This window comes from Melanotaenia boesemani, chromosome 2 (assembly GCF_017639745.1).
Source record: "Melanotaenia boesemani isolate fMelBoe1 chromosome 2, fMelBoe1.pri, whole genome shotgun sequence".
Lineage (NCBI taxonomy): Eukaryota > Metazoa > Chordata > Actinopteri > Atheriniformes > Melanotaeniidae > Melanotaenia > Melanotaenia boesemani.
In genome coordinates, this window is record NC_055683.1 from 5478251 (window position 1) to 5532125 (window position 53875).

At 41.3% G+C, this 53875-nt stretch overlaps 4 protein-coding genes across 15 annotated transcripts; all 4 read left to right on the forward strand.

Moving 5' to 3' along the window:
* The first annotated feature begins 8100 nt into the window (after positions 1-8100).
* LOC121654719 (THAP domain-containing protein 6-like) lies at positions 8101-9713 on the forward strand. 2 transcript variants are annotated; one of them, XM_042008972.1, is made up of 4 exons: positions 8101-8281; positions 8862-8964; positions 9047-9160; positions 9431-9713. In XM_042008972.1, exons 1-4 carry the CDS (start codon positions 8202-8204, stop codon positions 9662-9664), a joined length of 531 nt encoding a protein of 176 aa, XP_041864906.1. In that variant the 5' UTR covers positions 8101-8201; the 3' UTR covers positions 9665-9713. The 2 variants fall into 2 exon arrangements, with proteins under 2 accessions (XP_041864906.1, XP_041864896.1); XM_042008962.1 differs by having other exon boundaries at positions 8202-8281; positions 8772-8964.
* Positions 9714-9939: 226 nt separating this feature from the next.
* On the forward strand, positions 9940-12022 carry LOC121654496. Its single transcript, XM_042008669.1, has 4 exons — positions 9940-10118; positions 10431-10576; positions 10703-11118; positions 11257-12022. Exons 1-4 carry the CDS (start codon positions 10099-10101, stop codon positions 11554-11556), a joined length of 882 nt encoding a protein of 293 aa, XP_041864603.1. The 5' UTR covers positions 9940-10098; the 3' UTR covers positions 11557-12022.
* A 294-nt stretch (positions 12023-12316) lies between these two features.
* LOC121654616 (histone acetyltransferase p300-like) lies at positions 12317-22476 on the forward strand. Its single transcript, XM_042008835.1, has 6 exons — positions 12317-12414; positions 20619-20790; positions 21243-21348; positions 21474-21602; positions 21725-21842; positions 21949-22476. Exons 1-6 carry the CDS (start codon positions 12406-12408, stop codon positions 22132-22134), a joined length of 720 nt encoding a protein of 239 aa, XP_041864769.1. The 5' UTR covers positions 12317-12405; the 3' UTR covers positions 22135-22476.
* A 2385-nt stretch (positions 22477-24861) lies between these two features.
* Positions 24862-52915, forward strand: LOC121653619 (histone acetyltransferase p300-like). 11 transcript variants are annotated; one of them, XM_042007262.1, is made up of 31 exons: positions 24862-25534; positions 27260-27864; positions 28991-29170; positions 30586-30892; positions 31354-31467; positions 31649-31894; positions 32347-32452; positions 32578-32706; positions 32793-32946; positions 33053-33236; positions 33554-33631; positions 33917-34002; positions 34175-34327; positions 34621-35136; positions 35396-35635; positions 35731-35926; positions 36499-36650; positions 39274-39513; positions 40138-40226; positions 41286-41396; positions 43303-43359; positions 43893-43970; positions 44299-44366; positions 44562-44712; positions 46748-47008; positions 47125-47290; positions 47436-47603; positions 47696-47857; positions 48033-48314; positions 48417-50672; positions 51123-52915. In XM_042007262.1, the coding sequence occupies exons 1-31, from the start codon at positions 25441-25443 to the stop codon at positions 51540-51542; spliced, it is 8049 nt and encodes a 2682-aa protein (XP_041863196.1). In that variant the 5' UTR covers positions 24862-25440; the 3' UTR covers positions 51543-52915. The 11 variants fall into 11 exon arrangements, with proteins under 11 accessions (XP_041863196.1, XP_041863204.1, XP_041863145.1 ...); XM_042007270.1 differs by having other exon boundaries at positions 24863-25534; positions 48417-49928; positions 50535-52915; XM_042007211.1 differs by having other exon boundaries at positions 24863-25534; positions 48417-52915.
* The last annotated feature ends 960 nt before the right edge of the window (positions 52916-53875 follow it).

The window sequence follows — 53875 nt, forward strand, 5'->3', positions numbered from 1 at the left end:
CAGGGTTAAAAGTTCAGTCATATATATTCACTATATGTTATACTATTATATATTAATTATGTTGTATTATCAGTTCTGGGGTTGCCTGCTGTTAACTGGGATACTGTTCTTCTTCACCTTCCTGCTTTGGCCACTTTTAAGTGTTGTTTCCTGTCTTTTTTTCTATATTCTGCAACCTCAACCATATAAATCTCCCTGTGATGTGTTTAATTTAAAAATAAACTTCCCAATGATATGGTCTTTGAAAATGTGTAATGCATTGTTTTAATATGATTACCTCACATATTTTTGTTTTCACAGTCCCTGATGGTGGTCAAATGTATCCTGTTGACTTTGGCCATCCATATTTTCCTTCTGTCCCTGTCTTTGGGGAAGCCATACATAACGCACGCCTTTCTCTGAGCGATTGGAGCATCCTCATGCAGCACAGCATACCATGGTGAAGACTGTATTCAAGGATAGCAGAGAAAAGAAATGGCTAGACATGCTGATCTAGTCGAGTTTTATTGTAAAGGAATTCTTTTAGGTATTAAATGCATTTGGAAAACAAAGGGTGTTTGTCTGATTTATTATGTATATGTAGGGAGTAAGTCTTGGGATAGTTAACAAATAGTGATAGAAAGCCATGTATTTTCCATGAATTGAAATCAAAATTTTATTTATTTGCCATGGATTTTCTGTAAGAACACATTATATTGTGAGTCAGTCTGCCTCAGTCAAAATAAGTCTTAAGACTTAAAAGCAATTCACACAAGTAGATACTAATAAGTAAGAATAGATAACCCATTTATTTGAAATGAATTGGGGATCTAAATTTTATTTATTGGATATAGATTTCCTGTAAGAACAGTTATCATTATGCTGTGAGCCTAGATTTATTGTGTAGTCAATTGGTAAACCATTGTCGTCACCTGTTGGTATGCCTCAGTCTGAAAGATAAAGTTAAAAAAACAGAAAATATTATGATTTACATTGCTGTTGATGTCAAACAGGTTTAGTAAAACTTTGATGATTCATATCAATGAACACAACTATAAAAATATTGCAGAGCAAAGCCTTCATTGATCATTATTTACCGATTATCGTAGTTTTCTTATTATTTTGTATTGGCCGCCAAGCACTTCCTGGAACTTTTGGAGGCTACATGGACCACGTGATCGGCAAGCGTTTTGAGCTTCCGGTGGCGCCACTCTCTCTCTAGAGGCACACTAATATGGCCGATAATGTCCTGGAGTCCGGCCCGGACCTGGTCAGCGGAAGTTTCGTTCACTGCCAGGGCAGGAAGACGGAGCTCTGTTTGTGTTATTATGACAGCTTATCCTCAGTAACTAAATAATCTGGTCGGCTTTGGGCAGTGTGAGAACTCTTTCAGCCCAGAAAACTCGCGTGCGTTTTGTTGGGAGTCGATGGTGAAATCACTATCGCGAAATCAGCAACAAAACTCGGTGGTTGACTGTGGCGAAAAGGAATGTGGATCACTTGGCGATAGGAGGAGAGGTATTCCTGGTAGAATGAGGAAATCAGGAGAATCAATGAGAGCGATGGCGGGTGGGCGCGGCTATGCTGTGAATGGGCCTGAGTGGGGAGACACTGACTTTTCTGGAAGTGAGGATCTCATGGAGATAAGTCGAGATAGTGGCAGTCAGAGGGTAAAAAGAAGGAGTGAATCCTTTGAAAATAGTAGTAAGAAAGTTAGGCATGTTGGAGATGAGAGACCTCAGGATCAGGCAGAAAGATGGAAGATTATACTGCGCTTCGGAGAAGAAAATGGTTTATCTGCCATGAGTCCAGTAAAACTTTCAACAGTGTTGAAAAATCAGGTAGGGGACATTGTTATGGCCAAGGTGCTGAGAGATGGTAATTTATTGATTGTTTGTAAGAATGAGGAGCAGCGGGAGAGGGCAGGTAAGTTGAGGGAAATAGGTAAGTGGAAGGTGACGAGCGTGAGTCGCGTTGAGACGGGGAGGAAATGGATCAAAGGAGTGATATGGGGAGTCCCGGTTGGAGTGACAGTGGAAGAGATTAAACAAAACCTAAGAGGGGGGAGAGTAAGAGATGCTCGTAGAATTCAGGTAACAAGAAACGGTGAAAGGACAGATAGCGAAGGTGTGGTGATCGAGTTTGAAGATGAAGTACTTCCAAACAACGTGACTCTTGGATTTTTAAACTATCGAGTGAGAGAATATGTACCGAAGCCAATACGGTGCTTTAACTGCCAAAGATTTGGGCATGTTGCCCTGGTATGTAAGGGTAAGAGGAGATGTGCAAGATGTGGAGGCGATCATGACTATGGCAAGTGTGGACAGGGTGTACAACCAAAATGTTGTAACTGTGGGGGGAGTCATAGTGTGGCTTATGGAGGATGTGAGGTAATGAAAAGGGAGGTGGAAATACAGCGAGTTAGAGTGCAAAATAAAATCACATATGCAGAAGCTGTCAGGAGTATGAAAACACAAGAGGAACAGGGAGGTAGGGGAGGCATCCAAGGACAACACTGTATGGGACAGGGCAAAGAAATGGACGGACATGTTCTGATTGACTTAAAGAAGCTGGTCACTTTCATTGCAGGAGTCGTAAATGGAACTAGGGAGGTAAAATCTAAAACGGAAAGAATACAAATCATTGTTAAGGCAGCAATTCACCACCTTGACATCAAGGAACCTGGGGAAGAAGTGAGGAATGATCTGAGTGTGCAGGCCAGCCAGGAGCATCTAGGGATAGGGTAGGTGTATTAATATGGTCCTTTTGCTACAATGGAATGCTAGAAGTGTGTTGGCTAACGGACATGAATTGAAAAAGTTTATTAATGATTTAACAAGGAAACCTGACGTAATCTGTTTGCAGGAAACATGGCTGAGACCCAGACTGGATTTTGTAATAGCTGGCTATGTTAGCATCAGACTTGATAGGACGGAGGGGGTGGGTGGAGGATGTGCTACTTTTATTCGTGAAGGTTTGCCATTTAGGGAGATAGGTAAAGGGAATGAATTAGAATACATTGGTGTTGCATTATGGACAACTGAGAGAGCGATAACTGTTATTAATTTTTATAATCCTTGTAAGAAGTTGATTCTTGATAGAATGTGTGGAATAGAAGGACTTGACAGTAACAGGGTGATCCTTTGTGGAGATTTTAATGCATATAGCACCTTATGGGGAGGTGGGAGAACAGATTTAAATGGTGAAGTGATAGAGGAATTGTTGGAAGAAAAGGGGCTGGTATGTTTAAATGATGGAAGGGGCACAAGGATAGAGATGCGCACAGGAAAAACGTCAGCACTAGATCTCACTCTGGTGTCTAGAAATCTAGCTGGACTGTGTGAATGGGAAGTATGGGAACAGTCTGTCTTAGGGAGTGATCACTTTCCAATCTTTTGTAACTGTTTGATTAAAAATGTTCAGTATCAGGGAGACAGACCAGGGAGGTGGGTTTTTAGTAGGGCACAATGGGAGAAATTCAGTGTTATGTGTGAAAAGGAAATGAATGATTTAAACTTAAATGTAGAGATTGAGGTAGTGGATGAAAGATTTCGACATATTTTGTTATCAACAGCATGTCAAGTTATTCCTAGGAGTAAAGGGAAAATGAAGAAGAAAGGAGTCCCATGGTGGACAGCAGAGTGTGGTGTAGCTTTAAAGGAGAGAAATAAAGCCTTTAAGCAACTCAGGAAAACGCACAATTTCCAACATTTAATTCAATATAAACAAGCTCAAGCAGTTCTTCGCAAAACCATCCGGAAAGCAAAAAAACACAGCTGGCAGTCCTTTTGTAATAAAATTGGGAGATCAACACCCATGGAGGATGTCTGGGGAATGATTAGGAGAATGAGAGGGATTAGAAGGGAATGGCAATACCCAGTATTAAAACATAATGAACAGAATGCAGTGTCTGATGCAGAAAAAGCGGAAATATTAGCAATGGTACTCACTAAAATCCATAGTTCCAATAATTTGACAGAAAAAGGAAAATGAGGAAGGGAGGGAACTAGTGCTGCTCACCCAGGGGTCCTGGAGCGTAGAGTTGATACTCAGGGCGCAATGGATGCTCCATTTACACTAGAGGAGATGAAGAGAGCTCTTGAGAAGGCTGGAAGATCTGCTCCAGGAAAAGATGACATTTGTTATATCATGTTAAAGAATTTAGGGAAAATAGCATCACAGAAACTTCTGGGGTTTTATAATAAAGTGTGGGAAGAGGGAGTTTTGCCCAGAAGCTGGAAGGAGGCTGTCATTATCCCAATCAGAAAGCCGGGTAGGGACCCCACAAATCCCATGAACTACAGACCAATTGCATTAACTTCACATATAGGTAAGATAATGGAGAGAATGATCACAGATAGGTTAAATTATTATTTGGAAAGTAGAGGCTGCTTGACTCCTTTTCAAAGTGGATTTAGGAAAGGTAGGGGGGCCATGGATCCAGTTGTGTGGCTGGAAACAGAAATCAAGAGGGCCCAAATAACTAAAGAAACAGTAATGGCGGTATTTTTTGACATTGAAAAAGCTTATGATATGGTATGGAAGGAGGGCTTAATGATAAAGTTGGATCAGATGGGGGTAACAGGTAGGACATTCAACTGGATTAAAGATTTTTTGTTTGATAGAGTCATTCAGGTAAGAATTGGATCTTATTTATCCAGACAGTATAAGGTAGATAACGGCACCCCACAAGGAAATGTGATCAGCCCGGTATTATTCACAATTATGATTAATGATGTTTTTGATCTTGTGCAAAATGATATAGGGCGCTCTCTGTTTGCAGATGATGGGGCCCTGTGGAAACGGGGAAGGAATGTTAAATATATTAAACAGAGGATGCAAATTGCAATAGAGGTTGTAGAAAAATGGTCGTCTTCTTGGGGCTTTCGGTTTTCAGTAGAAAAAACAAAAGTTGTAATATTTAGTAGAAAGAGAAATGTTGTAACAGATTTAAAATTGTATGGAGAAAAACTGGAGCAGGTCAGATCATTTAAATTCCTCGGAATGTGGCTGGATAGCACTTTAACCTGGAAGGAACATATAACAAGAATAGGTACTAAATGTAAAGGAACTTTGAATATCATGAGGTGCCTTACGGGGTGTGAATGGGGGGCCAGTAGGGGAGCATTACGAAAGATATATATAGCACTGATTCAATCTGTATTAGATTATGGATGCTTTGTTTATGGTTCTGCTGCTAAAACACACTTACAAAAACTGGAGACAGTCCAATCCAAGGCTTTAAGATTATGTTGTGGAGCATTTAAAACATCCCCAGTTGCAGCAATACAGGTGGAAATGGGAGAATTACCTTTGAAATTAAGAAGACGGCAACTGCTGATGAATTACTGGGCGTATCTTCAGGGTCACACTCTGGACGGGCACCCAACAACTAAGGTACTCCTTTCTTGTTGGGAGAGTGAAAGAGACCGAACAAAGTGTTTAATATGGAGCAGTGCACACATTGCTGATGAAATGGGATTAACTAACCTCCGTTTTGTTCCTACAGTTCCATTATCAGTTACTCCACCATGGGCTTTTCCTGCAGTCTCCATTGACTTATACTTCTTGGAAAACAGGAATAAGTACAAAGACATAGCGAATGCTCAAATATTAATAAAAGATAGACTTGAAATGTTGTATCAGGATTGTGTTGTTATTTATACAGATGGTTCAAAAGATCCCAAAACAGGAAAAACAGGGTTTTCAGTGACGGTTCCTACACTAGCAATAGATATCAAAAGACGGACTCCAGATCGCTTAGCAGTTTTTACAGTGGAAATGATGGCAGTGGTAACAGCATTACAGTGGATAGAGGACACCAGGGCTACTAAGGCCATCATCTGCTCTGACTCTCACTCAGTCCTGGCATCAATTCAGTCTTCTTTCTCACAAACAAGACAAGATATGTTAAATGAGATACTTGCTGCACTTTTTAGATTTAAAAGCAATAATATATCCGTCGCTTTTATGTGGGTTCCAGCACATCAGGGTGTCAATGGGAATGAAAGGGCAGACAAATTAGCAAAGGAGGCATTAGAACTAGAGGATATCACAGTGATAGCACCCAGTAAAACTGAAACTAAATCTATAATCAAGAGACACATCTTGCAGGAATGGCAAAAGAAATGGGATGAAGAAAGGACTGGCAGACACTTACATTCAATCCAGGGGAAGGTGGGCAAAATGAGACCAGCAGGGGGCAGCGCGAGGAAAGAACAGGTCATCACTAGACTCAGAATTGGACACACTGGCTTAAATAAAACGTTAAACTTAATAGGCAAACACCCGTCGGGTTTGTGTGAAAATTGTGGTGAAGAAGAGACAGTTCAACATGTGTTATGTCAGTGTCCAGCATATTCAGTAGAGAGACGTAAATTCCATACAGGTTTAGAGAAAGCTGGCATCACAGATCTCCAGCTATCATCTATATTAAGGGGTGAGCCATGGCAGTACTTGTTATGTTACCTAAAGGAAACAGGGTTAATTACTAGAATCTAGTTTTTTTTTTGTTTGTTTGTTTTTTTGTCTTATCCGCTCAGACCCACACTCCAGCATAGTAGGTGGCAGTAATGCACCTGATTGGAAGGTGCCACCCGCCAAAAAACAAGAAGAAGAAGAAGAAGGAGTCCGGCCCGTAGGGATGGTGAAAGCGAGGCCTCATGAATCATCGAGCCAACTTTGAACCAAATGCTTGAAAATGGCTTAGTGTTCTGAATCATTTGACCAAACCAAAGAGCTCCATCTGCTGGCTGTGGGAGTCTGATGTATCAGAAGGACAACGTTGACACCTCACATCTGTCATCCCTTTCTCAACTTTGAATACGTGTTCAATAAACGATACGTAATCTACCATCCGAGTGAATATTTATTTTCCGTTGTTCATATAAATAACAATGAGGGGTATTAGGTAACATTTGTTTAGGTAACAGAATTGTGGTGTAACTTAAGTAAACCAATCTGTAATGATAGTAGTTACTCAGAGGGAAGGCATGAGGGAAGGAGTGTTTGTGCAATGGGTATAGTGACTGTGTTAGTTATTTTATACAGTTGTAATAAAATTGTTAACTGTTTTATGTGTCTTATTATTTATAATAGAAATTGCAAATGCTTGTTATCGTCTACCTCATGAGTTATTTTCTTTTGTATAGCTGATCGTTGTTAAATGTGGAACAACAGTTTATAGCACACTGCACATTTATGTACATAGATTATTTACTCAGTTTTTTTGTTTATCTTCTACCTAGTCTTTTTTTTTTCAAATTGTTTATTTTTATTTTATAATGTTTTATGGTATTCAGGTTGGACGGCAAAGTAAGATTTTCATTGTTCAGGGAAACTTGTTTCCTTACTGTGCAAATGACAAAGACACTTTGAATCTTGAAATGTATTATGAGAAAAAAAAACTTTGGTAACTTTGTGATGTGTCATAGATTTTTATTTAAAAACGTATTTTCTGTCAGGCTTCAGTCTGCTCCTCTTCTGGCACACTACCTCCCCAGCTTTGGAGAGGTTGCACCTGAAAGAAACACAAGAACAAAATTGTAATTAACCAAGTTTAAAATCATTAAATTCTCTGCTGATGGTGATCAGAAACCAGCTTGGTGTGTAAGGTCCTGCAGGTTGTGGTTTTCCTCTGCAGCTGTAGACTGAGACGTTTCCTCTGATGCTTCTGGTTAAAGTTTATGGTTAACTTTAAAGTCTGCTCTTTGCAAGGCTATTTAAAAAACATCTATATAAAGAAAGGGGAATTAAGCTTACCTGTGATGTTGAAGGCACCGCCTGCTCCGTCCTTCTTTCATACTCCGAGCTCCTTCAGCAGTTACTCTGGCAACGGCGTCTTGCGCAGACGTTTGATTCCCCAAATGTCTAAAAGCTAAATGTGATTCAATATAAGCTCATGCTGATGTGATGCTTTTCCTAAATTTGTTTTCAAAATGCAATGTCGCACAATCGCTACAGAATCTCCTCTCAAAAACCCGCGATCTCCTCAGTGTTTGGAATCTGGGATTGACAAGCCCGGTCCCTTCAAAGATCCCGCTTGCTGCTCGATACGCGCTGATGACGTAACGAGGCCTCGTTCGGTCTATCACGTGACTTTTGGCATGCTGAATCAATCATAGACATCATAAAGGATAGACGCCGCATTAGCTATTGGAGCGCGAGAAATGCGGCCGCCATATTGGACCGGTAGCTAATCAGATAGTACGCAGCCAAACAAGATGCCAGAGTATTGTGCAGCATATTCCTGTTCGAATTTGCGGACCGTCGAAAACAGGGCACGTGGGATTACTTTTCACAAGTAAGTTTGAATACTACTATTGGTCATATTGTGTGAATCGAACATTACTGTGCTATATTTATGCACATCAGTGAAATCGTAGCTAGCTTGGTAGGCTATGTTTAGTGCCGATGTTCACGCGGCATCAACTGAGACCGCATAAATCATAGCAATGCCTTAGATTACAACTGTAGAAATTTAACTGATATTACTAGTATATCATATTGACAAGCACTGGTTTCACAGCCTGTGTTATTCACATATATTTCACCACCATCAGTAAGCTTCTCTTCATGACTCATTCTCTCCCCATCTACTTGAAAATGCAGACAACTGAATATCTGAAAAGTTTCCAAATAAGTTTAACAGGGTTGGTTCATTATAGTTTTGCATCACAATAGTAGTTTTGTTAAAGAATTATTGTAAGATGTTAGAAGGAAACAAATAAGCTTGACCATATTTGTGAAATGTTCTTGTGCAGTGTCCCTAGTTTCCCGTTTTCATTTGTTAGGTTTCCCAAAGACAGAGACTTGAGGAAGAAATGGGAAGTGGCTTTGAGGAGGGAAGGATTCACTGCCAGTGTTTTCTCTGTGCTTTGTAGTGAACATTTTAAGCCAGGAGATTTTGATAGGACAGGCCAGATTGTCCGACTCAGAGATGGTGTTATTCCATCCATTTTCTTATTCCCAGTTCATCTCCAAAAAGTAGGTGTATAACTGATTTATAAATGTAAATCACCGGGCAGGGTGAGATATTCTTTTTAACTATTATGCTTCTTCCTTTTAGCTGGAAAAGCTTAGGACAACAAATACGTCCAGAAGAGCTGACGAGAACATGTCTGTGGCCTTTCAGGATGAGCCAACAACTGACACCTCTCAACCACAACCTCAGCCTGATGAGGTGAATATTTTTACTGTTGACATCATGTCTTAATGGCCCTGGAACAGCAGCATATCACATATTATGGTCCTGCTGCCACTCACAAATAAACCCATTCATTCACAATTAAATACTATTTAAACATTCCTGGCACACACACACACACACAGTACTGGCAATGACTTTCACAGGTGAAGACTATAAGAAATAATGTGGGCCATACACTTGTGGTGTCAATGTGATGTGTGTGGAGTTAAATATCACTCAAACCATGTTCATTCATCCCTGTAGGATCACAGTTACGCTCTGCCTGCTTCTCCCACTGCTCTTAAGAGAAGACTTGAGGAAACTCAAGCAAGGGTGGAAAGCCTGGCGAGAGACAAAAAGAACGCTGTGGCCAGAGAAAAGAGGGCAAATAGGGCAGTAAAGTCTCTTTTGGAGAATTTGAGGGAAAAGAACCTCATTAATGAAGAGCTCAAAGAGAGGCTTGAATTTTACTCAGGTAAAACACAATTAGCTCTTTAAAATTCATGCAGATGTTTTTATTTATTTATTTTTTTTACCTTTTTCACAGTCTTAAACTCTTTAGTTATTATCTAAAGGGGATTTGCCAATTTTTGCTAATATAATTTCAGACCTTCAGCTCGACTTTATGGCAAAGCAGGGCATGACATGAGCTCCATGTCGCTCTGTTCCCTTGTGCATCGAGTTCCTAAGATGCTGCGTTCTCTATATCAGCTTGATATTATGTCAACATTGCCATGTTCTTTCCTCAGGTTTGTCTCTGTTCATAATGTTTTGTAATCAGTCAGATAAGTGTGTAATAAGGTCAGGGTGTGTGTGTTAACATGATACTGGTTTGTAATGTTTTTCAGTGTTCAGATTTATTTGTTGGAATTTGTCCTGTGTTTCAGGTCCGGAATGCTTCTAAATGGTTTGTATAACACAAGATCAACGTCATGCAGATGTCAGAAGGATGGTATGTCTGCTCATATCATCATCGTTTGTTAAAATGCTTTTCAATATGCAGTTTTGTGCTTGTTAGAATTGTCTTGTACTTAGTGTATTTCAGCCCAGGTGCTTCTAAATGGTGTGTATTACACAAAATCAAGTACATTATAGTGTCACAATTGTACTTGTTGCACGTGTTCTTGTTCTCCAGGTTCTGCAGTTTCATTGTTGCCTGGATGTAACAGAAGTTTCACCACTTTGAATGAATTAAATTTCGTGGTGCTTTTTTGGGTGTCTTGTTTTCCAGTCATCAGAGTAATTATACTTTTTTCTTATGTAGGTACCTGTCTGTCATTGGATTTGTCATCAGTATTGACACTCTGATGCTGATGATTCCTGAATTGCTCCAAGTACAGCGGTATGTGCTCACCTACAGGTTCAGCCAGGACCACTTGGAGCTCCTATTTAATTCCATCAGAGCAGCAGGTTGGCTTGATGTTACTTTGATTACGATAAATTCCGATTACAATAAATAAGTAAAGATACTTTATTAATGTCTTTATGTTATGTCTTGGGAGTAATTATGTATTGTGTGTTTGTTTTCAATACAAGGCGGTTGGAATAACAATCCATCTACACGCCAGTTCTTCTGCCGTCTAATGGTCCGGTGCGGTGTCTCACCGAGTGAGACCGGCAATGTGGCTGCTCAAGATGACACGGTGTCCCTCTCTGCTGTAGAGATGTCCACAGCAGAAACTACAGAGGAGCACCCATCTCCATTCGCCAACATTTCGGCTCTCTTGTGTGACCACAGCTATCTTCCCACTCGGTTTGGTGGTCTGGTGGAAAATGCTCTTGTCTACATAGCAGGGTTTGTAGTCCGGCAGATTCTCCAAAAACTGTCCTGTGATGTGTGCCGTGCAAGCTTGGTCAGAGATGCTGTACCATCATCATTTGATGAGAGCTACCCTCTTTTAGCCCTGAAAAACAACTGCGGCTTAGTAATTCCATCACATGGCACAGTAAAGGTTTGTTTGTTTGTTGTTTTTTCTTTGCATATTGAAGTTGCTTTATTTATTTTCTTTATTCTTCAAAGTGTCTTTTAGCACTGTGCAGAGCATTATATAAGTATATTGTAATATTATCAATATTATTATGATTTTAAGGTGCTAAAAGCTGCAGAAAGGGTCATTCGCCAGGCTTCAACAAAGCAAGCTCCAAAGGTGTCAACAGTCACACACATAGTCCGGGAAGAGATTGGAACGGACGGCGTTTTTCTGCTTGGGCAGCACATTGAGGAGACACAGTTTGGTATTGACAACCATCATTCCAACTTGTTGTCATTATTTGTGTCTGTGTTTCTCAACATAAGGCTGCACCACGGTGCCAAACTGACCACCCTTGAACTGCAAAAAGGTAGCACAAGGAAAAAAAGGAGCAAAACAGTCCTCTTTCCGGGGTTTTAGCTCTAAAACCTCTGTGTGATACTTTGTACATTTGTAAATATGGTTTGAGATGAGGATGATGTGTTCATATGTTAACTTGAGAATATACATGTACATTACATTTTATTCTCTATGTGCTTTGTACAGCCTTAAAGGCTTCTCTTTTTCTCTGTGTAGTAAATCATTTTCCATTTCTCTGGTATAGATCTTTAATCTACATTTGTATGAATGATATTGATACGCTGTATATGATTTGTATGTTTTCCGTTTTTCTAATCATACATCTTACATCCTATGTGTATATATATGATTGATATTGATATGCTGATGTATTCATGTTTTCCTTTTATTTAAAATGTATATATGTATATATAGAGATAGAAAGAAATAAAGATAGACAGATACAGTAGATATAGAGATACAATAGATAAATATAGAGATGGATACAGATAAATTACATATATATGAATTAAACTGATAGTTCACATTTGAATTGTATACATTTTCATTTTCTTATATCTATTATGTTTTATGTAGAAATATGATGTATTCAGAAATTGATATATGTATATCTTAAAAGTCTAATCGTGTATTGTCTCCCTAATAATGTGGTTGACTTTGCTGCTTTTCTGTTATACATTAGTGTGTGAATATATCTCTCTATATCTCTCTCTCTCTCTATATATATATATATATATATATGTATGTATGTATGTCTGTGTATATACTCAGAGACAATGCTCGCAACACTTCCGTGTCACATGCTCGACACGTGATCGAGCAGACGGCTCGAGCGTAACATCCCTACCGGCCCGTCTTCAGCCAAGAGGCCCAACCTGTCCTCCCCAGCTCTGTCCGTGTCTGCCAGTGATGGAAAAGGTAAATATACTGCATGCATTACTTTGCAGGGTAAGGCATACATGAATTGTTCTATTTGTGTTTTTACCTCTTGCCTGGTCAGTGTTAGAAGCCATCAGAGTTGCAAAGTAATTTAGTTTGGTCTGAGGAGTTCCGGGTGGAATGCCGTACGACTCTGACGCATTCCACTGAAGCTCCACTCTTCGTCCCGAAGTTGCTCGCATGTAAGCGCTCCACTTTGTGGGACGCTGACCGCCTAGTACTCACCCGGCATCCAGATGAAAAGTGCCAAAAATCCCTCCGGGGCTAAAACCCTCCTGTCTAGACAGTTGGAAAAAACAACGGAGCATGACTATGCTATGCTAACGGAAGCTGCTAGCTCCACGGCTAAGCGAGGCAGAGAAAACGTCGCCGTCAAACACGCCAGAGAAAAAACCACAGGAGAAAAAAACTAAAGACACACCCGAAGACAAGATAAATGACTCTTTAAAGGAAGACATCTTGTCAGCCATTAACCAACTCGGTCAACGACTTAATGATCGGATGGATGATCTCTCCTCACAAATACAACAACACAGTGCGATGTTAGCCTCAGTAGCAAAAACAACACAACTTAACTCAGAAGATAAGTTGCAAAACAAAAATCAGATCTTTGGAACAACAGGTTGGCTCCCTTCTCCAAGAGAAGGAAGACTTAAAGGAGAGGCTGGTGGAACAAGACGGATACAAAAGAAGATGGAGTCTTCGGATTAAGGGGAAAAAAGAAGATGTGAATGAGAACATTAGAGCTGAGGTAATCAATCTACTATGCAAAGTATCCCCCTATCTGGCTGAGAAGATGGAAGATGCTGTGGATGTTGTACACAGGGTAGGAAGAAAGATGGAAAACAGGCACAGACAAATTATCGTTCTATTTTCCAAAAGAAACATCCGAGATGACATCTGGAGAAAAACAAAGTCTTCAGCGGTGTGCAAAGAGGCAGGTGTCCGATTTACGGAAGATCTAACAAAGGATGACTTTCTGGCGAGGCAAGCAATGTGGCCCAAGATTGAGCAAGCGAGAAAAGAGGGTAAAGCTGCAGGTTTCCGAGGTCCACATGGTTACATCAACGGCAAACGCATCGAAGAGAGACCAAAAGGAGCGGGTTGAGTATTGGGAATGTCTGAATCCTATATGAACAGATTGTTCCAAAATGGGACGTTCACAGTTATTACTACTTCCTCCTTAACTGTTATTCCCAAACTTCTGATTCTTTTATGAGTTCCTTATCGTCCTTTCAAGGTGTTATTTCTTGTTCTTCCTTTAATGCTAGGGGGTTAAAAGACTCAGTCAAAAGAAAAGCTGTTTTCCTTTTTTGCAAAAATTTGAGATCCAACATTTTCTTTTTTCAAGAAACGCACTCCGATAAATCCGATGTTAGATTCTGGTCCCAGCAATGGGGAGATAAGATTATTTTTAGTCATGGTTCGAATCGCTCTGCAGGAGTGGCAATTTGCTTTAATAAATTTTTAGGTGAAATTGTCTTAGAAAAGACTGATAATGAAGGGCACTGGATAATGTGTGTTTTGAAAATAGAAAAGCCACCTTTATTTTGATCAATGTCTATGGCTATAATAACGAATTTAAAAATAAAACTTTGCTTTATAAAATTACCAATATCATAGAAGAGTTAAAAACAACTTATATGACTGACCTTGTAGTTGGAGGCGACTTTAACATGGTTGCCGATGAATGTTTAGACAGATGGCCCACAAAATATTCACAGAGTTGCCCAAACCCAATTATTAGCAACTTCATGAATGAAAATGGCCTGTTAGATGTGTGGAGAGACAGTTTTCCTAATACAAAACAATTTACATGGTTAAAACCCAATGGGAATTCGAAATCAAGAATTGATTTTTGGTTGGTGTCTACTTCCATCATGCAGCTTCAAATCCATACAAGTAACTCTATAAACCCCCTCAGTGATCATTGAGTGTGTCTCAAACCGCACACTTACATGAGTGCACTGGAAGGTAGTGCGTAGTGCGCACTAAGCACTACCTTCTGTAGTGCACACTATCGTGGGTAAGTCCTGATCCAAATTGAGCACTAACGTTTTGCACTTACCGGTAGTGACGTACCAGCTTAGCGGCGCCGCTCCGTTAATATACCTTTTTTTTCTTCCAAAATCCAAAATCACATCAACATACGTGTTTGCATGTCATACTTTTATGCTAAAACAGCTTTTAAATAAGCAAAGATATCTTAACTGAATTAAAGTACTTTACATTATACATCTGTTTTCATTGCTGTTTACACTGATACCGTTCACGTCTGGCAACAGGAAACCGATTATACTAGAAATCATCATTCAAAATATGAAATGCAGTAATGACGCTAAAACGGAGATGCAGAAAACATTTTATTTAAAATTTTAATTAAATCATTTCTCTCTTGCTGCCTCCTCTTCTCCACAGCAGCGTCCTAGCCCGCAGGGGATAAATGCCTCAGTGCCACTGCTAGCTCGGTAGTTTGATGCCACAGTGACCTACGGTGAACACAAAATGGAAGGTTATATAAAAGCAAACATTATTATATATATGTACTTTATGGTTACTTTGCAGACGCTTATCTAAAGTGATGTACAATCAGCTACGGCTTCGTCAGCGGTACCAACGAAACGGGCCGGTTCTCTAAACCAGCGGTGTTTCCTAATCAGTTTTCAGATTAAGGACCATTTCGTTTACGCCAGAGACCCCGCAGTGCTTAATCTGGAGGTTCAACAATAATGAATAAACATACGGAACCTATAGCATTAATCTTTTTTAACACTTATAGCCCATCTAGATCCGCGAAATCGGCTATAAAACTGCTAACATTTACGTTGCTAACTCTACTGCAGCCTCCAACAAATGATCAGATCCATAACTGTCATTAGGGATAGAAGAGATAAGAAACATGCTGCAGTTTATATTAGAATTTTGATCAAATATCTTCATACTTACAACAGTTGAAAATACTCTCCGCATGCTTCGGTACCGCTGAGTCGGTGGCTGCCGGCTCTGAAAACTGGTTGAAAGTCCCTCCCCTTCCGCTACGTCAGCAAGATGGCGTCCGTTTAGTGCGTGTAGTGTCCATCGTTTCGCACTAGATTTTTGGCTGAGTTTAGGGCAGCATCCGGGTACTTTCAGTGCACTGAGTTTTTACTGAAATTTCTGTGTCAGCGCACTAAGCACTTAAATGTAGTGTTCGAAGTATAGAAGTGCGCGGTTTGGGACACACCCATAGTGTAATTAGCTTGGTTATGTCCAGTCAGTCTCTATCAAGGAGAAGAAAGGACTACTGGAAGTTCAATTCATCCCTTTTGAGAAATGATGAGTTTTGCTCCAAGATTAAAGAACTAATCTCAGATACTAAGAATAATACCAACCTATCTCACATACAAAAGTGGGAATATTTGAAATTTTTAATCAGGAAAATCTCATCACCTTCAGTAAAAGACTACAATTGGTAAACAAGGTAAAGGAAAACAATTTGATTAAATCCCTTCTCAACTATTACTCTAAAGTGAATTGGTCTGAAGAAGATAAAATAGTAATATCAAATTTACAGACTCAATTGGACCAGTTCTATCTAAATAAAGCCAAGGGTGCATTTATCAGATCACGGTCGAAATGGATAGAAGAAGGTGAAAAAAATTCTTCCTTTTTCTTTAGGCTTGAAAAACGAAGGCAAGAAAATAATACCATCTCGTGTTTATTAATTAATGGAGAGGAATGCATAAACTCAAACTCAATAACTAGAGAAATTTACAAATATTATAGTACAATGTATTCCTCTTCTTATAACGAACAACATTCCAAATATTTTTTTCAAACAATAGAGGATAAGCTACCGAAAATTGATAATCATTTTAAAAAATTATGTGAAGAAAATCTGAAGCTGGCAGAATTAGATGAAGCTGTTAAAAATATTGCATCTGATCGTTCACCTGGTCCAGACGGTCTAACCGCTAATTTCTACAAGTATTTTTGGGAGGAAATAAGAGATTTATTATTTAATGCTATTACAGAAAGTATTACCCAAAAGGAATTGATGACAACAATGAAACAAGGTGTGATTACATTGATCCCTAAACCAGAAAAAGATAAATGACTGTTAAATAATTTTAGACCGATTACTCTTCTGAATACAGACTACAAAATCCTTACCACTGCATTAGCAATTAGATTAAAAAATGGTCTCCCAAAAATCATAAGTAACTCACAGTCAGGATTCATGAAAGGTAGATCAATTCATAATAATATTAGAATGGTTTTAGACTTAATAGATTACAGTGATCTGATCACAGATGATTCTTATATTTTATTTCTTGACTTTAAAAAAGCGTTTGACTCAATTGAACATCCTTTAATTTTTGATACATTAAAATATTTTGGATTCGGAGAATACTTTTTGGATATAATTAAAATGTTACACACAGATATTAATAGCTGTATTTCCCTCACTGAAGGTACTACCCACAGATTCAATATAGGAAGAGGCATTAGACAGGGATGTAGTCTATCTCCACTATTGTTTATTATGGCTGCTGAACTGATGTCTATTCGGTTAAAAAACTCTGAAATTGAAGGCATCTCTATAGATGGAAATAAAATGCTCATCAGCCAACTGGCTGATGACACAACGTTGTTCCTGAAAAATAAGGTTCAGATACCGCTTGTTCTTCAGATGATTAGTTTATTCTCTCAGGCTTCAGGCCTTACTCTTAATCTGGATAAATGTGAACTTCTAAGTGTTCATGACAGCTCGGACAAGATATTATATGGTATCCCTGTTAAAAAGGTAGTTCGTTATCTGGGCATATGGGTTTCCAAAAACCATGATACTAGTAACAGCAAAAACATCCAGAAGCCAATTGAAAAATCCAGAAAAATCCTAAATAGTTGGTTGCAAAGAGACTTAACATTATTTGGTAGATCACTATTAACAAAAACAGAACTTATTTCCAGACTCACTTACCCCGCCTATTCTCTACCCCTTTCTGCAAAAAATATTAAAGAAATTAACACCCTTATATTCAATTTTATTTGGAAAAACAAACATCATTATATCAAAAAAGTAGACATGATTAAAAATTATGAGCAGGGAGGAATTAATGCTATTGATTTTGAAACTATGAACGGTGTACTTAAGTTAAAATGGCTTCAGTCATTTTTAAGATATAGCGAAGACATTTGGTTCGCTTTGCCAAAGTTTATTTTTAAAAAGTTAGGTGGCATTGATCTTTTATTGAAATGTGATTTTGAAGTTAATAAACTACCCATTAAACTCTCAGCCTTTCATCAGCAGGTATTGTTCTACTGGAAGATGATTTATAAACATAACTTTAGTCCACATAACGTACCGTTATGGAACAATAGGGTGATCCTGAGAAGAAGAAAATCTATATTCATGGAGGGATGGATGGAAAAACAAATTTGGTCCATTTTTCATTTGTTGGATGATAATGGACATTTATTAAAAGTTGAAGATTTTTGCAGGAAACATAAAATGGTATGTACCCAGGAGGATTACAAAAATGTGGTTGATAACATTCCAACCGCCATGGTTAACTTAATCAGGAATAATTTAGCTCAGACCCAAATGCCCAAACTGCATAAAATAAGAATTAATGACACAAACTTCCTAGATAAAAAGTGTAATAACCAGTTTCTAAGGAAAGTCTTAAATGACCAATTTTATCCAGGTTCCTCTAAAAGAACATATTATCTCAGAAATTATTTTAACAAACAAGAAATTCGGTCTATAAGAACAAAATTCTTTAAATTTCCAATCCCTCCTAAATGTAAAGAAATCCATTTTAAAATTTTAAATGATATTTATCCTTCACAGGAATACATTAAGAAAATATTCAAATTTGAACTGGATGGATGTTATTTCTGTAAATCATCGCCGGAATCAACAGAGCATCTTTTCTTTGAATGCAAGGTTGTAAATAATCTTTGGTTGGAAATACACAATTGGTTGATGTCCAAATCTCTTCAAATAGATTCCCTTTCCTTCAAGAGCATCAAATATGGGATATCAATAAAAAACAAAAAGATCGAATATTTAGTTAATAATATTATATTGCTAGTTAAGTTCTATATTCATAAATGTCGCTTCATGAAATCTCCCCCATCTGAAAAAGCTTTTAATAATGATTTCCTACTACTACGTAAGTCATTAAAAAACATTAATACACCCTCCGCTAGTAAGCTTTTCTCAACAATATCAGAATTTAATATGCACAAACCCCCGGGTTCTTGCTAATAATTACATTTCATTTTCATTTTCTCTTTTTTCTTAACTCCCTTTTTTTTCTCTCGAGTTATGGGTCTATTTTAAATTTGTCTGATTCCCTGGTTGTCCTACTGGTATACAGTTCATATTTATCTCCTACATTTGTATCTAAAGCATCCTTAGTTAAGGAGAATTCTGTTATTCTGTTAGTTGGTATTCCATGTGATTATGTTGTAGGTGAAAATGTCTTTCACCAATGTCCTAATACTTTGTAATGTTCTTTCATTATGTTTAATAAACAAAAAAAAAAAAAAAAATTTAGTTTGGTCTGACACTTTGCTACTTTATATTTGATGCTTTTACACATGAATGTTTGTCAATCTTCGTTAGAAAAAAACTAGTCTGGGACAAAATACTGCTTACGGAGAACTACAATGTTGTCCCGGAGCAAAAGCAACTTTCCAACAATACTGTTTTGATGCGTTAGCCTCAACAGGCTAACTAGCCACAACTAAGAGATCCACCTCCAAACAATGGAGGAGTCGAGACACCCCAGTTTGCTAAAGGCTTTTTTACTTCCTCAAAAGTTAATTAAGAAGAAGCATGGGCGCGCTTACACATTAAGTGAATTTATTTATAGTTATCACATACATATAGTGATAAATGTGTTTTTTCCAAACCAGCTTTCAGTGAAAGTTACTGCAACCGAACGAGCTAGCTAAGTAGCTAGAAAGACACCCCCACCGGAGCGGCTCAGCTGAGCTCCCAGAAGAACACAGGGGATGTTTAGTCAACCCCTTAAAAAAGAAATAAGTACGTTTTAACGGGTAGTAGTTCTCTGTGTATTTGTAAAAACTATTCTTTAAAGAGTCTAGTGCCCTCGACGCGAGTACACTTGTTTTTAGACAACTATTGTCAAGCTAGCTATTGTTCGACACTTCGTTAAGTTGGGCGAAGCGTTGTCCTGCTTAAGTTGTAGCTGTGTCACTTTGAACAGTTTTACCGCGTTCATCAAGAAAGCAAATTACACACACGCTTCTGAGTGTCTTTTTCACGTCCCTTTGTTGAGAGGCTTTTAGTTATCAAGTGTGCTAACAATAATACTACGAAGCCCATTCTTGGTAGTCTCCATTGTCTTCACTGCTGCACCGCGCTGTACTTTTCGTTGTCCACTTTTTAAAGTAACGCAAATAAAACGCATTATATAAAGAACATTTAAACCCTCCCAGATGAGCTCATCAATTCCTCAGACCTCGGGCTAACCAACGGCGACGATGCCAGCCAACTCCATACTAGTCTCGGAGGGCTTGGAGGGGGGATTGGTGGGGGTGGCCAGGATGCAGCTGCAAAACACAAACAGCTGTCAGAGCCCTTGCGTTCGGGAGCACCAACACAGCCAGGCGGTCCCACTCCCAACAGCGCATCATCTGGAGCTCCCATTGGGAGCTCATGTATTCTCCATCGTCCTCCAGATGAATATGATGGCCAATGCGGGCCCCTATGGTGGTCCGTACGGCCAGTCTGCTGGCCAGGGGTTACCTGGAGCAGGGCTGGGCCCACAGCTCCAGAATAAGGCAGGCCTGCCCAACAATATGAACACTCAGTTCAGCATGGACAAGAAGGCATCCCGGGTCAAGGCATGCCTGGGATGGTAGGGTTTCTTTCTGAACTTTAAAGATATAGCTGTCTTAGAAGTCTCTTTCTACTGTTGACATGTACCTAAAAACATGCAGGCGATAAATTTCCTCAGCTTGCTTTCAAAACTTTTAAGACAAAAGAAAAACCTGCCGTTAAGGAAACGTTTTTATCTATAAGAAGCTGTTGCATTATTTGTGTGAGAGCCACAAACATGTCTGAGGAAAATATTAAGAAGTGAAGAAGTGCATCGTGGGATAGTTGATTTTATATAAAAATCTAGACTAAGATGAGATAAGATAAGACCGTTATTTGTCCCCAGCAGGAGGAGACAGACCCTCCCAGCCAGATTGACCCCAGCTCCATAGAGAGGGCCTACGCTGCACTGAGCCTTACAGACCAGGGCAACCAGATGCCACAGCAGACGCCGCAGGCCAACATGCCAAACCAGGGGCTGCAGGGACAACCTGGGATGAGGAGTCTAAATGCCATGGGTTAGTTTAGTTTGTGTATCATACAGTTTAACACGGACCTTAACTGAACATCAGTTTTCTCGTCTGCAACAACGGTTTACTAAACCTAAATGAACTAACTTTTTCTGCTGAGCTTTCAAATGCAGTAAATTAATTGCTGTTCACAGGACATAACAGGTATTTGTGCACACTGGACTTGGTCTTTGTTTTACATTTGTATGACCTTAATTTTTTCCAACTGTTGAGCTGACTCGTGATCAGTCACTTTGTTAAACAAATCTGATTTATATTAAAATGTAGTCCACAGTCACATGTCTTATGGTGATCTCTTGCTCGCTGCTAAGGAATAAATTCTGAAGTGGACACTGACTAATTTTTCTCCAGGCCAAAAAACTGCTAATGTTCAGATGTTTGGCACAGAGACTTTTGTTTGCTATCATCAGCTTTTTAACTTCATTGTGATTTCTTTCTAGGAGGAAACTCTATGGGAGTGAATGGTGGAGTGGGGGTGCAGCCCTCCAACCAGCAGTCCACATTACTGGCAGACGCCATGTTGCACAACAACATTACAGCGCAGAGGTCAGGCTGCTTTTCACTTTTGTGCTTCAGCTTTAGTCGAGTTGTCATACAGCAGACTTTCAGAAAGTCAAAATAAATCCTGCATTGCCTGAAATCTTAACTTCTTTTCTGCGGTTTTCTCTCAGTTTGATGAACGACAGTGTGGGGAACCTGGGCTCCATGCCCACAGCTACTCCCCCCTCTGCTGCAGGGATGAGAAAGTCTTGGCATGAAGACATCACGCAAGACCTCCGCAACCATCTTGTCCACAAACTGTGAGTCTCTTGTCTAGCAAAGGTTCTAACAAACTAGGTCGTTTGCAGAACCAGATGATCTTAGAGGCTATCTAAACTCAGGTTAGCTGCAATGTTTTTCATGCATTTGTGTGTGTGAGCAGTGTGCAGGCCCTCTTTCCTACTCCTGACCCAGCTGCTCTGAAGGACCGGCGGATGGAGAATCTGGTGGCTTATGCACGAAAAGTAGAAGGGGACATGTACGAGTCGGCCAACAGTAGGGTATGAGACCTGCATACTCAGAGTATAATTAAATGTGCCATGGTCATCGTACATTTGTTATCCCCCGACTGTACTGTGTAACAATCTCCTGCTGTGTCCTCTCCAGGTGGAGTACTACCACCTCCTGGCTGAGAAGATCTATAAAATCCAGAAAGAGCTGGAAGAAAAGAGGAGGACTCGGCTCCAGAAGCAGGGCATGATGCCCGGCCAACCTGGCATTGCCTCTTCTGGCCTTCCACAGGGGCCCCCTGGTGTGGCCTTACCTTGCCTTGACTATTCAGAAATGATCTGAATACTTCATGTACTACTGGTGACAATAAACAGACATTTTGACCTTTTATTGCAGGAAATAGCTAAAGTTAGGCAAATTAGTTTGGCAATTCACTTGGATTTCATGTCCCCAGCAAAAGCAGCAACAATGAGAAAAAATTCACCCATTAAGAATCACACTACTCGCTCATCTAAACAGAGTAATGTTGGTTCTTATGACATGAATTTGATCAAATGAATAATACTAATGTAGGACAGTGGAAAGTGTATTACCATAACTGTATTAAAGTGTTTCAAAACAACAATGAAAAACAAAATATATCATTAATAAAATGTTAACTGGGAAAAAAAGTATTTTCATATGTATAAATGCAAAATATTTTGACATTGTCTTGCCTGAAAAAAGGTAGTAGTAGGTAGAAGTGTGTGTGTGTATATATATATATATATATATCTATAATGTAAAACAGGTTTGAATACTTGAAAACTGGCTGAACTGTAAGCTCACAAGTGACTTGTTTCTATTTTAGCATGGAGATGGCATCCATTATTACTAAAAAGAAACGTTATTAAATATCAACCATTAGTAGAAATAGATAAAATATTAAGACGCTGATTATGTTACCATCATTGCATGGAAGAGTTTTAACATTGTGAATGGTTTCCAACAGTTTTCTTAGCCCATGAACTAATTTCTATTACAATGTCTGGTCTTAATGAAGTGCTGTCTGATGGCGGACAGTCACTGCCATTTGGTATTTGTCTTCTGCCTTGGCCACTGAGATAAGATATTCCCAGAATATTAAATGACAGTCTATAAATAAAACTACAAAAAGGTTTGCAGATGACAAATTCAAAATGAGGCCATATTTCTCAAAACGTTTAGCATATTCCCCCCCCCCCCCCCCCCCCCCCCCCCCCCGCTATGGGGTTATAATGATTTACATTCTCTTTATTTATATAGTTTACATTGTGCCTGACAGCTTTCCAACTTACATTTAGAAGAGAAAATGTGTGAATTATTTAAAAAATGTAGAAGGCTTTTTAAAAGGTTTACTTTTGCATATTTGGTTGAAAACACTGTAGGCTACTGCAAGGTATAAAGGTGGAGCACCACTGTCCCCTGCAGATTGAATAGATGATTGCCGATAGGGCACGGAGTCGGTTTCCGGACACACCCGAACACTTACGAAGACAACCTCCCCTCTTCTTCCCTTCCTCCCTCCCTCCCTCCTCCCCTTCACGCCTAATGTTGCTGTACCTCAAACCCTCCCCCCGTATCAGAGGAGTAGAAACAACAAGCCGCCATTTTGTTTGTGCGGACAGACCGTCAGAAACAGGAGATAACCGATAGAAGGAGCGACTCCGGCAGCCGACGGCAACCGCTCCGGAACCGCTGGGGGAAGCCAGAGTAGCCAAATCCTGTCCGTGCTATCCAGAGAGGGAGAGCATCACGACAAAAGATAAGACGTCAGTGGAGGGAAAGCCGACTCGGTGACATATATATTTATATAAATAAATATAAATATATATATGTATGCATGAAAAGGAAATACTCCGAAAAATCCAAGGAAGGGGGTGTTTTGCGGAGCGGCGACGGGGAGGAGAGGCGGAAGAGGGCAATATTACGAGGAAAAACCTGCGAAAAGGGGAAAACATCAACATGAAAAATCATTATGTGTCTGTCGCGGAGGAAGGAAAGAGTCCGCATAGACAATTATATAAATAAATTGCTGCCGGGCAGAAGGGAGAGGTGGAAAGAAATACGGGTTTAAAGAGAAGGGGAAAATTGCCAGGACCAACACTAAGGGGGGGCATTCACCATCACAAAGAGTCAATGAGAGGATTTTGTCAGCCAGAAATATTTTAAGGAGGAGTGTTAAGGTTACTGTGTCGATTCAAAGCTTTCCGCTTTCGAAACAGCCATAATTTTCCAGCAGTTCAGCGTTAATTTTTTTTTTTTTTTTTTTTTTTTTGAAAAACAAGAAATCTCTCATTTTTTCGCTTGTCACCGTTGCTCCGCTTGTGGTTTTGGTTAAAACCTTTTCTTTTTCTCCATGCATGGTCAGGACATCTCTAAGCAGTGAAAAAAACAGTGATTAATAATCACGCTGTTCATCATCTGTGATTGCAAGTGTTCAAACCAAGCGAGAACCAGAGGAGGAACCTCTGCAGGACCACAAGATAAGTAACCCGACAGACCTTCCTGTACAATATTAAAGTAATTGGATGAATCTGACCGCCCTGCTGATTGGCAATTAACGCTACTATTGCCTTCAAGAACTATACCGTCATAGAAAAAGGAGGAAAAAAGAGAAGGGGGAAAACTGCATGCGATGAGATTGCACAGGAGCAGTGATTTTTAGATTTGAACGGGTTTTCAGTTTTAACCTTTGCCAACTGTGCTGACTGCAACAGACATTTTGCGTTTGGGGTTTTTATCAACCAAATGTGCAATAACAGCCTGTTCTTTCTGACCCAGTGCCTTGCATGGTCAAACACTAAGTGCACATTTAAGTCAGCATGCACATGCAAAAGAAAAGTCATGCATGAAAATATACATCTGCAATAGATTTTTATTTTTATGGACAGGTGTGTGTGGCTTCTGCATTCCAACTGTTAAGCCAATTAAGTTGTTTTCTTGTTATTGCCACCAGTTACCCTTTAACTGTTTATTAAAACTATACTGTCGGGTGTCTTTCACACACCGAGTGATTGCCTTTTTTAACCTCTGGAAAAATTAAGGAATCAGTGACACCGCCAGCAGGGAGAAGCCTGGCTAGGTGAGAGAAATACTAAATCCAGCCAAGGATTTTTTTTTTTAAACTGTTGCGGGAGATAGCGGTTCACAGAAGTTAACAGAGAAGTATCCCTGACTTGAGTTGTTTTGGACACCGTTTTCATATTCGTGCCATCACAAAGACTGTCCACTTGGGAGCTTTTTCCAGATCTGAAATATAAGATTTCTCCTGTTGACTATGGCAGACAGAACTGAGTGCAGTACGGAGGACGGATCTTTGGACAGTTTCTGTGTCGCAGCAGAGGCTACATGAGGTTGCCGCACGCTTGCCTTTTTGCCGACTCCACCTTCCCACCTCCTCCTGTTCAAATCTGTGAAGAAACAAAATCTCCGACAGGGGAGGGGGACTGATTTCTGCAGAGGTACGAACCGAGAGGGTGAACTCAAAAGAGTTCAACATTGCTGTCCTCTCCCCTACCGTCCCCCCAAGCGGTGGGGGAACGATCAGAAACATTTCTTGAAGGGAGTAGGAGACGGAAATAAAGGAAATACACTACAGTCCCCCCTTTTTTTAATTCGTCAAAAAATATGGCCGATAATGTCCTGGAGTCCGGCCCGCCTTCAGCCAAGAGGCCCAAGCTGTCCTCCCCAGCTCTGTCCGTGTCTGCCAGTGATGGAAATGGTAAATATACTGCATGCATTACTTTGCAGGGTAAGGCATACATGAATTGTTCTATTTGTGATTTTACAACTTACCTGGTCAGTGTTAGAAGTCATCAGAGTTGCAAAGTAATTTAGTTTGGTCTGACACTTTGCTACTTTATATTTGATGCTTTTACACATGAATGTTTGTCAATCTTCGTTAGAAAAAAACTAGTCTGGGACAAAATACTGCTTACGGAGAACTACAATGTTGTCCCGGAGCAAAAGCAACTTTCCAACAATACTGTTTTGATGCGTTAGCCTCAACAGGCTAACTAGCCACAACTAAGAGATCCACCTCCAAACAATGGAGGAGTCGAGACACCCCAGTTTGCTAAAGGCTTTTTTACTTCCTCAAAAGTTAATTAAGAAGAAGCATGGGCGCGCTTACACATTAAGTGAATTTATTTATAGTTATCACATACATATAGTGATAAATGTGTTTTTTCCAAACCAGCTTTCAGTGAAAGTTACTGCAACCGAACGAGCTAGCTAAGTAGCTAGAAAGACACCCCCACCGGAGCGGCTCAGCTGAGCTCCCAGAAGAACACAGGGGATGTTTAGTCAACCCCTTAAAAAAGAAATAAGTACGTTTTAACGGGTAGTAGTTCTCTGTGTATTTGTAAAAACTATTCTTTAAAGAGTCTAGTGCCCTCGACGCGAGTACACTTGTTTTTAGACAACTATTGTCAAGCTAGCTATTGTTCGACACTTCGTTAAGTTGGGCGAAGCGTTGTCCTGCTTAAGTTGTAGCTGTGTCACTTTGAACAGTTTTACCGCGTTCATCAAGAAAGCAAATTACACACACGCTTCTGAGTGTCTTTTTCACGTCCCTTTGTTGAGAGGCTTTTAGTTATCAAGTGCGCTAACAATAATACTACGAAGCCCATTCTTGGTAGTCTCCATTGTCTTCACTGCTGCACCGCGCTGTACTTTTCGTTGTCCACTTTTTAAAGTAACGCAAATAAAACGCATTATATAAAGAATATTTAAACGTGTTAACATTGAGTATGAATGCAACTGTCTCTGTGAATGAAATCATTGACTGATATTAAGCAAGAAGTTGTAAATTCTTTGCATTTCCTATTGCATAGTATTTCTATTAAAACGCCGAGTTAGTATTATGGTCTATTTCAATCTGCCCCCAGGTGCCCCTCCAACACTAAATAAACATTCATTTAAAATAGATTTCCTTTTCAATTTACCTCATTATTTGAACTCCTAATGCAATATAGTCAGGAATTTAGGTTTTTTTTGCATTGATTCACAATATTGGATAATGTTAAATGAAGGAAATGTTTTGATTGTTTTAATATCATTTATTATAATCCAGACACTTCTAGATTTGTCTGTCTGTCCAGGAGTAAGACTTCTTGTGCTTTCTGCTCTTCCATGCTCGTCTTCCATAAACTGCTGCATAAACCTACCTGCATACCATAGTGTTTACCTTCTGCGGCTTCTCACCTTGTCCCCACTGCGTCCACATTTCATGTATGGAACTCCACCAAACCACACGCTGATGCCCAAGAGAGAAGTCTAGGTTATGAAAGGCAGCTACTGCTGCACTGGTTTTCAAGCTATGAGATGTAGATAAAGGGTTGAACTTTCTTTTTGTTTGTTTTTGTTTTAATGATGAGAATGGAAAGAAAGATTTTTTTTTTTCCTCTTTGGTAAAATTTTTGTTTTTTTATTCCTTCATGTCTAGATTTTGGTTCATTCTTTGACTTGGAGCAGGACCTCCCAGATGAGCTCATCAATTCTTCAGACCTCGGGCTAACCAACGGCGACGATGCCAGCCAACTCCATACTAGTCTCGGAGGGCTTGGAGGGGGGATTGGTGGGGGTGGCCAGGATGCAGCTGCAAAACATAAACAGCTGTCAGAGCTCTTGCGTTCGGGAGCACCAGCACAGCCAGGCGGTCCCACTCCCAACAGCGCATCATCTGGAGCTCCCATGGGGATGATGGGGGGCGTCAGCGTGTCCTCCGGTGGACCTCAAGGCATTCATCCTCAGAACCAGCAGCAACAACCTGGATTAATGCAGCAGGTTGGGATGGTTGGAGGCGTGGCGGCACTCAACCGAGCAGCAGCCATGATGGGTGCCCAAAAGGGCAACGCGGGACAGCAGCAGCAAGGGCTGATAGGGGGGCAGGTTGTCAATGGCTCGCCTAGAATGGGCTATCCTGGCAATGCTGGCATGGGTAACAATAGTAATATTTTGGCAGAGACATTACAGCAGCAGGGCAACCAGCCGATTGGAGCCGGGGGTCAGGCAGGGATGAGACCACAGCAGCCTGGCACGCTGAACAAGGTAGGTGCACCCACGGGGGCAGAGCCATACAGTACTGGTGGTTGGTCAGAAAGTGACATCTCAATTCAGCTAATTTTATTTTATGTCTATAGATTACTTCAGTATTAAGACTAAAACACTCCCCTTTAAACATCCTGATCAATATTCTCTAACAGCTAAACGTTTTGATATGCACTGAAGCAACCTTTTTAATGTGCACGTGAAAGCATAAAAAGAGCAATTCTAGAGTATTAATCTGGTTCTGCCTGCAACAGTCCTGTATCTCAGGCAGGATTAACATAAAATTGTGGTTAACATGGACAGGAATGTGCCACATTCTTCTGAAGAGAGTTAATTAAGGTGTAAACTGAAGTAAACCTATAAGACGTTGCATGTTTAAGACTGCTGAGGATGAGTTTTTCAAAGCAGGTGCAGGGAACAGTGTGGATATGTGTTGGGCCTGCAGCTACATCACAGTTTACTCTGCGGTATCGATTATTAACCTCCTTGCTAGTCAATATTCCACATGACTGTTGTGATTTGCTATTAAGGTGTGCAAAAGCATTACCGTAAACCGTTGTTAAATGCCTGGATAGAGCTGTTATCCTGTTGCTTCTGTGCATTAGTGAACAAAATAGTTATCTTTGAATATCATCGGGCATTTTCCGAGAACTGGAAGTTGTTTTTATAAAAGCGCAGATGTGCAGATGAAAAATCTTAAATAGATGTTTTTCCCCACCTCGCGTATTAGCTCATAATGGATCAGCTTGGTGCTTACCATGTTTTCATTTGTTGGAGTCTGCAGCTGAAGGTGCCTTTCTCCAGGTCTAAAATTTTACACGTCTGTGCTCTAGGAAGGAAAATCAGGATAAATCAGAAGTGACATTGTCATTGCAGAATAATTTTAATGTAATATTTGAAAAGTAAATCTGTGATACTATAGCTTTTGTTGTCATGTTAGATGATATTGTGAAACCTCGTGTGATTTCACAAATGTTAAAAAATACTAAGTCAGTGGCTGCTTTTACTACATCTTCTTTTGTCATTAAAGTAGCTGATCCTTGAAACTATGTCTTTTTCTCTCACACTCTTCCTCTTACCTCCCCTTGTTTTTGTCTTCTCTCATGTATTCTCCATCGTCCTCCAGATGAATATGATGGCCAATGCGGGCCCCTATGGTGGTCCGTACGGCCAGTCTGCTGGCCAGGGGTTACCTGGAGCAGGGCTGGGCCCACAGCTCCAGAATAAGGCTGGCCTGCCCAACAATATGGCCACTCAGTTCAGCATGGACAAGAAGGCATCCCCGGGTCAAGGCATGCCTGGGATGGTAGGGTTTCTTTCTGAACTTCATAGATATGGCTGTCTTAAAAGTCTCTTTCTACTGTTGACATGTACCTAAAAACATGCAGGCGATAAATTTCCTCAGCTTGCTTTCAAAACTTTTAAGACAAAAAAAAAAAACCCGCCGTTAAGGAAACGTTTTTATCTATAAGAAGCTGTTGCATTATTTGTGTGAGAGCCACAAACATGTCTGAGGAAAATATTAAGAAGTGAAGAAATGCATCATGGGATAGCTGATTTTATATAAAAATCTAGACTAAGATGAGATAAGATAAGACCGTTATTTGTCCCCAGCAGGAGAAATTCTAGTGATCACAAACACAGTCTGTGATTTGATCCTTTGCTAGTGGTAATGAAAAATGTTATCTTATTTTGCCCTGCAGCAAACTTTTAATCAGTTTTTTGCATTTTGCAAAGTTCTTTTTTTGATGTCTTGTTTTGATGTTTCTCTGCGAAGAAAGCCAAACGTAAACGCACATCTTGACACAGGAAACGGGGTCAACAAGTGAGCGTCCCCTGCTGCACCCAGTTCTTTAAAATGTAGTGTTTTACTGTTGAGTGTCACATATGTGAGTCATGTTTCACAATGACTTATTGAGAAAAACTGATCAGAGTGTTTTCTCCCTGTTTTGGTCATGGTATGGTTTTGTGAAAATGTGATTAATTGTGATTTAATTACTGCTGTAATAATCTAACAGAAATGAACCTGTTGTAACCTGACATCCCTTGTGCTGGACATGACAAATATATATTTTACCCAGTCTCCCTTCCAAGAACCTTTACATTTTATACACCACTGGAAAGCTAAGAGTCTTAATATTTGAATGATGTATTCAGTAAACACTTATTTCAGACCAGTGCGAGTGCAGTTTACCTTTGAAGCCATACTGTGCTCCAGTGGCGGCTGCTACTGCAACAAAAATGGTCCTATTATATCAGCAAGGGTCCAGTAAAAATGTTCTAGGCTAAAATTGAAGGATTTTAAGGGGTTAATCATTTTAAAGTGACATTTTTCCTGTGCTGCTGTGGCAGATAAACACAAGTCAAAATGAGCTTTGTGTGTTTTTTTGTCCTGATAACACTTTCATTTGTACTTTAGGCTGATTTCCTGTTTGTTAAAAAAATAAATGTTTAAAGTTTTTCTAATTAAGTTCAACAGTAAATAGATTACACATCTACTTGTTACTCTTTAGTACTAACATGTATTAGAGAACAATCAATGTTGGAGTCCCGTGCTTCATCAAAGAAATCCTTGTGACCTGTTGCCTGTGGAATAAAATCTGCTAAATGTTAAAATATCAGCTGCTCTCTGAGCAGAATACTCATCCAAAGTAGCTCCCTGATGTCTGATTAATTTCTTATAAAAGCTCATCTGTCCCTCTTCACTCCTCTTTTTATTAGACTCCTCAGCAGCAGCAACAACCCGGGGCGGTTGGCGGTGTGGTGGTCAGCGGAGCCGCCACGGTGGGAGGAACACAGGTTGGACTGAACGCTGTGGGGGCAGGACCCGGCGCGACGCCCCCAACTGCTGACCCTGAGAAGCGGAAGTTGATTCAACAACAGCTTGTCCTCTTGCTGCATGCACACAAGTGCCAGCGGAGGGAGCAGGCCAACGGGGAGGTGCGGCAGTGCAACCTGCCTCATTGCCGCACCATGAAGAACGTGCTCAACCACATGACTCACTGCCAGGCTGGCAAGTCCTGCCAGGGTGAGTCGGTTGAGTTATGTTGATTGCTGGTTGAATACCGTGTGGATTATAATGTAAACACTAGGCGGGCTTTAAAGTTGTCATGTATCTGCAGCAATTCTTTTTAATTGTTTTTTTTGCACGGTGTTTAATCCCACTTGGTTTGTCTCCCAGGTTTTTCTTTCTATCAGGATAAGTTATTCTCTCTTCAGCTGGCTGATCTTCTGTAATTTTTCTTTTCTTCCTCTTTCACTGAGCCTCCATCTGGACATAGTTTTATTGTACTGAATGACTCATACAATAACTTTCTTAGTTTCTGCATTGTCTGTCTTCCTTTTGAGACATTTTCATTTTTTCCTCTCTTGTCTCATCATTCATCTTCCTCCTTCACCCTGTCATATTTCACTTGTACTCTCCTCTTTGTTTTCTACCTGTCTTCTCCTGTCTGAAACTTTTCTCCATTTCTGTCTCTCCTCCTCCAGTGGCACACTGTGCCTCATCCAGACAGATCATCTCTCATTGGAAGAATTGCACACGACATGACTGTCCTGTATGCCTGCCACTAAAAAACGCTGGAGACAAGAGGAACCAGCAGTGTGAGTTTTTCTCACTTTACAGGCCTCGGCAGTTTGCGTGAAGATGTTAAAAGTTAATGAATAAGAAAGCAAATAATTGAAAAAATGGCAACTAAATTGGAAAGTCATCCTTTGTGTACTTTCTTTCTCCCATTAAATGTCTCCTTTTTTTTTTGTTTGTTCCCCTTTTCCATCGTTGCAGCTCTCGTCAACAGTGCGGCAGCAGTGGGTTTAGTGAACTCTTTAGGTTCAGGCGTACCAGGTGGGCAGTCCAACACTCCGAACCTGAACCCTCCCAGCCAGATTGACCCCAGCTCCATAGAGAGGGCCTACGCTGCACTGGGCCTTACTTACCAGGGCAACCAGATGCCACAGCAGACGCCACAGGCCAACATGCCAAACCAGGGGCTGCAGGGACAACCTGGGATGAGGAGTCTAAATGCCATGGGTTAGTTTAGTTTGTGTATCATACAGTTTAACACGGACCTTAACTGAACATCAGTTTTCTCGTCTGCAACAACGGTTAACTAAACCTAAATGAACTAACTTTTTCTGCTGAGCTTTCAAATGCAGTAAATTAATTGCTGTTCACAGGACATAACAGGTCTTTGTGCACATTGGACTTGGTCTTTGTTTTACATTTGTATGACCTTAATTTTTTCCAACTGTTGAGCTGACTCGTGATCAGTCACTTTGTTAAACAAATCTGATTTATATTAAAATGTAGTCCACAGTCACATGTCTTATGGTGATCTCTTTCTCGCTGCTAAGGAATAAATTCTGAAGTGGACACTGACTAATTTTTCTCCAGGCCAAAAAACTACTAATGTTCAGATGTTTGGCACAGAGACTTTTGTTTGCTATCATCAGCTTTTTAACTTCATTGTGATTTCTTTCTAGGAGGAAACTCTATGGGAGTGAATGGTGGAGTGGGGGTGCAGCCCTCCAACCAGCAGTCCACATTACTGGCAGACGCCATGTTGCACAACAACATTACAGCGCAGAGGTCAGGCTGCTTTTCACTTTTGTGCTTCAGCTTTAGTCGAGTTGTCATACAGCAGACTTTCAGAAAGTCAAAATAAATCCTGCATTGCCTGAAATCTTAACTTCTTTTCTGTGGTTTTCTCTCAGTTTGATGAACGACAGTGTGGGGAACCTGGGCTCCATGCCCACAGCTACTCCCCCCTCTGCTGCAGGGATGAGAAAGTCTTGGCATGAAGACATCACGCAAGACCTCCGCAACCATCTTGTCCACAAACTGTGAGTCTCTTGTCTAGCAAAGGTTCTAACAAACCAGGTCATTTGCAGAACCAGATGATAATAGAGGCTATCTAAACTCAGGTTAGCTGCAATGTTTTTCATGCATTTGTGTGTGTGAGCAGTGTGCAGGCCATCTTTCCTACTCCTGACCCAGCTGCTCTGAAGGACCGGCGGATGGAGAATCTGGTGGCTTATGCACGAAAAGTAGAAGGGGACATGTACGAGTCGGCCAACAGTAGGGTATGAGACCTGCATGCTCAGAGTATAATTAAATGTGCCATGGTCATCGTACATTTGTTATCCCCTGACTGTACTGTGTAACAATCTCCTGCTGTGTCCTCTCCAGGCGGAGTACTACCACCTCCTGGCTGAGAAGATCTATAAAATCCAGAAAGAGCTGGAAGAAAAGAGGAGGACTCGGCTCCAGAAGCAGGGCATGATGCCCGGCCAACCTGGCATTGCCTCTTCTGGCCTTCCACAGGGGCCCCCTGGTGTGGGACAGCCACCCATGCCCCCTGGACAGCCCCCTAGTAAGTAACGTTACCTGAATAACACATTTCTCTGAGTGCACGTACACAAACACAAACTGCTGGCGTAGAGATAACAATACAGACTGCTTAACTTTTTTATTTTAATTTTATTTTTTTGGCACATAAAGCTGAATACGGATCAGTTTTTACATCAGAAGTGAAATAAAAAAAAAAACAGGGAGGTTTTAATGTGGACTAAGAGCACACAGGCTGACACACCAATTAACTTGCATGCTTAAAAAAAATTTTTTTTTTCACTCATTTATTGTGATCCTGAAGATAAGATCTGAATTTTCTGTAACTCTTCTCCCTGTCAGATGGTCCTCATACCGATCCGTCCATGGTCAGGCCAGCTGCTCCCAATCAGATGGTCAACAGAATGCAGAACCCAGCAGGTACAGCTAGAGGAACTTTTTAAGACACCCTGCAGTTGTTATTTTTAAGTGATGATTAACACCAGGACAAAGGTGAACTTTGATATCAAAACTAAAATAAAAACCAAAGTCGAGAATAAAGATTTTTACTGGACGTTGGGCACTTGGTGTAGTCATAGGAACAGTTTTTCTTTAAGTAACTATATAGTGATCCAGTGTAAGTTGTAGAGTCCATGTGGATGTGTCAAGTGTTTGTTCTCCTTGCCTCTTAATTGGATGTCTCATTTCTGTCTTCTTCACTTTTAGGAATGAACCAGTTTGGTCAGATGGGGATGCAGGCTATGGGTCAAAGGTCGACACCTCCTCTTCCTCTTAATCCTTCAATGAACCAGGTTAGCCTAACTTTGTCTTTAACTTTGGGGTTATATGAACTTTGTGGTTGTAATTCACAAATAAATTTTTTCAGTTGTTACTTGGGGGTACAAAAAGTTGAGCTGGCTTGAGTCATTTAGAAGTAAACAGGGACTTAAGTGATGGATGACTTCACATGTCTCTTGTTTCTAGATGGGTATGGGAGCAGCAAGGATGGGTCAGCCAAATGCTACGCAGCTACAGAACCAGTACCTCTCTCCAGGCCAGTTTCCTGGCTCTAGTCCCGGACTTGGTTCTGGCCCTGTTGGCACGAACCAGCCAGGAGCACAGCCAGCTGTGCCTTCGGTAAGCGTTGGGTGATAGCATGACATTAACTGTTCATTCTGAGTGTCAAAGGAAGCTGAGGTTTTTGGATAAGCAGAGAAAAACTGTGATTCTCATATATTGAGTAAAATGAGGAAAAGGTGCCGTAGGAATGCCGAATGAGGACATATGTTTCTGCACAACTTTCAAACCTCCTAAAAATAAGGGGGGAAAATCAGCATTATTAAGTGGCCTGTGTTTCTGTTTTAATTGACGTATAAGGTGATGAAAAGGTTGATTTTTTTTTCTCTCTTCCTGTGCACTGTCCTCTGTAGCAGAACCAAATTACAACACCGCCTTCCCACCCAGCAAGCAGCCCTGCAGCACAGTCCGCCTCCTCTGTCCCAGGCTCCGGAGCCCCTGCAGGCTCTATGGGACCCATTAATGCAGGTGGTGCTGGGCCTTTACCAAACTTTCCTCCATCTTCCACCCAGCCCAACACCTTCCCTCACTGCCCACCTGTCCGAACAAACTCCCCATCACCAGCACGAAGCTTAACGCCTCAGCCCCACCAAACACCGCCTACATTACCTCGCTCTCAGACCCCACAGCCACAGACCCCCAACACACCCCAAGTGCCCCAACCCCAGCCACAGCATCCCCAGCAGCAGCACCAACAACAACAAGCCTCACAGCAGCAGCAGCTGCCATCAGGAAAGACGATGAACTCCGAGAAAGCCAGTCAGCTTCTACAGCAGACGCTTGGGGGTGTGGCTTCTCCAGGCCCTCAAGCGGGCCAGACTTCTTCAGTCCCGACCCAGAACGTGTCATTACAGCTGCCACAGACTCCAGTGAGTAGATAAAATGCTGTCACTATTTCTACTCTTTCCAAAGCTTGGAGCATCATATTCAGTCAGTTTTTTTTAGTTTGGTTCTGCATTATGATAAAGACTTGGTACTGGACAGAAAGAAAACTTTTCTTTTGTTCATAAAGGTATTCAAGTTCATAAACATTTGAGTTTAAACAATACAAAAAGATGACATGTTTGCTGTTTGGATTCAAACTTTCCATTTCTAAATGCCACTCCATCTTTGTCATGTATGATTCAGCTCTCTACGAAGCCTTCTCTGACCACAGATGGTCAGGTGTCCTCTCCAGCTTCAGTTACAAGCAGCACTGACCCCAAATCTCAGCTCGCCCCTGTCGACGGTCCTGCACCCAGCCAGGAAGACGTTAAAATGGAGGTAAAGAAGGAGGAGGAGGAGGATGAAGCAGTTGAATCCCAAGGTGATGGCAAGGGGAAGATGGGCAAGGGTCAGTCCGAGGTGAAGATGGAGGAGAAACCAGAGGTGAGGTTATCTGAATTTATACCAGACCTGATTGGAAACTGTAGGGCTTTGCCGATAAGAAAATCTGTATTCTGACACTCTAATCTTCCTCTCAGATAAAGAAGGAGAAGTTGTCTGGAGACGGGTGTAAGGGCGAGCCCATGGATACATCCTCATCTTCTGGGTCATTGTCAGTAGCAACAAGTGAAGACAAGAAGCCAGAGGTGAAGAAGGAGCCCAAAGAGGAAGAGGAGGGTTCAGGGTCATCAGCTGTCAACAGCTCCTCAGCGAGCACTCAGAGCAAGAAGAAAAGTAAGAGTGAAGTCTTCACTGTGCTGTCTTGTATTACAAGGATTTTTCTATATTGTAAACGAAAAAGGACTAATGATAAACCATTGATGAAGTTTAAAATGGCCATCAGTTAAACCTCTAATTAGAGGATTAACTTCAGGAGGAAGGGACGTAACTTTGTTCTATTGTTGTATCTATTATGGCTTAAAAGTTTTCCTCTGTCAGGTTAAAAACCGTTTCACATGGTCAGTTTGGAGAAAAATCTGTTTTAGAATAAATGCTGTGGCCTTATTGTCCTATTGGCTTGCTAACAGTTGGAGGGCACTGATTTTCCTCTTCAGTAAGTTTTTATTCAACCATGTAATGTCCAGTGGTGGACAAAATGCCAGGTTGGAGCAAACAGAACAGCAGGGAACCATGGTTAGCTCTGAATCTGTCCGGGTCTGATGTTACTGTGGGTGTTATTAAATGCTACGGTCAATAGTTCTTCTATGCCAGGCTGTCCTGGAGAGTGAAGCAGTTTGAACCCAGGAGTCATCCTTCCTGCTAGGAGTGTCTCATCTCTTTGTTTTTCCTAACTTCTTCCTTTGCAGTCTTTAAGCCAGAGGAGCTGCGTCAGGCTCTGATGCCCACCCTGGAGTCTTTGTACCGCCAGGACCCTGAGTCCCTTCCCTTCCGTCAGCCGGTGGACCCCCAGTTACTGGGAATACCCGTACGTATTCGAACTAGTAACAAAACTAACCTGGTAAGGGACTGCACTGGCTGCCATTTTGCTTCAACTCATGAAAATGTAGCTTTTTTTTCTATTTAGTACATTTTTCTTTTATTCATTCTAGATAGTTTTTCTTCTTTTTCATTATTGCCATATTTTTATATAACTGCTTAAAGTTTTTTTGATCTGGTTTAGTTTTGCCCCCATTGCATGCCAGAAGTTAAGGAAATGGATTTAGCGTACATGCATGCTTTGTACCATCTTCACTGAATCATGTCATTTTAAAGCAAAGCAACGGCTCTTATGAACATGCATGCAGCTGAAACTTGTTTAAAAACAAGGTTTTAAGATATTATATGAGAAGATTTTAGATGTAATTTAAGTGTAATCAGGGCTCCAGACTAACTCTTCACTGCTAACTGAACATCTTAAGGGGACCACAACTATGATGTTTAAAAATCCAGTGCCACTGTAGCCTCTACTTTACTTGTTTTAAGAGAAAAAAATTCAAGTTGAAACAGTAGCTGAAGATGGATCATTTCTCTAATTCTTCTGATGTTTAGAGCTTTAATAAATTCAGCCACACCTTTTAACACAGAGCAACATTCAGTCTCTGTTTTCAGCTCATTTTAAACACATTTACAGTCACATTTGAAACATTATTGGGTATTATAATACTGCTATAGCTGTCATTTTTTAATCCTGCTGTTTTTAGTTACTTTCAAACATGTGAGCCATTAAAGTAGTGAATATCCTTTCCTTTACATTGAATGTGATAGATGCATAGTTTGCTACAGTTCCATTAGTGCATCTCTTTCCATAGTTTCACCTCACACTTGTTGGAGCACTTAATAAGTGTGTCCTGTTTAAAGTTTGAGGTTGAATTAGCAGAATTGATTTCCAGTAAATATTGGCATTTTAGGTTTGTGGTGATTCTTTTTTTTCTTTTTTTTTTTATCTTAAAAATTGCACAAGTGCTTCTTTTTAAACTGATGTCATGATGTCCAAGTAAATCTTAATTTGGTAAAATGAACGAATATTTCAGAGCCTTTGAGCTACAGTCAGTTGGCGACAGTGTGAGCTAACTGTAATATGTAGCTGTGATCCCCCCCAAAAGTGGTTTTAAAAAGCAACTAAATGGTCACAGTCTGGAGTCCTGCTTCTGACGCTTTTGAGTCAGTGGTTTGCAGCACACCTAATACGTCACTCTGTATTTTAATCAGCAAATTAAAGAGGGGAAAAGTGAAGTGCAGTTCATGAGCCAGTTGCAATCATTTACAACTCATTTTTTGTACACTTTTATGTCATATTTTAGGTTTGAATTGTGATTATTATTTTTTTTTTTGCAGTTTTCATCATAGTTTTCCATTGCTAGCTCTCTAGTTCAGTTCCTCACCAGTAGTAGTTTGACAGTGTTCAGGTGGGCAGTGTGTAGAGGTGGAAACCTTTTTGCCCTCATTGCATCCCAGCCCTCAGAGCTACAGCGTCTGTCTTGTTAGCTTACAAAACATGAAATTTGATCCGTCTTCAAGTGATCAGTAAGGATCACGCTATTGGCTAATTTTGCCTTCTACAACCTCCACAGTCAAGTGATGCAACTTCCAACTAGTAAAAAAAAAAAAATTAAATATAGATGCATTAACTTTACACGCATCTATATCTACTGCAGTGTTGTGTCATGAATTTGGCTCTGCAGGCTGTCATGGTAATATGCATCACTTGTTTGTCCACGTGAGTGATTCCATTCAGAGATGAGGGTCTGTTCATAACTGCTGTTTCCATGGTGATGCTGAGATGGACCCTGCTCTTTGAAACTCACACCTTTTTTTTTTTTTTTTTTTTAAACTACCCAAAAAAGTGTTTTCTTGTCCTCACCCTCGTCTCCACTGCTTTGTAAAATGTAGCTGTAGTTTGGGGAGAAGTAGAGGGCAGGTGGCAGGAACCGTTTGGAGACTCTTCCACCTCCCATTACATTTGCTTTACCTCAGCACTGTTGGCTTCTGCTCTGCCTGTTGTTGTTTTTTTACCTCTCATGCTGCTGGTGTTGTTAATGCCAACATTATTGCTAAAAGCTTAGATTTCTCTCTCTTCTTGACGCTGCTCTGTTCTTCTTAGTTTTGCACCGATAACTATCTGAGCCTGGACGTTTTGTTAGCAGCTGTGGCAAAATGACGAAAGACAAATTGAAAATTCCACAATGCCACAGCTCGGCTTCAATTTGTAGCTTGAATTTGTACAATAAAATTGCATTTTTAGGTACTTTTAGGCAGCAGAGAACTGGGCAGACTAGTTGTCGCCTGGCTGCTGTTCACAGCACAGATAGGCACTTCAATTTAAAGTGTTGGGTGCAAAGCAGAGAGCTGGAGGGCAGAAGTTGTCATGTCTCTCTGTTTGCACGTGAACCTTCTTCTCTGCAGCGCTCAACAACATTGTTCCCCTGCACCCTCTTCTCTCCCTACTCTGGTCCCACCTGGTTGACTGCAACGTCTTCATCACGTCTTCCCCCGTCTGTGCTGCTGATGACATTGGGCGTGCTCTTCCTTACAACCCATCTTTACCTCTTCAACCAAACCATCTGGTGTCTTCGATCTTTTTTTTTTTTTTTTTGTAACCTCGACATGACATCTCATCTGGACGGCGCCCTCTTTCAATCCAGGACTACTTTGACATCGTGAAGAACCCCATGGACCTGTCGACCATCAAGCGGAAGCTGGACACAGGACAGTACCAAGAGCCGTGGCAGTACATTGAGGACATCTGGCTGATGTTCAACAACGCCTGGCTGTACAACCGGAAGACATCCAGAGTCTACAAGTACTGTTCCAAGCTGGCTGAGGTGTTTGAGTCTGAGATTGACCCAGTCATGCAAGGCCTAGGGTACTGCTGTGGGAGGAAGGTGAGACACAGCTGTTGTTTATTAAATATTGTGGGATATATAAGTTTTGTGGATATATATGAATCCTTTTACAATTAAGTGCAGAAAAATGAATGAGAAAAATGCCCAACAACCTGCCTAAAAGCTTAGCACAAACCCTGGAAATAGCATTGAAAGTTCTTATTGGCAGCTTGTGTCCTTCTCTATTGAATCTTATCAAAAACTAACAAGACAAAAAAACTGGCTGTTTTCTTGGGTTGAAATGTGAAACTACATATTTTTACTTACATACATATGTATACATACATGTATACATCTATTTCTAATTACTGCGCTTAGGAGGTATTTTTTTTTATCATATGTTTGTGCCTGTTACACAGAATTGACTTAGTGCGTTCTTCCAATATTTCTGCTAAACTGAGTAAAACTTTCCTTTCTCCTCACTTATGTTCTTGCTAAAATTTAGCTTCACCCCTTTCATGTAATAAAAAGCTGTTAAATATAATTTTAAAGTGACATTTAGACTGGGTTTGATCTTAAAAACATACAGCCGAGCTTTGTTGTGAGAATTTGCAATTTATTTACTTTGTTTACAGATTTTCCAAATGACAGATATGCAAATATTTTCTTTCTTTCTTCTTGCAGTATGAATTTTCCCCCCAAACTCTCTGCTGCTATGGAAAACAATTATGCACCATCCAACGCGACGCTGCTTATTTTAGCTACCAGAACAGGTAAGGGATGTCGGCACACCGGACACGCATCTTACAGGCAACATGCATTCAGAGCAGATTTTAGATTTAGACCTTTCTGTGAAAATTCAGCTATTGGGATCAGCTTGTGTGTGTTTCTCTTCTAATTCTTACATTGGCTATATTTTCCACAGCATAGCATTAATCAATCAATCAGTACAATCACAGATGAGTTTAAATTTGGCTTCCAGTGGTTACCCTGGCACCATTTCCATCTTCATAGTTTACTGTTTTAACTCTCATTATGCTGTCATTCATAAAGTGGGCTCCTTTCTTCTTCAGCAGTGATTCATTTATTGAGCCTTTTTTTAAGACCCGACAGCGGGCGTTTTCTGAAGCTTAGTGGGCGGAAAGGGGTGGGTTCAAGGTACCCACCAGAAGAACAGCTCCCACTTTATAAATGACCAGAAAGGATGATGGATCTCTGTTGCTTTATCATTTATTAATTCTTTCCTCATTCACTTTTTCATATTTGGAGCCTCGTCTCCTCACTCCCCTGCTCCTCCACAGCTCCTAGTGGTCTCTCATGTTGCTGTAATGTTGTTGTTGTTGTTGTTTACCACTGGATGTCTGACGCTAATCTTTGCTTTGCCTTGGCTCTCTGTCTTCTGTTGGTTGTTGTTCACATTCTGTCCGCCCCCCCTCCTCCCCCAACCTCCCTCTCTGTCCTTCCATTGTCCTCGTCTGACCTGTAACAACTTATTTCACGCTTTTTTTTTCTTTCTTTTTTTAAATATTCATTTTGACCTCCCCCTTCCCTTCTCCCCCTCTCTCCCTCCCTTTTTTTAACGCTTGTGATGTCTGCATTGGCCTGCTTTGGTGTGACCAATCATCCACTCCGAAATTTACGCGCAAAATCAAAACACCTGCCCACTCAAAAACCCTGCGTCACGATTGGCTGCTGCCTCCTGGCGACGACCCACCTTGCCCTCTGCCTCCTCCTGTGTGCGCGCCCCCCTGGCCTGTCCTGCCCTGCCCTGATTGGCGGCTGCTTCTTCGTGCCCTCTCTGTGATTGGCTGTGCTGATGACGAACGGTGTAGTTCACCAAAATATGGGCTTCTTGCTGACAGGTACCACTTCTGTGAGAAGTGTTTCAACGAAATCCAAGGCGAGAGTGTTTCTCTTGGAGACGACCCCTCCCAGCCACAGACGTGAGTACCATTACACTCTTTACCTTTTTTTTCTTTTAACAAACAATATTCACTTAGACATTCCACAGTAATGCTTGTCCAGTTTAACAGTTCCAGTTATAAAACTTCACACCAGGATTGAATAACTTTTTTTTTTCATGGCTCTTTAGTCCACACAGGCACAAATCTTAGATTAAATTAGTTGATATCTGCGTAATTACTTTTTTTTAATAAAAAACAATATTCTTTGTCCACTGAGCTGCACAAGACACAAATGAGTCAAAAGAAGGTTATATCAGATACCGGCAGTAATTTGGATGCATCTGATGTTTCTCCTTCTGTTTGTAAGGGACACATTACGTATCTTTCCGACCTTAAAACTACACGTTACGGACTCATTTCATGGCACAGTGACATCTATTATGAGCATTTTCGGAGCCGTCGCTGCCCAGCAGTGTCCTGAGGCTGAGAAACCGTACTATGCCACGGTTTTATACGGGATGCTGCGTGACATTGCAAGCGACTTTCACTTTTATGCACCATGTCACATTAGTAAATGGATATTAACACGCTGGTCGTTTTGAATGTGCTGAGCAATGAAACAAAAACATATTTAGAGGATGAGAGAAGAAGCAAGCAAGAGACGGAACAAGAGATAAGACGAGTCAAGATAAGACTGACTTTTACTGGCTGGAGAGAACTCGCAGTACTAGTAGGATGTAAGATGGATGCCGGATTAGCCATCGATAGGGGGCGCATCACTGGAAAAATTGAAAAAGTTCATTGTACTGACAATCATCACTGGTTACAAGCTTTTAGTAAAAACACAAGCTGGTGCATGTGCAGGAGTAATGAGTTGAAGGGACTGTCGTGTTGGTGTCATGTCTGCAGCAGTGAGGAACAGCATGTCTGTAGAACTATCAGTGTTAACCCAAACGTTTTAAAATGAAATCATGGACTGCTTTACTAAGTCTGCTTTTTAAAAAACGGCTTTGGTACAGATGTGTTTATTTACAGTCTCTGTTGTTAGCATTTGATTAGTTAGATTAGCTGACACGAGGTGAGGATTGAGTACTATTTGTCTATGAAGTGTTTAACTTTCATCCTAGAATTCAAAAGATCTTAAATCCAAAATGCATCTAAATGAATGACATCTAACAAGGTCTGAGTTTACACTGTGCTCACATTGTTATAAAACTCTATTTTGGACATGCATAATAAGTTTGCAGATGAGTTTACTTATGTGTTTAGCCCCTTCTGGATACTCAAAGTAAAATTTTCTCTCCTAAGCTGTCATGTCACTTTGTTCCTGGGACTTAGTTACAGAGGCTTAAACACACTGGGCACGTGCAGGCTGTTTTTTTTTTAACAAATGTTTGTAGATGGCCACTGTTATGAAGGTTTAGTTGGACAGCACAACATGAGTCCAAATTTGCCAACAGTTGCTCAAACAAAAAACATTTTTACAAAACTTTTTAAAAATATTTGTCCATCAGCTCTCCAAAATTGGCTCAGTACAGTCAGCGGAGATCTCCTCTATGTCTTTGTTGGATAATTCCCTTTTAACCTCATCATAGTTTCTACAACTGCACGTCTCCACTGGTGGAGTGTAGATTTCATTTTGTTGTCTGTTTTGTCACATTTTAATCTCAGAAACTCCAAAAACTTATCTGCAGTGCGTTATGTGTGCGTAATCACACAGGATGTACGAAGGAATCTCTGCAGCTATTCTGCTTTAGACAGGGCTTTCATTTCCTGCCATTTAAAGACACCATGCAAAGATGTTATTTTTGGTATTTTTGTCAAATAATTGCTATAACAAGGAGTGATTTAAAATATTAAAGTTATATTTGCAGTTTTGAGCAGAGGTCAGGAATTTGTTCACAGCCTGCAGACTTCAGTACTTTATTTTCTGTGATTTCCACAGGTCCATCAACAAGGATCAGTTCCAGCGAAAGAAGAATGACACCCTCGACCCTGAGTTGTACGTGCCCATTTTAACTCTTTACCTTTCCTACTTTCTATGCAACACCAAAAGATCCAGTGTATTTTAAGTGTAATTTTAAGTGATTTTTCTGTCTCTATTGATCATTTGATCGTGATTATTTGAGATAGTTGATGTTATTTTTCATAATCCTCTTTATTTACCTGTGTAGAAATATTGCAATTGATTGCATTCAGCAAACATTTGTTAACAATAAAGTTATGGACTTAATTTCAGGGCCTAACATCATGGCAGCGGTTTGGGAACGTTTTGGTTTGTCGAAAGTCAAATAAAGAGAGAGCACATTAACTTGGAGGAGCCACTTTAAAGGATGTTTAACATAAAGGTGGTGGTCAGCAGAGCCAATATCACTAATCTGGAAAAAAAAAGATTAAGAAATCTTCACCTCTGCCATTATCCTAACAACCCTACTTCTCAGGTTTAGCAGAGGAACAAAGAAGGTGTTGCATCACAAATGATAAGATGTTTTACTAACAAGATATTTGGTCTCTTCTCTTTTTCTCTTCACGCAGACTTGTTGAATGTACCGACTGCGGTCGTAAAATGCACCAGATCTGTGTCCTGCATAACGAAACCATATGGCCTTCAGGGTGAGCCAACTTTAATGCACACATTGGGCCGCACGACTGGGTCTGAAAGCTAAATTAAAGTGCTGGAAAACTAAAACTTACAGACAATGTAGCAAATGTGTCATTCATCAAAGCTAAACCTTCCCCTCATGTGTGGTCTGTTTGTGATTGAAAGATGTGAGCAATTTCCCAGTCATTACAGTTGTTTAAAAGGGTGGACAACCAGTATGAGAACAGAGTTATTTCTTGATTAAAGCCACTTTGTCTTTGTCGTCGGTGCTTATTATTACAGAGCTGATGCTAACCTGCAAATGTAACTGGTCACTGTTAATTTCCTTCCCAACCACAGCTTTGTATGCAATAACTGCCTGAAAAAGGTCAATAAGACGCGGAAAGAGAACAAATACGCCGCCAAACGTAAGTGGAGCTACTGACTCATATCATTCCTGTACTTTACTGCATTTCCTCCTTTTCTTGCCCACTTTGTTTAGACTTTGTGTTATTAAACTCAGATTGTATTTAATTGTTGCTTTTCCCCCTACATTTTAGACTTATTGAAAAATTGCTATAAGCTTCTTCTCTTCATACGTTGTCTCTTTCTTTTTTTCACAGGGCTTCCTCAGACAAAGCTGGGGAACTTTTTGGAGACGCGAGTGAACGACTACCTCAAGCGGCAAAGCCACCTGGAGTCTGGAGAGGTCACTATTCGCGTGGTCCATGTCTCAGACAAGGTGGTTGAGGTCAAGCCGGGCATGAAGTCCAGGTAGGTGGTTGAACTTCATTACAGGCACATACAGAATCGTGGTTTTCTCATTAAGATTGAACGTTGTTCCGGATCACGTCAGTGTTTACAGCACAGTCTTCGATCTGATTGTTAAAGTGATGATGAAAAATTGTACAAATGTTTGAGCTTCATCACTCAGCCCAGCGAGAGGAATTAGAACCAGGAGGAGCTGTGAGCATGTGAACGTGGGTAGAAGGGATATAGTGTCAATATTGAAAACATTTATAGAGTAAAAATGCATTTTATATATATATATATATATATATATATATATATATATATATATATATATATATATATATATATATATATATATATATATATATTTTTTTTTTTTTTTTTTTTATGCGTGCATGACCTGATGTGCATAGATCAGGTTACATTTGCTTACGGATTAGCTTTTGTGTGCATGTGGAGTTTTCAGACTACTTTCTCACTCTCACAACTCCTTAGTTTTACTAATAGATGCTGCATTTAAGTGTTGGTGGAAAGCTGCGTCATCTGGTTTTTATCTGTTATTTCCCTCCATAGTTATTTTCTAGTGGGAAGAATGTGAGACTGCCTCTATTAGGGTAGAATAGCACAAATCTGCATATAAAATGTTACCATGCTTTTGCAGCTTGTAGTATGTTTATTAGTATTAGTTATTTTATATGTATGTGGATTTGAAGACACATTTTCAAATACCCAAAGAGCTGCTATTCACTTCACAAAACCTCATGGGTGATATTTAGGAGAAGTTATTCACAGAAATGGAGTTGAAGTAAACCTGATTGGCAGAAAAGAGACAACAAGTGTGCTGTTCATCATTTCCCATTCATTTTCTCATTTTCACCCTTTTAATGTTTGTACTGTGTTTTCTGGTATTTTTTTCCATTTCCTCAGGACAAAAATAATAGGAATCAATGAAACAGTAAAGGCATAACAAACATTTAATTTTGGTATTGAAAATCCAAACCATGAGGTTGGAGACGGCTCAAGCAGATTTACTTCCACAAATACATACATAATACAGTTTATTTCAGTCACTGAAAAACTCGCTCTACGAAAAAAAAAAGCATTGAAAGGGTTAACTGCATTACTGCTAAATGTTTTGGCAGCAAATGAAAAATGTACATAAAACCCACTTTGCTCATTTAAAAGAAAATGAAGGGGAAAAAAACAGTTCCTACTACCAGGTGTCTGATTTATGGTAAAAAGGGAAGTTTGTTATTTCTATAAGTTGTCTGTTTATTATCAAAACATCCTCAGAAACACAGTTGACATGGTGGAAAAAATGTGTGTTTTGGAGTAGTATTTAGATACATTTTAAAGTTATCAGCGCCACTACTGTAAAATTTAGTTTAGCACAATCACTGAATTTGTGTGGTGTAATTCTCCACCTGCACACAGTGCTGGGATCTCAGACAGGCTGTCTCCGCACATCCAGCTCTTCTCCAGCGTTAAATTCAATATATCCTTCAGCAATGTGAAGGAGGAGCTACACTGTGCACACAAGAGAACAGAGCAATAAATCAGGCCTGTCTTTGTTGACTCAGCAGGGTTAATGATAACTTGGAATAACTGATTTACCAGCATAAAACTTCTAAAATAGAGTAAAATTGGTAATAATTTTTTATTGCTTTAGATTTTCATTGTTTTGAATCTTCAGATGCTGCTTTTTGAATGAGAAACCAAGAAAATGACAATTTCTTAAAAGACTGTTGCTGAGAAGAGACACAGTGGTACAAAAAATTCAGCAGAAATGCAGGAAATTAAATGTTTGATGCTTAAAGCGTCCTGCAGGAGGAAATCCCACAAAACCAAACCAACGCTTGGGTTTTCTAATGGAAAACCAGAGTTGTACTTAATCAATCCGCAGTTAGTGATGAGGATAAAGATTTAAAGACTTTCCTAGAAACAACAGCCTGTGTCTAATGAAAGACGATATATTACTTACTTGCATCATATCTGCATGCTGGATTTTATGGCTATTTTCCAAGCAGTCATTTAAATTTTCTTTTTTACTCTCCAGGTTTGTAGACAGTGGAGAGATGGCTGAGTCTTTCCCATATAGGATGAAAGCCTTGTTTGCATTTGAGGATATCGACGGAGCAGATGTGTGTTTTTTTGGCATGCACGTTCAAGAGTACGGCTCAGACTGCCCCCCTCCCAATCAGAGACGGGTGTACATTTCTTACCTGGATAGCGTGCACTTCTTCAAACCTCGACAACTGAGGACGGCCGTCTATCATGAGATCCTTCTAGGTTACTTGGAGTATGTCAAAAGGCAGGGGTAAGGAAAGAAGCGGAGACCCCACACTTGTGCAGCTACTAAACACTATCAGTTGATTTGAAAATGATCAGTAATACAAAATGTAGTAAAGAAAATCTCCTTTTTTATCATTTCAGGTTTACAACAGGCCATATTTGGGCTTGTCCTCCCAGCGAAGGGGATGATTATATCTTCCATTGTCATCCAGCGGACCAGAAGATCCCGAAGCCAAAACGCCTCCAGGAGTGGTACAAAAAGATGCTGGATAAAGCCGTTTCTGAGCGGATTGTTCATGATTACAAGGTGAGACATTTCTAGCATTAACCCAACTGCATAAGTTCCCATTCTTTTAAATTTTTTAAGGTTTTCCAGCTGTTCCATAGAAGCTCAAATTATGTCAATAAATTTTCAAAAGTATCAGAAAGGTTTTCTCTTTCACCCTTTTTAGGACATCTTCAAGCAGGCAACAGAGGACCGTCTGACGAGCGCCAAGGAGCTGCCGTACTTTGAGGGAGACTTCTGGCCCAACGTACTGGAGGAGAGCATCAAAGAGCTGGAGCAGGAGGAAGAGGAGAGGAAAAGGGAGGAGAACAGTACTTCCAATGAAAGCACAGATGTGAGTAGTTTATCCACGTCTTCGTTGCTGTCAGGCTCCTATTTTGTGACAATATCGTTCTGTGCACTGAATTGCCATGAACTGATTTACAGGCGACAAAAGGAGACAGCAAGAACGCCAAAAAGAAGAACAATAAGAAGACAAGCAAGAACAAGAGTAGCTTGAGCCGAGCCAACAAGAAGAAACCAGGGATGCCCAGTGTTTCTAATGATCTCTCCCAAAAGCTGTATGCCACCATGGAGAAACATAAAGAGGTATGTCGGCCTGATGTCATTAAAGGTTTGAGGATTATTGGATTAGAAAGGAGAACTTTTAGGATGTTAGTGGCTTTTCTCATCAGACCTGCTGCTGTGACCAGCAGAAATTTTTCAGATTTAAAGTTTATAGTGGCAGTGCACTAAAAGATGAAGTAATGCTCTATTTCGGCAGGTTTTTTTTGTCATCCGCCTCATTGCCGGTCCAACTGCCAACTCGCTGCCTCCTATCACTGACTCGGACCCCTTGATGGCCTGTGACCTGATGGATGGCCGTGATGCCTTTCTGACTCTCGCCAGGGATAAGCACTTGGAGTTCAGCTCTCTCAGAAGGTCCAAGTGGAGCTCCATGTGTATGTTGGTTGAGCTGCACAACCAAAGCCAAGACCGCTTTGTTTACACCTGCAATGAGTGCAAACACCACGTGGAGACCCGCTTCCACTGCACTGTTTGTGAAGTAAGATTTAGTGATGAGACTTTCTGATAGATGGAGCCAAAACAGGAATGTAGAATGTCTATGAAATTGATGTATATTAATTTTCCTGTGTTCTTTCTCTAGGATTATGACTTGTGCATCACCTGCTACAACACTAAAGGTCATGAGCACAAGATGGATAAGCTGGGGCTTGGCCTGGATGATGATGGCAACAACCCAGCAGCAGCAGCTACGCAGAGTCCCGGTGACTCACGTAGGCTCAGCATCCAGCGTTGCATCCAGTCGCTGGTCCATGCATGCCAGTGCCGCAACGCCAACTGCTCACTGCCGTCCTGCCAGAAGATGAAGCGGGTTGTTCAGCACACAAAAGGCTGCAAACGCAAGACAAACGGCGGCTGTCCCATCTGCAAGCAGCTCATTGCTCTGTGTTGCTATCATGCCAAACACTGCCAGGAGAACAAATGTCCCGTCCCATTCTGTCTGAACATCAAGCAAAAGCTCCGACAGCAGCAGCTGCAGCACAGACTGCAGCAGGCCCAGATGTTGAGGAGGAGGATGGCCACCATGCAGAGGGTGGGACAGCCAGCCGGAGGACAACCAGGAGGACCTATGGTAGGTCTTCCGTCACCAGGAAACAATGGCACCACGGCTCCAAGCACCCCAACATCTGGCGGAACCCAACCCCCAACCCCTCAGACCCCAACTCAGACCATGACTCCGGCCCCACAACAGGGAATGGGTCCTGGAAATGGAGTGCAACAGCAACCAGGAGGGATACCTCCTCAACATTCTCTTCATCAGTTCCAGCAGATGGCAACTGGAGGAGGTGGGGGAGGAGGAATGATGAACTCTCCACAACATCAGCAGCAGATGCTCCAAGTTCAGCAGCAGCAACAAATCGGATCAGGTACCAACCCTCAGCAGCTTCAGCAGCACCCCAGCAATTTGCCACCTTATGCCAGCAGACCCCCTGGCTCTTCCCCAATCCACCAGTCCCAGGGTAAACCAGTTCTTGGCTCTGCAACGCCTCCTCAGCAGCAGCAGCCTGGTGGCGCTGTCATGGCTGGAAATTTAGGGGGTCAGCCACCTCCCAGTCAGCCACCAGGCCAGCAGCAACAGGCCCCCTCCGGCCCTCCACCAGCAGCAGTAGAAATAGCACTAAAGATTCAACAGGTGGCCGATGCTCAAAGGAAGATGGCTCTCCAAAGACAAGCAGCAGCTGCAGGCTTGATGTCTTCTCACCACCAACAAGGTCAGCCTCAGCAGATGGCGATGGCACACCCGGGGACAGTAGGAATGGTTGGAGCCCAGGGTATACCACCACAAAGTCAAGCACCGGTGGCAGCTGGTCGAGCCCACATAGATCAACAGCAAGGAGCTCCACCGGGGATGATGGTTGGGGCTGGTGGTCACATGCAGCAACCCCCCCAGCAGGGTAACTTGCCACAGGGCCAGCTCCCAACTCAGGTGCAGCTTCAGCAGCAGAGGATGGTTGCTCCACTTCAGAACTCTCAGCAGCAACAGCAACAGTGGGCAGGACAGGGTGTGACAGCCCAGCAGAGACAAGCTATGATGAACACAATGAACCATCCAGCCATGATGGCAGCTCAGCAGCAACAGCAGCAGCAGCATCAGGCACAGCACCAGCAAGGTCAGGGCCATGCTGCCTTGATGAACATGGCACAGCAGCAGCAACAGCAGCAAGGTGCTAGTGGTGGGGTCGCAGGTGGAGCCCTCCCTGTAGGTGTCGGTGCTGCTGGTGGAAACATCCCCCAGGCAGCTCTTCAGGAGCTACTACGCACTCTCCGTTCACCAAGCTCCCCACTCCAACAACAGCAAGTCCTCAACATCTTGCGCTCTAACCCTCAGCTCATGGCTGCTTTTATCAAACAGAGGGCTTCAAAATACAAGGGGGTGCAGGGGGGCCCTGGTGGACCAGGGGTCGTCCCAGGAGGAGTCCCGGGAGGAGTCCCGGGAGGACCTGGTCCTGCTGGAGGTCCTGTTGGAAACGTGGTTGCAGGAGGAAGCCCACAGGTGAACATGAATGCTGCAGGTGCTGGTCAGCCGGGAATGCACATAGGGGGTCAGGGAGGGTCAAATGTCAACATGGCTGCCATGGCTCAGCTACAGCAAGTCCAGCAGCAACAGCTGCAACAGCAGCTACAACAGCAGCAGAGGCCGATGCTCAGTGGTTTACAGCAGCAGCAGGTTGCAGCTCTCCAGCAGCAACAACAACAGCAGCAGCAAGGGGTAGGAAGAGGAATGCAAGCCCAGGGGCTGCAGATGGGAAACGTCAACCCCCAGTTTAGAGAGTTGCTTATGAGACGACATCTGCAGCAGCAACAGCAGCAGCAGCAGCAGCAACAACAGCAAATGGGAGTAAATCATGGTCAGTTCCAGCAACCTCAACCCCCACAGGGGCAGGGATTCATGGGACAGCAGGGGATGCAGCCTCCTACAGTGGGACAGGGTCCAAATGGAGGCCCACCTCATGGCCCTCAGCAACAAGGTGCCCCCCCAGGTCAGCAGGGCCCAGGTTACCCAGGCTCAGTTGCCCAACAGCAGGCCACAGCTGCACTTCAGCAGAGGCTCCAGCACCAGCACCACCTTCAGATGCAGCAGCAGAATTCCATGGCTGCCCTCCCAGGGGGAGATGCAGGACAAGGTGTAGGAGGTCCTCAGCAACCATCTCAGGGCCCTCAGTCTACCCAAAGTGGACCCCCACCCCAATCACTGCTTCAACAGGCTCTCCACCAGAGGTTGCTCCAGCAGCAGCAGCTGGGTCCTAGCGGGTCACCAGCCCAACACAGCAATCCCATGAGCCCTCAGCAACCACAGCAGATGGCCCAGTCTCCACACCCACACCTGCAGGGCCAGGCGCTGCCCACGTCACTCGCTAACCAGGTGCGATCCCCACAGCCCTCTCCCAGACCCCAGTCACAGCCACCACACTCCAGCCCATCCCCACGCATGCAGCCTCAGCCCTCCCCACATCACATCTCCCCCCAGATACAGACTGGCTCTCCACACCCGAGCCACTTGAACCAGCACCATCCAGGAATGGTAGTCCCTCCACAACAGCAACAGCCACCAAGCCAGCAGCAGCAGAACACTATGGAGCAGTTTGGGTCGGACGAGAGCGCCATGCTGTCTCAGCTGAGCGGCATGGCTGGTCTGCACGGGCCAGGCGGCAGCGGTCAGGACCCAATGGGCCAGAACATGAACCACAACTCTTTAGACCACATGTAGGACTCCTTAATGTGTTAAACTGAGCCAACGATGCTCAGTGAAGCTCCGCACAAACTGCACTCACCCAGGACAGTGTTATTATTAACCTTTTTTTTTTTTTTTTTTTGATATAAAATGTTATTTAAAATGTTTTCAATAAAGATGCATTGAACTGAACTTCCTATGGGAGATGAACATTAAATCAAGCAGTTGTTAAATGAATTAGAATAAATGAATTGTAACTTATTGCTGTTAATATATATATATTTTCTTTTTGCCAATTGAGGACAAAGAGGGGGAGAGTTTCTCTTGCAACCAGCACCTCTTCCCCTCATCTCCCCCTCTTGTAGAAGAAAGGTGATATTTTAGGTTTTTTTTGGGGGGGGGGGGGGGGGGGGGGGGGTAAATAGAAGTACTTGCCTTTTTTTTAAAGAAATGTTTGTAAGATTTTAAGAGGTCCAGACTTAAAGAGGAAACGATTTAATGCAAAGATCTTTTTTTTTTTTTTTTTTTGTTGCTGTTACCCATCATTCAGTCTGTCCATTTCTGTTTGCAGAGTGATGTGAATTTTGTAAATCCAAACATGATGCATATCTTTTTAATGTTTGGGTTTGCTTTATTTATTATTATTTTCCTTCATGGGATGGGGGGTGTTATATTCTCTGCTACGATTCGTATAGAAATATATTTTTGTTATTGACTGTTAAAAATGGGGAGGGTAGTAAATATGCCATTTCACTCTACATGTCCTCAGTTGGCTTTGTCCAAATGGAAGTAACGCCACCGTTTAATTGCAGCGTTCGACGGTCTGCTCCGACTTTGAGATGTTCAGCGGACATATTTTTTGGACGTCCCGGCCGGCTTCTGTTTCTGGACGTCCATCATGCTGGAAGAGACTCTCCCCTCGCAAACATGCAAGCCCTCTCCCTCGAATGTGTGTGCACTCCTTCCTTTTAAAGACACTTAACATGGAGCTATGGAGGCTTGGGGAGGGGGGTGCATACCTTTGTGCCTGTAACATTTTAATTACATAGGGGTGGGGGGGTCCTTATAGTGTTTTTAGGATTTTACTGTTTGGAGAAAAGAGGATGATGATCCAAATGAACTGTGTTGCACAGAAATGAGGTGAAAGAAGGCGGTATGAGCGGTCATTCTCCGTCTCTTTCTTCCTCGTCCCCTTTGCTGCTTCCCATGGACTTTATATCCTCCTCGGGGTGGGAGGGTTTGGGACTTTGAGCTCCTTCCTTACAAACTCCATCCTCTTTATCTTTCTGATCAGAACTTTGGGAGTTTTATTTAATATTTTTTACTGTACAAAGGAAGCAAACTGTGGACTCAAAACTGTTTGTTTTTTTTGTTTTATTTTTTTTATAATAAAATGAAAATAACCGATAGTGTTCTGTTCTACACATGGCTCATCAATTAAGACATGACACAGAGAAAAGTAGTTTAGTCAATATAACGCTGGTGTGATCACTATGGCAACCTATGCTATGTGACAAACCTGCTTTAGAGCAGGTGAACTTCAGATCTGATCTAAACAGCCTGATGCTGGTTGCATTAGTAGACTATAGACTTTACAACTAAAAGGCAAATATAAAAATTGTTTATACATATGCAGAATCAACCTCTTGCTTCTGCAGAGGATTAAAAACAAAGCCTCAAATATAAACATACACATTGAGATGCTTTCAGTTTCGGTGAGCAAAATGCAAAAAAAAGTTCTGACTGAATGGTCGGCATTTAAGGAGAGCTAATGCTAATTAGAAAAAAAATCCTAAAAACTTACTATTTGATATTGAGGTTAAATCTTAAACATGCCTAAAACATGAGCTGTTTTCAAGCATCTAAAATTAGTTATTTAACAAGAAGAAAATATTTTTCTTTCCTGCTGTTTCTTTTAATCATGTCCATACTGACCATGTGAGTCACACCACGGCTCTTCCAGCAAAACCATCTTTTTTAAAAGCAATATGCCGCCTAGTGGTGATAAATTATATTGATGTTCAGGACTAAAGTTAAGAGCCGTGGGCAGTGTAAAACTGCTTTTTTCTCTTCAAAAAAGCATTGGATCTTGAGGACTAAAACTAACAAAGCTGGTGGATGTGCTCATATGGTGGGGGGGGGAAACAGCTTAAAATAACATGTGTGACACTATACCAGAAGAATTAAAATATAACAAGAATGTGTTGATTTTATAAAAAAAAGTACAAAGACATGATGATGGATAAGTGCAGACTTGTTCCCTGGTAGCTTAATGATGTTTGAAAGCAATGAGTATTATTACAGTTATTACTTAAGTAGTTATTTTTATGTACGCATGTGCAGGTATATGCAAGTATGTATGCGTATGT

Excerpts from the sequence above, each read along its gene's own strand:
- LOC121654719 (XM_042008962.1), top strand. The coding sequence starts at position 8,202 with ATGCCAGAGTATTGTGCAGCATATTCCTGTTCGAATTTGCGGACCGTC. Across the intron at positions 8,965-9,046 it reads TCCCAGTTCATCTCCAAAAA|CTGGAAAAGCTTAGGACAAC; the intron begins GTAGGTGTATAA and ends TCTTCCTTTTAG. Across the intron at positions 9,161-9,430 it reads CACAACCTCAGCCTGATGAG|GATCACAGTTACGCTCTGCC; the intron begins GTGAATATTTTT and ends TCATCCCTGTAG.
- LOC121654496 (XM_042008669.1), top strand. The coding sequence starts at position 10,099 with ATGCAGATGTCAGAAGGATG. Across the intron at positions 10,577-10,702 it reads TAATTCCATCAGAGCAGCAG|GCGGTTGGAATAACAATCCA; the intron begins GTTGGCTTGATG and ends TTTCAATACAAG. Across the intron at positions 11,119-11,256 it reads CATCACATGGCACAGTAAAG|GTGCTAAAAGCTGCAGAAAG; the intron begins GTTTGTTTGTTT and ends TATGATTTTAAG.
- LOC121654616 (XM_042008835.1), top strand. Across the intron at positions 20,791-21,242 it reads GAGGAGTCTAAATGCCATGG|GAGGAAACTCTATGGGAGTG; the intron begins GTTAGTTTAGTT and ends ATTTCTTTCTAG. Across the intron at positions 21,843-21,948 it reads ACGAGTCGGCCAACAGTAGG|GTGGAGTACTACCACCTCCT; the intron begins GTATGAGACCTG and ends TGTCCTCTCCAG.
- LOC121653619 (XM_042007211.1), top strand. The coding sequence starts at position 25,441 with ATGGCCGATAATGTCCTGGAGTCCGGCCCGCCTTCAGCCAAGAGGCCC. Across the intron at positions 25,535-27,259 it reads GTCTGCCAGTGATGGAAATG|ATTTTGGTTCATTCTTTGAC; the intron begins GTAAATATACTG and ends CTTCATGTCTAG. Across the intron at positions 36,651-39,273 it reads CTAGTAACAAAACTAACCTG|GACTACTTTGACATCGTGAA; the intron begins GTAAGGGACTGC and ends CTTTCAATCCAG.